This window comes from Pseudopipra pipra, chromosome 3 (genome assembly GCF_036250125.1).
Source record: "Pseudopipra pipra isolate bDixPip1 chromosome 3, bDixPip1.hap1, whole genome shotgun sequence".
NCBI classification, from domain to species: Eukaryota; Metazoa; Chordata; class Aves; order Passeriformes; family Pipridae; genus Pseudopipra; species Pseudopipra pipra.
In genome coordinates, this window is record NC_087551.1 from 62,314,073 (window position 1) to 62,373,723 (window position 59,651).

Sequence of the window (59,651 nt, forward strand, 5' to 3'; positions counted from 1 at the left end):
GAAGTGTGGGACCACTACCCCTCCGTGGAGGTGGGCTGGTATTTTCTCACGTGAAATCAGATCTTATCTTGTGTAGGAAGGTAAACAATGCACAAGCACATTTTTGTACTGCATATATTTTCTGTGAGAAAATGAAAGTCTAACCAAATGACAGTGTTGATAAAGTGAAAGGTGAGAGCACGTGGCAGAGGCTTGACAGCCCTTTAGGCTGGACAGAGGCCACTATTTCTAGTGGTGAGCTCTAACCAGACATGACTTTGCAGAGCAAGAACACACTTTACCTATCTATTCAAACTGCTTGATAGGGCATAGAATCCTGGAATAGTTTAGGTTGGAAAATACCTTTGAGATCATGGAGTCATGCAATAACTTCGTAGCTACTAATGTTTAAATACATCAATATTTGATGGGTCACTGAGAGTGTGAGCAAACACTGAGCTGTGGCCATGCTGAACCTCTACTGCTCTCTGGCCTGATGAATATTTCGTTATTCTATACCAAGTGAAACAGCTTTTGGCATGGGGGCCTGGGCTCCTTTCCCTCAGCTTCCCGAGAACACACACTGCAGCCTGCTGATCATAGCACTTTTCCCAGAGAAGTGAGTTGGTTTGCTTAGACAGTGTCAGCCCTGCTGAGTGACACTTCCCATGACACTTCTATGCTACAGAGGTGGGTGTTTCTTTACCTCTTCTTCCAAACATGCCTTGGTGGAGCTTGGAGTCACCTCTGCAGGAGGAGACCCTTATACAACATGAACAGAAAACACAAAATCAACACATTATGGTAGGATGGGTATGGAGCTACCTGGGAAGAACTGAGCCCTTTGCAGACCCAGTGACCGAATAGTGTGTGGGAAATAACCCTACTCTTGCATGCTGGCAGCTTTGATGCATGAAGCGAATGGACTGATATACAAGTACCGATAAGGTTGCAGTTCTGTGGTATGCACAGCGACTGCCCTGTCCCTATCCAGCCCCTGACTAACAAAATCAACCCAAATTTAACTTGGCATGCAGGGCTTCGTTTAGAAAGCTGCAGCAACTCAGGGGTATTTCAGATATCTGCAGTGAGGACAGGAGAGACAGCTGGGGTGGTAGTCTTGTTAGCTAAGCTGATATAAATTGTCCCTTCCCATGAATCACAGTTGTCAGGCACCAAAGGGACTTGGGAGCCTCCAGGATTAGGCTATAAGGAGAAACTGAATAGCATGGCTTTGAACCCAGAAATCTAAATTTTAGAAAGATTTCAGAAATTTAGAAAGAGAATGCAAGTATCCGCATCTCTGTTCTGTGGGTCTAGTCTTTGGAGTATGCGTTAGGCCATCCTTTAGCCTGTTACACTTCCACACAGAGCTGATGATATTTGCCTCCTAAAAATTACAGTCAAGGGACCCTTTATGAACTGGCTGTGGGGTTATGTGTCAGTTAGTATCCAATAATTCCTGAGATCTAAACCCAGATCTGTTATCTATTTGTTCCATGGCTCTGAAAGGAGTTGGTAAAAATAGCATCTGTACCTATTGGAATTCAATATTTCAGTCTGGCAGCCTTGGATCTGAAAGTGAAGCATTGGTCTTTTAGCCAGTAAACCATCACAAGTTTCTGGGTCAGTGATAGGGGATGGGCACATACTATATAATTCAGGTGGTGACTTGACTCCCCTAGGTCAGTACTAATTTAGCAAGGCAAGGAGAAAGTATTATTGAAATCGGTGGGATTATTTGCATGAATAGGCAACTTTACAGGATTTGGTGCTTTTTTTAACTTCTTACTGTACAGTCAAACGTGCAGAGACTAGAGTCACCATGCTGCTGAAAGTTACAGCCTGTAAGGGTTCTTTAGTGTCTGTTTTCAAAGAGGATCTCATTCTCCTGCTCATTTTGCTACAGACCTCATTCTGGACTCTGAGTATATCCTGGTCTAATCATTATGTCCTATATGACACAAGACCATAAAACCAAAAGGAGGCAAACTTGTTTATGGATGGGCAGATAGTGTTGTGCCACCAACCGCTGCTAGGTGGCAATATGTTACCTGTAAAATCGCGAGCTACCAGCCACCATCGCTCTCCTCTGCTTCACACCGAGCTGGGACGTGTGTGGGCATCGCTCTGCTCAGAAAGAGGACAAGGCCTCGGAGCAGGATTTGAAGAGAGCTGCTTCCCTCACACAGATCTTTAGCTCGGTACTGACATTTTCCAGAAACAAATGCAGGGTTGAATCCTACTGGAAAAATTCTCTGTGAACCCAAGAAGAAAAATAAGAGACAAGCCTGCCTGTTGCATTATTTCAGCACAACACTGGCAGTGTTGTAATAAGGGAATGAATCCTTCTGTTGTACAAAGATAGCACCGCCTAGGACTAGATTATTTCATATTCTCAATTTGCTTACCAATACAAAATGGAAAGTATCTGTTCTACATGCAAAGCTTTTGTTTTTCCAAATATATGATTAATTGAAATCCTCTACATATTCAATCATAATATTTAATCAACTAGACCACCTTTGGGAAATTTGTATGGACAATTGGGTTGAAAAACGGCTTTATTAAAGGTAGAGAAGATGTATTTCCAGACACAACTTTCAGCCATGCTACAAATACTTAACACTGAGTCATCTTATGTATGTATTACGTATTAACAAGGACACTGTAAGAAAGACTGGCTCATATTTGCATATTGCTTTGAATACACAACGCGATCTACATTGAAACAATTTATTTCCCTTGTTCTGGCTGTTGGTGTGGCAGCATTTGTTCTTCCAAGAAGGGAAACCAAGGGCAGAGAGGACAGGGCTGTGTACGACAGTGCTATTTTATGCCAGCTGCAAGTTTATACAAAATTACAGCTTGATGCCAGGGTAGTTGCAGCTGGCTCCGCACTTTGGCCCAGCTGCCAGAGCGTGGGTGCAGGTGAGTTGCACCTGAAGCTGGAGAGGCACAGTGGCCAGGAACACGACAGCTGGAAGGGGCTCACACTTGGGCTGGCAGGTAAAATGGATATACGCGAACGCGGGAAGCCCGAGTCTCGCCTTATGGCGACATGGGTAGGGAACTAACACCTCTCCTGCCTACGGCAACCACCAGGCAGAGCGAGTGGGGTGGGAGGCCAGCGAGCAGCCCCGTCGGTCCAGGCTGGATCCTCCCGGCAGAGATCCATGTCCTAACTAAGGCGACTTACGGCGAGACGTTGTTCAGAGACAGAGGAGAAACAAAGATCTTTAATTACACTGGCTTGGATAGGATAGAAACACAGAGCTTGGTTTTTAGCGATAGAGGCTGCTAGTGCAGGAGGCAACAACAATAACGACCTGCTCAAGTAGCGTTTAGCAGCTTGGGAGCTAACAAGCGCCTTCTGCGGCAAGACTGCTTAAATTTAGGCAGAGTTCTCGGCTTTCTGTAGACACAGTCTACAAACGTGGCACGGAAGAACGCAGACCCTGCCAACCCCAAACCTGCCTCCAACTCCCTGGGGCTCCATCGGTTCTTTAATCCCCTTTGCTGGCCCCGGGGGCAGCCCCGGCACTCGCCCCGCGGCATAGACGGGCGGCGGCGGGCCCGGCACAGAGGCCGCCGCGGCGGTGGTTCCCGGCCGGGCCGCTTTCCCGGCAGCACCGCCCGCCGTGCTCTGCTCCAGTGGCGCCGGGAGGGAGCGGCGGGGCCCGGTTAGTGCCTGGCCGAGCCAGGTCAGTGCCCACCCGCGGGCTCCACTCTCCAGGCGGAAACAGAGGCTCCTGCGGGACGCCGGGGCAGCTCAGGGCCCCGGGCAGGGTCCGGCGGCGGGGCGGGCGCGGTGTGTCCCGGTCCCCGCGGGCCGCTGGGTGCCCGTGCTGGAGGGGGAGGCCGATGGTGCTTCTGCCTGGGAATGTCCTGTGCTGCGAGCCCCCACGGCCTCCGCCCAGACACCTCGGGTGGCACTTCGGCCCTGCTCAGCACTGAGCTCTTCCTTGACGGTTGATTTAAAATAACTAATTTTGTTAAAAAAAAAAAAAAAAAAAAAAAAAAAAAAAAAAAAAAAAAAAAAAAGAAGAAGAAGAAAAAAGTAGGCCGTGTCGAGAAAGCTTTCCTCTGTCAGGACAAGTGCTACAGCGTACTGGTCAGGATTTTAGCATTGCACAAGGTCAGCAGCAAGAAACCTCTGCTGGGGAAGGAATTTCTACCCCTTGGCCCCTCAAGCCTTCACATTCTTCCCGGGATGATACTATGCAGGGAAGGTGCCTTTGCTTTCCAAAATTTAGCACCTAGAGTCAAGGAAGCCAGTGACAGGCAGTCCTGGTGTGCTTCTGGTTCCCAGTGTTGCTACAGGAGGAGCATGAGAATCGTGCTGCATGGCCAGTTCACATGTCAGGATGTGGTTTTGGTGTTGCTGTTGGCAGGAGCATTTATGGATGGTGGTGGTAAGGAGAGCAAGAGTAAAGAACAGTGTACTTAGTGGAATTCTGAGCACTTCTTGACTGCAAAATTTCTTTACAGTTTTCAGGGCAAATTAATCATTGGGAAAGCATCAGTATTTGTGATTACAGCTAGAATTGAATTCATACTTTTATAGATTAGGATTTGGTGACTGAAAGGCAAATGGTGAGTTGGTTGTGAATGTTTCCATTCCTGTGAAGTTGTGGATCTGCTTGTCTTAAAGGGCTCTAAAACACACCTAGTGGGCAGTGAACTTTAAAGTGCTTTTTGTCACTGTTATAGAGGGCCCTGTCTTGACAGGGGTGAAGAGAACCTCTTCAGAGGTTCAAAACATTAAAAATTAACATTTTTTCATTAAAAACATTAACAAAACATTAAAAAATAAAGGGCTGGAGTGTCTTTTCCAGAACATAACAGATCCTTGCTCTCACCCTCTGCTGTGAAACTCAGAATCTTATACTCACCATGTGACAAAAATAAAATGTTTTTAGGTACTATTGTGTATTCACAATAGAAAGGCTCCTTTTTTCAGCTGTTTTGCATCCTTGAATGCCATAATTTTTCTGTGGGCTTTGGTATGTTTCTGTGTGATTTGTTGACTACTCTTAAAAATAATTAAAATGTGATTAAAAGAGAATGTAATTGTTTCAGACAGAGAGACAATTCACATCTAAACCCTACCCTGCAGGGATCATTAAAAAATACAAAACTAAGCAAAGAACAAATAATTTGGAAAACCAAATAGCTTGCTATCCCCAGAATTGAGCTGCTCAGAAATAATGAAAATAACAAGGGAAAAAAGAGACAAAAGCAGAAAAGAGGTGTAAAGAGTAAGCCAGCTTAAAACTGAAACCACAGACAAGAGGGGTTTTTACTTACAGTGTTAAAAGGTTTTTGTTCCTACTGTTTATTTCACATGTGCATTATTTGATGCCATTTCAGTTAGTTAATTTGGGCATCTTCTCACTTCTTGTTCTTTCAGGTTCTGGTTGGATAAACTTTGTTTCTAATGCTGTCATCTAGAAACTAGGAGGCCCAAACCTTTTGTTCTCTCAACAGTAATACAGAGGATAAAAAGTCGTCCTGTATAATACCAGCTATTTCTAAAGCCTGTTTTAAGTAACTTCTCACTGAACTGTAGGGACTGTTGATCCTATCCAGTTTGTCTACAGTGTGGGTACCAGAGACAATGTACTGAAAATTTGAACAAGGTTCAGCAAGTTTGAGACCCATGACCACTCCAGAAAGGCGTGAGGGATCAGTCCCCTTCCCAGGGAGGAAGAATTTCCTCAGTTCCCCAGCTTTGCTTAGTTTCTGTATTTGTAAGTTATGTTTTGTCAGTAGGATTTCTGCTGCTGATCCCTTGGCATACTTAAGATCTAGTCACTGCTTGCTTTAAGCAGTAGGAAAGCCAGCTGGAGAGGTGATTGCCCTCATCTTGCTTCATCTGGTAATTATGAGAGTGGGGGAACCTGTTGGGTGAGTTGTTTAAGTTAACCTAACCTGTGCATCATGGAAGGAAAGCAGAGAGATGCAGAAGTGGATGAGGCAGATGAAGGGCTCTGTGACCTTCAGGTGAGGGGTGGTGACAAGCAACTGGCAACAGAGGAACCCTGCATGTGGGACCTCCTTCCTACACCTTTTTTGTGTCTGAAGGCAGGGTACAGAGATTCCTCTTCATTATGAGACCTATGCTCTTGTCTTAATTTGCATCCAAGCTGACCCCCTTTGATCTTGCTGGTTTTGAATCTCTTCGTCCAACATTTGAATTTATTTTCTTTTTTTTTTTTTTTTTTTTTTGTGCCATTATCATCCACTGTCCCAGGTTCCACTCATTGTTAATGACTTTCACTCATTTTTAACCTACTTTTTTTTTTTTTTGGTACAAATGCCCTATTTTCATGCTTTGGTTCTCTATCACTCTGTTTTTTCATCTGCTGTCATGTTATAGGGTCAGTTGTGCCAGTCCTCAGCACTGGGTCACCACTTGCTTTCCATTCATTTGTCAGTCACTGCAGGGATGTGGTAAAGCATCTGACAGTCATGGTCACTATTACAGATTAATGCCTTCTAAAGTGACTGATAAGACATGCACACTGGGTTGAGTTGTAAATCATCATCATCTTCAGCTCACATCTTCTGACCTTTCTTCCCTGTCTTCACACTTCTGTGCAGTGAAAATGCAGCTGCCTGAGGACTTCATCAAGTCAATTTGTCCTGTTCTTGACCTGTCAGCTGCCCTTGACACCTTTGTCAGTGTCACAAAAGTGCCTTTCTAGTTGTTTTTGTTATGCCTTTTGAATATTTTCTCCTCCCTGAGATGTCTTTTGTGGATTTTGTCTGTTGAATCCCTTTATTTCTGTTACACCTCATCCAAACCCAGAAATTCAGTTGATATCTTTTTTTTTTTCAGTAACTATATCTGCACATCACACCTGTCACATCCTGCCTCACATACAAGGGTGCACTTATTTCCCTGATGTATTGAAAACACATCCCTGCATCTTTTCTCCCTCTTTTCTTTTTCCCTGACCATTTCCAGGCACCATTTTTGAGCTGGGATTTTCCCTGTTCATGTATCTTAACTTGCTGATTTGATTTGCTCTGTAGTGCAGTGTTTTGCGTTTGAGCAGGCAGCTCGAATGCTCGTTTGGTCTCCCAACATTCAGGTCTCTAGTTTGTCTTAGTTCTTCTACCCATCCAGGAAGTTGCTACCTCCAGCAACTTACCCATTGCTCTGGCCAGCTATCTTTATGCTCAGTGGCAGTTGCAAGTGGCATCGCTGCTGGAGGTTACTGTTTGATACAGCATGTTTTAAGAGAATAATTGGGGTTGCAAAAGAGTATTGGTAAATGGCAAGGGCAAATATGCTTGTTCAAAAGTTGGAGCTTACTAATTTCCCAAAGAATCTGCTCAGGTAATATTGATGTTGGTGTTATCCCTGTTAGTACTATTTTTTATTAACATTGTGAGGTCTGACTTTTAAGAGGCTTTCAGAAGCACTCTGATACATATGCTTACACAAAAGTACATAGATTGTCTGTATGTAGATACATGTATCACTCTTGCATAATGTGTGTCATTCCTTTGTATTGAAGTGCTGACATTCAATAGGTGCTCATATTAACCCACAGTCTGCTAGCCCACAGGCAAGGGTGTTATAAAATCATTTGAGTGCCAAATGGGATTTAAACTGTTGTTTTATGTAAGAGGTACAATAACTGTGGAATGAACAACTATTGATGTCAATACTATTGGCTTATATCTTAGTTGTCACCAGTGATAACGTAAAGCTGTAGCACTCAAAACATTTGAAAGATGCTAACTAACCACTGCTATTGTCAGATTTTTTTTTTCACTGTAGAAACTGTGCATAAACTGTCTGTGCTAGAGGTGTTAATGGGTATAGTGTGTCTGACTTTTTGAAATTAGACTAAGACTCCGTTTCTAGAAGTGTATCTAAATGGATGAGATTATGTTAAACTGAAAATCTGAAAATTTTAGTGTTAATAAATGTCTCTTGGCTGGTCCTACAACACTGTAAGTGTTACTGTAACATCTGTCTCTCTCACTTCCTTTCACTTACAATACAAAAAAATTAATCTCGGTCATGCTGTGGATTGCAAGTGCTCTATACTGATTGAAAGCTTGGGTGTTGTTTGTCAGAGATTCAGCAGAGATCTTTTTAATCTGAGAGAGCTCTAGTTTAAATATCATGCTTTTCCTGAATGGTTAGCTCTCTCAACAGCTCTCTCTGAGCTGTTAAAATAATCTTATTTTTATTTAAAAAGGTATTGGGTACTGACCAGTACTGTAAGAGATGGTTTTAAAGAAAATAATTCAATGATAATACCTTGCATGAGTCATTAACCATGAGTCATGATCAGCTGGCAGTGGTGTCCAATTTGTTTTCTAATCCCGTACTTGCTGATGCTCTTTATTACCATAGTGATAATATTAAAGAGCTGTTAATGCATATAACCACGCAGCTGAAAATGACAGACTCTTTTTTCACTGGAATAAAATTTCCCTATCTTAAGTCTGTTTTGCTCTGTATATTTCTTGTCATGAGAAATCTAGTAATGTATAAAAGTCATCAAAAAAGTTTGTTGGCAAGGAGTTAGGTTAACAGAACAGCCTTCTCCCCCCCCCCTTCTTTGCTTTCAAGCCAATCATTGGGGCTTCCTAGAGAATTCCAGTTAGTCTGTTTTCTTATGAGGATTGGGGATACTTTGTAATCATTAAAAGTTGAGAGCTGATTGTTCAAGCTATGCTTTGCAAGGAAAGCCTGCACTATCCATGTATTTAATGTTTGCTCTCTCCTGAGCAAAAACCAGAAGCTGGATGGAAAGTTTTATTGCATCAATGTATGCTGAGGAATGACTACTGAGGTTTTAGAGAAAAGGGAAGGCTGTCTCCCTTCCAAGAGCCTGAATATAAAAAGAATCAATTAGTTGAGAAATGAGCTTTGGAAACCCATTTTCAATCTTTAAATAAAATTTTACTAAGAGAAGTGGTTTTAAAAGCTCTGAAAGGTAGTGGCTGAACAGTTGCAGACTATATTAGAATATGCATAGATGGAGAGCGTTTGGGTGTCCAGCAGTTGGGGAACATTATTTATGAAGTAATGAATCTTGTATTCAATTAGATTTCAACTTGATTAAATTTTTATTAGTTTTATTAGTTTTCACTTTAGAAAAGTTGATTGTTACAGATTAAAACCTTGTGTCTCAACAGATGTTAAAAAATCATCCCTTAACCTATTCCAGTGTAGATGACCTTATAATGCATATATTTGTGTGGGCCTTTCTTGTTTCTTTGTGATGAGCTTGTGAGATAGTGTTCTGTTGGTGGGTGCAATGTGGCAGGACAGGCATGAATCTACTAGCATAGATGACTCTTCAAAATTGCTTGGCATTCCTGCATATTCCTTCATATCGCACAGTGTGGTTGCTCTGCAAGCTCCTCCTCCATTTCAATGAGGACTATACCTGCACCAACGAAAGCTTTTTGCAGTTTAGTTTAGAATGGTACAGCCAACGACAAGGTAAGTGTTTACCTGACAGGACTGTTCACTTTTTTCATTAAAAAACACATGCAATTGGCTTATAATGTGCATCTGCTTGTTCATGATTATATAATAAATGTTTTCAAAAATTTGAGTCTGTAAGATGCCCTGAACAGAGCATAAAATATAGCTGTCACCAAATTCTGTCTCAGTGAATGTGTTTGTGCTGTGGGTTCACCTTAGAAAAACTTCCCAAGAGCTGCATGCCAATTTTGAAAAAATCTCGTTTCTGCCAAATATAATTAAGAAACAAAGAAGGTCTCTTCCCAGTTATCAAAAAAGTGAGCATCTACCATGTCTTCTGAATGGCTGTGTATATTAGAAAGGGGAAAAGGTAGGACTACTCTAGCAAATTGCAAGATTTAAATATAACAAACCTTTTTCCATGTCCTGTGAGGGTTCTTTTGATTCCCACTCTGAGTGGCCTCTAAGGTGACTTTATTTTCAGATTAGCTGTTTCAAGTTCAGGCTTTACCCTGTTTCTTTCAAATCACTTATAAACCACTTTGTCCAGTAGACCCTTTTCCAAAGTAAATAAAATAAGGCAGAGATGCAGATCAAGAATAATATAACTCCTTTCTTATTATTGTCTGATATACAGTCATGCACTGTAGAGTGGAAACAGCAGAGGAATAAGCCATGGGTATACTGGTACATAGAAATAGTTTACCAATATTATGTACCTGTGTAAAAGGCAAGTGTAATGCTCAATGCATAATACAGTTGTACACTTCTCATCCTTTGGAGTACTGCTCAAGTGAGATCAACTCAAAGTGCTACTGGAATGACTGGGAAAAGCACATAGCTATCAGAGGCTAGCAGACTAAGTAGTTTCAAGATGAAGTGTGATAACTCTGTTAATGGAATTAAGTGACAGGAAACAGACTTCAATATAGGAATGATCTTCAGTTCTTAATTTTTATGTTCCTCAAGTATTTCTTTTGGGAAGGTCTTGCTGTAATAGTTGCTTACAGAAAAGCAGGAGATCCAGATCCTGAAAACTAGGGGATTTGATAGTATTTTTCCTCCATCATAGGTGTGGTGTTTGGGGGTTTTGGTATTTTTGGGGGGGAAGGGTGAGGGAGGGATTGGAAGATTAATACAGAGTGAATTGGTCTAGTGGAATACATAAAAGTCTTACTATAGTTCTTGAGCCTCTTTCATGTTCTGTGCACAAATACTTTTTCAATAATTTTTACGAGAAAACATTTAAAAATATGCTAATTTCTGGCTTAGCTTCTAAAATCCATAAAACTCCTTCTGTTAACTTTGTGGGAGTAGATTCAAACTAAGAATTTTGCAAATACAGTCTGCAGTGATTTCTGTAGACTTTTAGGATTTCATCACCTTTATATCAGTTTCTACTGTCCTACTTCCCTCTTTGTCAGAGGACTGAAGTGTATTTCAAAGGAAATTTCCTGATTTTTTTTCCCCCACCCCATGTATTTCCAGAAATGGCCCTTCCTCTGTGGAAGAACTTACTTCAGACTACAAAGGAAAGAATACTACAGCAGAGAAGGTTGTCACTGTATAATGGTGCTCATGGCTATGAGGAAGAATTGATAAAGAAGAAACTTCAACAGTTTGCTGGTGGATCCATCAACCTTTCCAAAGAAGACAATGGCATTGGAATACTTACCTTGAACAACCCGAAGTTAATGAATGCTTTTACAGGTATTAATTTGTTGATGGGATTTCTAGTTGGTTTTGGCTTTTCCCTTGTTCAGTTACCCATTTTAGTATTTTGCCTAAAGAAAGTGAAACACTATGTCTTACCATTTCTTAATTAAAAGAATAAGTGTTTAAGTTTTATTCAGATGTGCAGCAAATGTCCACTGTTCTGTGTAGTAACTTTGCTATAAATGTCATAAGAATTTTAAGAAATTCTTAATGACATTGGGGACTGTTTCACAGAATATGCCTCTCCCCCTTTTTTTAAATGTTAGCACAATTCTGCCACTGTGCTCTTTCTTGTATCTCCTTTCATTTTGTCATCACTGCTCTGGAAACATTGAGGGCATTTTTGTGGGGGGGGAGAAGACACCATCTTTGTTATGTGGAAAGGTGGTGTGGAAAGACTGCGTTTATTTCTTTATTCTTTACTTATATATATATATATACACACATACTTTATTTCCCTGTAACTTAAACTTCTGTAGTTTGGTCTTTTTCACTCACTCAAACTGGCTTCCATTTCTTCTTCGTTTGCCTTATGTCATAAATATTAATGACTGGTTAATTAAAGATCAGATGAGCTGGGTATTCTCAGCTGTTATGGGTCAGCGATCTATTTAATATACTTATCTATTAAAACCAATTGCCCTATTTTATTAATCTTGTATCGTGAGAGAGGGTTTTTTTCTCCAAGATAAATATATTTGCTGTCTCTCCTTAACTGTCTAGAATATTCCAATTTATGTCATTCTCCTCAGACATGAGTGGCACAGGATCAGGGTCTGAATCTGCTTTAGCTGGAGCTGTGCAGAAACCTTTAAGAATGTCTTTATCGCTTAATATTTTGAAATGGATAAATTTGTGTCATCTTGTTAATTTCTTTTTTGCTGTTCTGTTTTCCTTCCCAAGTCTCACCACTCCTTTGCTGCGAGCAAGTACATTTGCAACACTAACAGAGTGTAAAGCCACTTACCTTTCAACAAATGATTGTTAGCTGAAAGGAACCTAACAGAGCAACAGAATTGGTGGTTATGCCCCTAGATGTGTCTGCATTCTTTTGTTTCCCTTCGAAAGCTCATGTATAAAATCATTACCTAACTTGAGAAGTTGTAGCTTAAAGATGTTAGCATAGGGATTGTCCTTCTGAATGCATCCCTGTCAGCATTCATGCTGTTATACAATCATAATTACATTGTAGTTTCCTCTTTTACTGCAGGTTGGTTTCTGGTTTTGACTCAAAACAGAACTGTGTAATCTGCACTTTGTAGACTGTGTTCTCTTAGCTTATTTGTTGTGGAAGTTGAAGGGGGCATGAGAAATGAGATGTAATAGCAAAAGGAGAAAGAGCAGATAAAGCCCAGTCTGCTATGGAGATCAGGTGTAATAAAAGTCAAATTGCTTAAACTAAACTTTAATAGGAACTTGCAACTGTTTTCTGTGTGCTTGGCAGAAGGGGCTCAGAATTGATATGTTGAAGTGCTGAGCAGGTGCAGCTGCCATTTAGGCAACTGATAGCTGTTCTTTGCCTACACAATGTTCTATATAATGTTAATGCACTGAAATCATATCACACATCTCAAGCACCCAAATTAGCAGATATTTTCTCTCTGGCTCAGTTAGTGGTCTGTAAAATAATCTCTTCTCTCCTTATAGACTGCTGTGAAAATAACGTATTAGTGTATGTGAATTAGATGATGTAGTAGCAAAGAGGACCTACAAAAACTGGTGAGGAAATGAATAGTTTTGTCTTTGTCGCAGACCCTAATTAGCATATGACAAATGAGCCATGGGATCAGGCAGTTCTGTTTTACAGCAGTGTGTAGAGCCCCATAGAGAGCAGTACTCCATTCTGCTAGATAGTAGCCACAAAGTTGCTCTGGAAAATCTTACTATGGCAGTTCAAGAGGTGCTGCTTCTTTCTGCTGTACACCTCTGATAGAGACTTTTGTTGTAACAGGAGGGACAGTAGAAGCAAAATCAGGCTGGCCCCTTGGCCACTGCAGTTAATGGTATGGCATCTTAATTTATCTTGCTCTTCATTTCACTTTAACATTACTGTCTGTAAACTGTAATTGCTGAGGGACAACCAAGAACCCGATCCTGTTCCTTCTGTTGTCTATCAAATAATACTCTTCAAGGAGCAGAATGGGATGCTCAGCCCCTAAATTGCCCCAGCAGGACATGGTTGATTTCATCAGCCAGAGCCTGTAGATCTGCTGACCCACCCTGCTCCACCCCCCAAATAAATTCTGTTGATTCTGTGTCTCCGAGCTTCTGAATAATGGTAGATGTGAATTTACGTATACATGTATGCTTCCTTTAGAAAGCCGCAAAATATCATTAAACTGTTGAGGGAGATTCTTTTTTCCAGGCATTTACTTTACACAGCAGTTTTTTATCTCGAAGGAATTATGTTTATTCTAAGCTTGAGCAACTCATGAAATCAAAACCAGAACAAAATTGTTGGCAAATTGCTAATGGGCAATTTGGAGGTTGTTATGCCTTTTTTCTCTTCTTAATTGGAATCTGATAGCCACGTGTTTGAAATGGTCTCTTTGGAAACAAATGGTAATAATGTCAGTCTAAGCCTGGTGGAACCAATTTCAGCAGCCCAACCAATCACTGAACTAAACTTGAATGTAATTTAAAAGAGAAGAAAGCCAGCCTGTAGGAATTAGATAATAATGATGATAATGTTATTTTCTAGAATTTACTTTAAAACACTTATTCTCAGATTATAGTCAAGATGCAAACAAATTATTATTCCAAATAGATTTAGTTCTCTAAAGAGTATGAGCTTAGTGGTATCAAATACTGAAAGACAAGACTGGCTGAATGAGGATTTGCTTTAGTGTTGTGTCCTCATCATTATATCAAACATCATGGACTATATCTGTTGGTAAAATAATAGTTCAGTGTTGTCAGGAATGGAAGGAATTCTGTGCCAGGAGAATGGGACAGGCTCTGGCCAGTGTCTCTTGTTCTGAGCTATTGCACGTAAAGGGCTCATACAGTTCCTTCATTTTTCAGTTAACTAAATTTTTGGCTTGGAATACTGTGTGGAAAGACTCTTCAATACCTCACTGCTTTGTCTATTAAAAGAACCACAAACAGTGTTTGTGCTGTATTTGACACTAGCAAAGCTTGGATGCCAGCCCAAATACCTTTCTAGTAAGAAGACTTGTCAAATAAGCAATGAGTGAAAGCCACAGGGTTAATGCATGCATATTTGAACAGCATTTGCAGAAAAGTTGCTGAGTGCACCGTCAGTCTGGAAAAGCATTTCAAATGAAGACCCACAAAAATCTCATCTAGGCCTAATTCTGCTCAGTATTTTCTTTCATGGCTCAGATGATAAAATAGAAGGTGAAGTCCTGAAATTTTCAGATGACCCCAAATTGGGAGAGCTTGCTGTTAAGATCTGTTATTAAAATTATTAGAGAGAGACCTCTGCCCGAATTAAGGTGCAGATGACACCATATGCTGAAATCAATAGTCCAGGTTTATTTAACAGTAAATGTGAGATAGAGAGAAAGAGATAGAAAGAAATAGAAAAGAGAAAGAAGGGGGGGGGGGGAGAAAGAGACTGACAGAAAGACAGATTAAGTAGAAAATACCACCTGTCTGTGGGGGAGGTTTACAACTGAGCCAGTTTGTGCAAGGGAGGATGGGTTTTTACTCCCTCTGTCTTAAGCAGAGAGGTTTCGCCATCACAGATCCAAAAACTCTCCTCCCCACCCCCCCGGCTGATTTTCAACACAGCTGCTGAGTTTGGATTTACATTCTTCTCCCCACCCTTGTTTACTTCTTCTCAGACCTGGGATGATTTGGACCACCTTTATCTTACCTCAAGTTCCTATAAGGTGGAACAGTCCAATTCCCTGAAATCCAGGAGGCATATTCTGGCAGGAAGTGGGCTTCAATGGTCATCTCTGCAGTTTGCTACAGTGGGCAAAAGTCCTTCTTAACAATGTTTAAGTCATTAGTCATAACGTTTTGGTCTCTCACACTTGCAAGATTATTCTTTGGAGCAGAGGTGTGGCATTCAAAGTGATCTTGCTACAAAGAGCTCAAGATAAACAAGGTTAAATTCAATGAAAGCAAATGTAATGTGCTGCACACAAAAAGCATTGCCAAATTATAAATACAGAAGGGAAAGGAACTGGCAAAACTGTAGGGATTTGTTAGAGGATCATAGTCTGGATTTGATGGTAGGTAAAAAACCCAGTGTCATTCTGGTATATAATATGTAATGTCCACTTAATTATTGGCCTCCTCAGAAACATTGTCAAAATGTACTATTTCAGTGGCTGAGACCAAGCCTAAGGGGGAAGTGCTTGACTAAGTGTTCACTCTTGATCTGGTGCTGGGAAGCTTACTTCGTAAGGAAGTGCAAGAAAAACAAACAGGAAGGAAAATTAAATCTCCCATGGGTTGGCTGCTAACAGGCATTTTTAGAACAGAACGAGTCCTGTGCATGCAGGTGTAGAGTTAAAAAAGCAACACTGTTGGCAGAGGAGAGCTCTTGATAGTATTAATCAAAACCACGTTTTTGTCTGAAGAAGGTAGGCCTGTCCATCTAAATTCTTGTCAAAGGAGTGTAAAGCTGAGCGTAATCAGCCTGTATGTAGCTTGCTTTCTGGAATTAGTTTCTGTAAATGTTTTCTCTTAAGAATATAATTGGACAGAGTCATAGGCATTTAGAGAGGAAGAGCTTTAAGTGAATGTAGGGTAAGCTCCATTGGTGTGGAAAATGCCACAGTCTAGGATGAGCTTTGGGAACAGGAGTTTGTAGAGTTCCCTGTCAGGAAGGGTACTTAAACGAATATATGAGAATATGGTGTTTAAGCTAGAAATAAAAAGCTAGTACAATGACATACTTTGTAAAGGGAGGCTTTCTATAAAGGTTCCAGCTAGGGAATGAAAGTCATTTTAGAAAGTTGGGGGTTTTTTAAATCTAAAAGGCACTTTGCTCCTATTTTCAAATATATCTTTATTTTCTTTTGGATGGATACTTCTAAATGTCTTTGGCCTCCAACACAGTTTGGTCTTTGGCCTTTTTTAGGAATCTTTGTTAACATTAACTGGTTATGCCTTGAGCCCACCTTGCACATGGTTCTTTTCTGTTCTCTGCCAATTCTTTGAGCAGGGTGAAATGGCAGTAACTTCAAAATAACTGATCTGTCCAGTGGGACAGATCTGGATGGAAAGAAATAAGTTCATGTGTCCAGAATGTATACAATTGCAAACAGGAATAAATCAAATAGAGAGAGTTTTTTTGTTTGCTTTTTTGTTTTGTTTTTACTTTATTTTGTTGTTGGTTATTTTGTTTTGTGGGTTTTTTTGAGTGGAACACAAATATCGTTCATGCAGAACATCCTGCAGAATTTCAGGAAGTGCACCCTTGAAGAAAAAGTGGATGTTGGTGCTTGTGTGCAGGACTTAGGATGGTACTTTCCCACGTGGTTTTAAGCCTATCACTTATTAATTCTGATTTGGTTTTATTGGTGGAAAATGTAACACAAAAAATGATTGTAATAATAATTTCCTGTTAAAAATTTTGCTTCTCCCCACTTGTGACAGGTACTATGATGGTAGAACTCCAGGAGAGGATAACTGAACTGGAAAACTGGAAGGATGGCAAAGGCCTTATCGTCTATGGTGCAGGAAACACGTTTTGCTCAGGATCAGATTTGAATGCTGTCAAAGAAATATCCAACTCCCAGGCAAGTATTAATACACATTACGGTTTTGGAGAAAAATGAGCTTTCTGAGATTCTTTTTAAACAGAGGAGTTGCACTACAATTCTGCTGCAATTTTACATGCCACAGAATGGAGCTTTTAATGCTTGAAAAAATGCTAGCAGCCCCTTTAAGCTGTGACTTAAATGTTATTGTAATTGATTCATAACTGTAAATTCCTACATATTCTTTTTAATCTTTTCTTTTAAAAATGTCATTTCAATTTCTCAGAGCAGTATATAGTGAATTTACACATCAGATAAGCAGTGCTTCTGTACTTTGATGTTTCAAGTAATAATTTTTCATATACTCTAAAGTAAAAAAGCAAATTTAAGTGGCATGGCTGCTATTACAGAAAGGTTTCTGTTTTGTCAAAACTGTACTTGGAACTGCATAAAATGGAAGGACAGATGCAATTCTTGTGCTGTACTTGAGTCAGGTAAGTTTTGTGTGTAACTATGAGTTGAATAGGTTAGGGGTTTGATGGCAATTTTTTGCTCATGTCACTTGTTTGGCAACTTTCACATGTGCTGCAATTCTTTTTATGGATTAATATGTGGTACTTGGCACTGTGTAAAATAGGACTTTGTCAGCTGCAGAAGAAGGGGGTCTTCCTGTGCTGCTCTTAAGTCCTGGTTTGCAGTTGTGGTAACTGACGTCCTGGTGCTTTTCTGTGGCCACTTCAAGTTTCAGGATTTAACCACACAAATTAAACTTTTAATTGGACATTCCAGTATGAACACCAACACAAAAACTGGTTAAACTGGTATTTGTCTTTAATGATGATTTTTTTCTGTTGATGAAACTAAATGTCATAGACCCCACAAATTCTAGCCTGGTAAAATATATAGGACAGTCCAGTTTTCAAAGGGTATAGGACACTTTGTTGCTTTTGGGGAACACTATGAGAGATGCTCTTTTCTTAATACGGAGATTTCATGCTTTATGGATATAAATGGTTTTGAGGGAGTTTTCATTTGGATACTTTATAAGCACTGGTAATTTTAAAAATATAGATGTACCTGTGATTTTTTTAAATTGTTTTTTTTTAAATCTGCTTATTTTAGCATTATAGCAACAGAAAAGGAACTGAAACCAAGCAAAGCCAGTTCTTTTCTTATCTTCAGTCTAGGCTTTCCTTCAGAGTTCTGCATTCAGTAAATCTCAGTGATTCTGCTTCCATACATTTATTATTCTCTCTGTATGTTTATATAAATTACTTGGAGCCACTGCAGTAGCAGAGAAGGCTCTTCTAAGGATTAGAGTCCATAACAGATATAATGGGCAAAATTAAATGTATAGGTATTAATTATAACTTTATTGAAAATTCTTTGCACAGAATCTAGATCTCATGCTAGTATTGAAATAAGGTCTAAAAGTCACTAGAAATGCTCCACGAATAGTTAAACATAGTTGCTTTCTATTTCCTTTGGAGAGTTCAAGCTATTTATCTTTTAATGAGAGTTTCTTTATAATAGCAAGATCCTAAACCATCTGTTTGGTGGGATTTAATAGTTACATTAAATAAAGCTTCAATAAAATATGGAAAAGCATTTGCTGTTCTTTAGTCTTACAGAACTCTTCTCTCTAGATTGCTGCAGGTGAGAGAGGTTTTTGTGGTTTCAGGTTAAGTTTTTTGTCCACAGGCATCTCTAAGGAAAAAAAATAGTGAATAGCTTCATGCCTTGAACTGGTTGTTTTTTTTTTTCTTTTTTTGCAAGGCTGCTTTAGCCTATAGCTTTTACTAATTGCAGAAAACACTTTTGTTCAACCAGTTGGTTGAGGGAAGATTGTATTTTTCATGATTTTAAATCCAGTTTGCTTTTCCCTGTGGTGCAGGATAGGCAGAATAATGGCCTAGAATGCTGAAGTATTTTCATGCCCCCTAGTGGCTCTTCATCCTCCTCTTCCTCTTTATTCTCTTCCTCTCTTTGTCCACCTTCTCGCATGTTCAGTTGTTTCTAACTGTGAAACAATACCTCAGGTCCCCTGCCTGTTCTTCTTTGCAGACTTGCTAACATTATGTAACCAAATCACAGAAGACAAATGAGTAGTGGAATTTAAAGAAAAAAATATTTTTCTTTCTGTTTTTGTAAGCCTGGTTCCCAAGAGTGAGAACCTCATTCTGGAGTGAGACTTGAAAAGCTGGCTACCTGAAAAGCAGGAGTGGCTCTTGAAAGGACAGATGAGAGGAAGAAGGCACAAAGGAGAATTTTGCTTTCCTTGGTCCTAGTCTAGAAGCCCTAGGACAGAGGTTCTCAAGAAGTAAGCCGTGGAGGGAGGACTTTGGAGCAGTTGGAGATAATCTGGAAATACTGTTCTATCTGTCATGAAAGTGGACTGTAAGCTCCTGCAGCAATAAGAGCCAGTGTTACAGTTTTCTACTTTATGAAGGTGACTTTCTTCTTCCCTGTCTCCCCTAGCCCCACCGCAAGCTATTAATCCTTTTCTTCCATATGTAATGCATACTGTATTTTACCTCCCTTTCTGCGTATTAGATTTCTTCTTACTTCAAGGACAGAACTGAAAATGTAATTATTCCAGTAGACTGCAACGAATATCTCTTAGAGTATTTTATCTGAATAGTAGCCTTATTTTTCTTATCAGTGTAGTGGGTTGACTCTGGCCAGATACCAGGTACCCACTAAAGCTGCTCTCTCACTCTCCCTCTGCAGCTGGACAGAGGAGAGAGAAAAAAAAACCAGCTAAGAATTCATGAGTAGAGATAAGAGCTGGGAGAGCTCACTTACTGATTACCTTCACGGGCAAAACGAGACTCAAAGTGGGGATAGTACTTATATTTATTACTAACAGGACAGTTATAGTATGGGAATGGTGCAAGTCTGTGTCTGAGAACTGATACCTTGTATGTTTGTGTGGGTTTTGAACTTAGCTATTAAAATAGCTGTCATGAAGGATTTGAATGTTCTTTAATTTAGAATGGAGATATTGCTACTGTTCTTAATGGGTGTAGGAGATGGCTAGAGTCATAACTAAAAGCCTCTTTGTAGATCAATATGTGCTGAAATTTTCAAGCAGGCCTTTAGTGTAATAAAACTGAATTCACTGGTTCTTGTATAGCGATTGTTGTGGCAGCTTATATCTGCCAGACATCTGTGCCTAAACACCATAATGCTGGTTGGCATTGGGCAGAGTAGCACCTGAAATTGGCCTACTATTATTTCAAGGTCCTCTTCTAAAGATGTACTGGAGACTTACTGGGTATCTTTTGTTTTCCTGGAGCATGAGTCAGAAGCTTTTAATTCTTTAACTTGCCAAACCCTGTAAAATGTTGTTTTAGAAATTATTAAATTCCAATAAAGAAATGTTTATTGGTTTTGGTTTGGTTGGTTTTTTTTATTTTTAATTATGATTTAAAAGACATGCTGAAATTGTTACCTACTGGGTTTTTTATTTCTACAGTGTCCAAATGTAATTTTTTTTTTTTTTAATTTGTGGTAAATGGTATGTGTAGTTCAATTCAGTGTGTATACGAACACGGTGATGCTGAGTCATTTTACCTAGTTATTTGTCAAGTTCCTGATTAATAATAGATGTCTGAGAAAGAGTGTAATAACAGGGAAGGCAGATAGATAATGATTTAGCTTTAAAAAATTCTTTTAGTCCCCAGCAACTTGTGACTAAGACTTCTAGAGATAGAGGTGTTACCTTCTATGTAATAACCTTTTGCCGCTTTTTCTGTCGTGAATTTATCTATTTGTTCTTGAATTCATGTAGAGGATGTAATACCCTGCTGCCAAGTTTTCCACATTTTAATTACATGTTGTAGGAAGAAATATTTGGTTTGAATGTAGCAGCAACTTACTTTATTTGGAGCCCTTTAGTTCTTGTGTGGATTAGATGGGAACAATTGTACCTTATTGACTATCGGTTACAAGGTGAACTAAAACATAAAGGATGAAATAAGAAGAGTCTTTCTTTTGCAATTACTTTAATGGTGGCTTAATTATAACTGAAGTTTATATAAGTTGATTGAGGTCTGATTTTATTTTTTTGACCTGATTTATACTCATTTTTATTTGCGCATAGAAGGGTTAGACTGGAATTTGAGCAAGATGAACCAAAGAGAAAAAAACCAGCTAAAGTAAATATAAAGAGTACTTACTCCTGTCTTCTCCATCTGTGTGTTTAATTGCTTCATATTAAGATCACTTAATGTTTTTTAATTTCCTGTTCTTTGTAGGATGGGATGAATATGTGCATGTTTATGCAAAACACCTTAACCAGACTTATGAGGTAATATATTTTATTTACCCTTTTTTTTGAAGTAATTATAAGTATTGGAATGTATTTTAGCTAACTCTTTAATGAGATGTTTAACGTTTAATACATAGTTTTAAGTATGTAATTTTGAATCCCAGACCTTGCATTGACACATGTTAATCAGGTGGGTATTTATGGATTAAAATTAGACCTTGAAATTTTGCAACTATTAGACTTTCCAAAGATCAGAACAGGAAAAACCGACCTAGGCTTACATGTGTAGAGCTAGGAGATACCTAGAGTTAAGGAAATCTAGGCCTTCAAATTTTCAGAAACTGACTTCTATAACTCTGTGAAAGCTGGTAGCTCTTAAATAACAAGCAGAGACAGCTTATGCAGCCTACACAGGTAACGTTTGTTTGATATATCTGTTTAGTCTTCCCACTTCATAAGAGGAATGTATTCAGTTCTACCATCTGGCACTTCTGAAAACCACTTTTTCCTTTCCTTCAAATTTAGATTCCCTTAATCTATTAAATCCATTAGTGCTAAAGTCTGTGTTTTTTCTGCTCAGCGCTCTTTGAAGATAAATACTCTTTGTTTTCAATTATTCTTTCTTTTCAAATAATCTATATGAGAAAGTGTTATGAATTAACATTTTTTTCTGTAAAATTGCCCAGGAGACTTATAGTAGTAGTAGTATTGTAAGGAATCCTCAGAATTGGAATCCATTTGAGTCTCCATATAATCAAAATGGATGGGGCAAAGCAGAGGAGGAAGATGTGTGAAGATTAAACCCCCCACCTCAGGTGTGTTGACTTAGCAGACATTGAAGCAGTGCTTCAGGGGGAGCAGTGAGCTGCTGTCTGGGGACATCTGTTGTAGATGGGGTTAGTCTCCCTCAGAAAGAGCTGATGCTGACTGTGATCCTGAAAGAGGTGCCTTAAATGGATCAAAGTGTGGATGTAGGGGTCTTGGACCTGTGTCTTCTGGTTTCTCATAAACCACAGGAAAAATGAGGCTGCCCTCTTCCAGTGGGTTCACGTACCATGTATTGTATGAAGTGTGCTGCAGCTTATAAGTGAACTTGGGCCAAAAGAAAGTGTTGGTGCTTCTGTTAAAGTAGAACTAAAACCAAACATGTGGTCATGATCGGGAAGCTGACTTTTGAATGTGGTTTGAAAACTGCTCAATAAGTTAAATGTTTCTTCGTAGTAAAAGATGAAACAGCTGTATCAGCATGCAAATTCTGTGACTAACCAATTGTCTTCATTTCTTAGGGAAGTTGGCTTATCCAGTGTCACTGTTCATTAGTATTCATTTCACAATGGCAGTAGGGAAACATACTCTTCCTTCCCTCTGTTCTTTGAATTACCTTGAACATGATTAAATACCTTGAGCATGATTAAATACAACACCAACAAAGGTAACAGATTGCTGCTTTCCTTAAATGGTTTTGTTCTCAAAAAAAAAAAAAAAGAAAAAAAAGAAAAAAAGTTTTGTTGAAACTGAGATAGTAGCACTCTGAAGAAGGTGCTGAGGTAAATCTCATTATTTTTAGATAACGCAGCCCTTCAGTCCTTTGTATCCCTTTCTGCTGCTTTCTGTAGTGTACTGGCATAAAGTAGAATCTTGTGTTGCTGTCCTGTCACTCCTCCTTGCAGATAGTCTTTTTAGGTATAATCTATAGCAGGTATGTTTCATAACGTGTTTTTTCAGTACGTGATCCTTGTTTTGATTCCATTTGATATCTCTGTCTTGCTGTTTAATTTTGGGATTCCATATCAATTATGCAATAGTAATTTTGAAATAAGTGGAATTGGTATTGTGCTGCTTACCCACAAAGATGTTGTTATTTGAATGAATTGGAACAATATATTTTTCTAAACTTTTACTATAGAGATAGTTTGGTTGACTTGCTTTCTAATTTTTAAAAGACTAAAAGCTTGAATTTTTCTTGCAAAACTCTCTTGTGTAGGTTGCCTTTGATCAGTGTTGCACTAGTCCAAGGAAAAGCTTTTGGAGGAGGAGCAGAACTTACCACGGCATGTGATTTCAGGTAAGACCAACAATTTGAGTAGCTGTTACATTGGGTCAGTGATTTAATGACTGTCCGTGTGAAATGTGGAAAGCTTGAGGTACTGCTTTTACCAAGAGTCATGTCCCTGGGTTCCAAGGCATTGGAACTAGACTTTGTCAGCAGACTTCACAGAAAAGTGCATGTCCTGATAGTACACAGGAAAGATTATTTACTACCAGGTTATACAGTTTGAATCACTATGTAAAACAAGAGCAGTAAGCAATTTTAGTAACCAGCTGTGTTATACACCAAGTAGGTCCAACTCACCCCAGAGTGACAGCTGCAAAATTATGTATCTCCCTGTGTCTCTTTATGTGAATGTCGTAAGTCAAAAATAAATAAATAAATCTCTTAATTAACCTGATATTTTGTGTTCTGGGTTTATTATTTGTAATGTAACTATGTGCTCTACAGTTCTTGAAACAAGAGTTTGAGATACAGGGGAAAGCAAAAACATCCCTGGTTTTTTTCCATGCAGGTGCAGGGATTTGCCAGCATGAAACAACTAGTGAAAAACAAAGGGCTTTAGTTAAAGAGGCAGAATGGGAATGGGAAGAAACTAAAATAATAAAATGTTGCTTTATATAAACCATTGCTAATGTGCAAATAGCCTAGAGATGTAACAGGATAAGCACTGTGGGCAGCCTCTCTGAAAATGAGGAGCTTTTAGTGAAGTTTTTATATAAGAGAAGAAAATGTGCTCTTTAAGAGGGCCTTAGTGCCTGAAGTGGGAAAGGAATTATCCAGAACAAGCTGAAAGTAGGTACATTCAAAAGCAATACTAAGCAAAGTAAACTAGAATATTACAGTGCTGTGCCAGATATCAGGAACAGTCTTTGAATAGAGGAGATGGTATCTGCACTGTCTGAGCCACTCGGAAGCAATCTTCCTTTGCTTTGAAAGTAGATGTGGCTGGATCTTTCTTCTTATCTACTCAGCACATGGTGAGCTGAAACCCCAGCTCTGACTGTGAGTATAGGCTGTATTACAAATGCCTGGGAAACATGCAGAGAGGCTCTGTGTTTGACAGCTGCAGCACTGACAGGAGAATGCACCTGGCAGACTCAGTAGACCTTTCTGTATTTGTGAGCCCGTTGACAGAATGTGTATCTTGTTATCCCTAAATAGGAGTTTAGGGAATGTGAACATAATGAAATGCAAATCTTTTGGCTTTCTAAAATATGTAGTCTCTACTTATACTCCAGCTATGCTGTTTTGACATACTGTGTAATTATAGGCATTGTCAAGTAGCTCTTATTTGCATGAATTGAGCAGCTGTAATTCCTCTCATGTACTGCCATAATTTTCATAATAACTACAGCTGTTGATCCATCTTCCATTACTTTCTAACACACCCATCTAGTGCAACTAAATAACAGCAATTCAGGAACAGTAAGTGGGACTTAATTAATAACAGCAACAAGATAGAGAAACATACTCTGTGCTGTTATTGCTCCTGAATTTGAGAATTTTAATACTGGGGGAAAAAATTCCTGGGGTTTTTTTTGAGAACCATAAGTAGATATTAGTGGAACAGGTATTTTATCCTGAGTCACTAAATGCCAAAAGAGGAACTTGAGACAGAAATCAGAGAGGTTCGTTTTCTTCCTTGAATGAGCTGTTTGGACATTTTATTTTTTAAGAACAAAATGAGTTTGTTGTGGCTGCTTTTAATTCTAAATTTTTAAATACAGTTCTATTTTCCACAGTTACTGTGTAAGCTACCAAACTGCTTGGTTTTGGCCTGAAATATTTTCGGATTTGTATCTCTGCCCTTTTGTACTACATTAACTATACTGATACTGTTGAAGCAACTTGAACCAAAATGACCTCTGTATCTCCTCTGAAAAGTGCTCTGGCAGCACGATGCACATCTCTACTAAAGTAGAGGTGTGGACAAACCCAATTTTAAAATAGCTGAGGTAGTTTAAGATATTACTGATACATTCTTCCTGTAGCAGTTCTTGTGGCTAATTGTCTCACTGTGATTTAAGCCGGCTCATTTTAAATTGGATTAGGGAGGGCTTGTGTGAACTTTGGCATATTTATTGCTGACATAAGGACAATGATGAAAAGTGAAAGCAGCTTAGATCAGTCCACTTTGGATCTGGAGGAAGAGGTCTTTTCAAAACATCTTCTCAGTCTTAGCTGCTTTATGGATTGTTGCATCATGACTCTTCAGAAGAGCAGCATCCTCATAAAGATCATAAACATGTTATTAGGGGGAAAAAGAAATCAGATAAGCGTAGACGAGCAAGGTAATTAAAGTCCTTTCAGAAATTTTTTTGAAAGATAAGGCTTCTGACACTATAGTTATTTATCTCGGTTATTACTGTAAAACTGAGCAATGTAGAACTTGTTCGGACAATTGAGCTTTTTAGTACTGCTTCAAGAAATATTGACTTTTTTCAGTGTGCCACAGTTGAGCCTGTGAAGGTGGTTTGTGAGTTCTGCTGCCTAATGTTAATGTATCTTGTGGTTCTACATGACACTGCAGCCATTTCAGGTGCACAAATTAATGTGATACTGGATTCAGTGATGCGATTTTACAAATAATTGAAGCACCTGCATGGTTTCCCTATGTGAAGAAACTTGAAGTGCATCCTGTACTTACATAGTGTGTGAAGGTAAGGAGAACTGATTTGGCAGGGTTGGTTGAGAAATTTGGACAGGAAAACAGGAATGATAGTGGACTGTTGGGCAATAAGCTACAGATATGGGGAAGAGACAGTCGGTAAAGAATCCATTCGTGCAATTAGTAGATCGCAATAATCTCTGAGCGCAGTAGCTGCAGTGCACTATCAATCAATAGCCAGAATAACTGACTTGGAATTCTGGGCTATCTTGTCTTTATGTCACATTAGTGCCTTTGAGAAATCTTGCTCAGGCAAGAGCAAGACTTGAGTAAGTCTTTTAGACACATCAACAACTTTGACAAGTTTGTCCTATGTCACTTGGCAAATGGACTTCCATTGTCCCTGAGTGCTTCTGAAACATATAGTCTCTTTCCCCCTACCCCCTCTTTCCTCCCTAACGCTGCTGCAAAGTAGAGGTGTGTTACCGCCGTGTCAATCAAATTTAAAAGGTGGTGGCTCAAGGCAGAGGATGAGATTGCAATGATAGAAAGCTGCCCATTTCTCTCACCACTGACTTCATAATGGGCTCATAGGTAGAGACAGCAGTATTTTCCTTTTCTTCTTTAGAAAATAAATTAATGAACTGTAATTTCTTCATCTGTAGTTGATTTTGCACAATTAAATTGCAAAGGGCCAGTTTTATTACTCTGGAACTGCTGAGTTAATTATTAGCTTATGCTAATAACACTGTTTATATAAAATTGGCCTTCTTGCATTTTAGTTGTATGTTTTCTATATTCTTGGGAAATATGTAGGCATGATTATTATTACGTTTTAAGGTGTTAGGCATGTTCCATGAAACACCTAGATGAGATACATGAAACAATAGCTTTGGCGTGTGTCTTTCTGTGATAACTTATGTTTAACTTATTATTTACTTTTACAAGTATGTGTTTAGTGCATTAAATGCCATTTTTAGGAAATGAAAGGAGCAGAAGTTAATATAACTGCTGCATAGATGTAGGCTTACTATGACCAACTTTTCAGTTGTTTCACCTTTCAAGAAGGGGGAATGGGGGAAACTAAAGATTTTAGTATTCTGTATTTCGCTCTGTGCAAGGATTCGGGCTTTTAGTTTTATCAGGATGAGCATTTAGGTGCACAATATGCTGCTGCTTGAAATAAGAGCACCTCAGTACACAGTAGCATTTTTCACTGGGCAGAGCATGATATGAATGTAATGGGATGGGATTTACATATTCGTAAGTTCTTGCAAAGTCCAGGCTCACAAAGCACTTTTCATTCATGTGACTCTGTAATGTTGCTACACATCATCAGGAGAAGAATCAGTAGCCAAATCTGAGAGTGAGTTCCCTATAGAAGCCTAAAAGGTAAGGGGGCTAATGTGTACGTCTCAAACACTGATAGCTGGATAGCCATGGAGCCAACAAAGGATTGTTGGTAATAACAGCAATGGATTGTTGGTAATAATACACTGTGAGAAAGAACAGGATGTGGCTGGAGAAGGGGGACATATGGAGGTAGGGGAGCACTTTTCTGGGACAAACATCTTTGTTCAAGCTTCCGGAACTCAGCGCAACACAGTACAGTGCAAGCACAGGAATGAGGTTGAGCAGTGGGCATGCACTGTGGGGGGGAACAAGACCACCAAAGACCTCCCAAAGCCCTCCAACCCATTTCCAGAAAGGTCTAGAAGAGTGGACTGAGCATGGTAACTAATTGGCATAAAAAACAAGCAGCTTATCTCCAGGATGGGGAAAACTTATCTATATAAAGGTACCACCACAAAGCCTGGGTGCATGTGCGCCCTGGGACCCTGGACACTCCTGCTGTATCAACGCTGGAGCCAGGACCTGTGATCTCTCTTTTTCTCTCTTTCTTCCTTTATTTCTCTCTATTCCTCTTTAATTCAGCTCTCTCTCTCTTCCCTTTCACTCTACCCTTTTATCCAAAACCCACTGTGCTTATACTAGAAGGTTAGGGACTAACATACCAATTTCCATGCCAAGCATGTAATTTACTGATAAAACTCCGTAAACTTTTGCAGACCCTCTGAATTTTGCCGTTCCTTTTGACCATGAGCATCAAAGAATCTTGGGTGCTCCCTTCTCCTTAAGGGTGTAACACCATATTCTCACAGCTTCAGGTGCTTGCTATATGGCATAGATCGCTTTTTTAAACTATATAAAATTTTTGTGTGTGTATGTATATATATATATATATATATAAAAAACATATGTGTGTGTATGTAAAATCTTCTGGACATCAGTTGACAATTCTAGAATTCCAATGCAGTCATACATTACTTTGCATTTTTAGAGCCCTGGGAGGTTTGTTGGTACAAGTTTCTGATGAATTTTCAGAGAGATGGATTATGATTTTAAAAGTCTCACATTGCCTTCCTTTAAGAAGGCTGTTCTTATTTTTTACCTGGTACGTTTGACATCTGGTTAAGTAATCACAGCACTGCTAGAAATGGACTCCAGAGCTTATGTTATTTGGCTTGTATTTATGGACTGGTATTGGTTTTTGTTTTCATTTGGATTTGAATTTCATGTGTTTACAGTCTTACAGGTAGAGGATTTTTAGATGTAGTCTACAATTCAAATGTACCATTGTTTGATTTTAGTGAAAATGTAAATAACAGCAACAAAGCATGAATTTGAGTTGATGTTTTCTTTCCAAACTTGTCTTTTTGTAAGGGTTTACTTCATTCCAAGTTGGCTTTTTATTTCTTTAGGAGGCTAAACCATCTTATCCTGGGTAAATGAAATTTTTCTTATCAGCCTGCATCTACATTTTAAAGCGCTTGTATTATGCAATCTTACATCCTTTCTGTTGAGCAGTCCTGTCTGCAGCTGATAAAATGTGCTGCATGATAATAATAAACGGAGAGAGTTCAGATAATGGAAAACTTAGATAAGACAGATTTTAGAGAATGCATATCTGGACCCATGCTGATACTTGCTGATACACTGGGCTGTTGGTCCACTGTAGGGAAGCATTCAAGGTTCAAAAAGAATTAGTCTAGGGAGAGTACACTGAAATTGTCCATTATGCTTGCATCTGTGAAGTGACTAATTCCCAGTTTAGTTAAACTGCCTGCAGGTATTTGAGTTTGACGCACCATTACTGATCTGCACTATTATTTTTTTTAAATATATATATAATCAGCTCCACAAGTTGGATAATATGAAGTCCGAGAAGCACTTATGTTTTCCAGTCTGCTGATTTTGAGTTGGGGTTATACTGAGCTGTGGCCTCAGGATAGACTGCCTGAATAGCTTAGCTGGATGTGGGAGGAGGGTATCCCTGTTGAATATTCCCAGCTCACTGTTTACCTCTGGTTTGCCAAGCCCCAGTGAAGATGCCTGTATGAGTCAATTATCTCACTAAAAAGCAACAGAAAGACTAAGTTTTTCCTTTTCTTACGGTGAGTTAAAGTGGCTTGTAAAGGGATATAGTATTAGCTAGAGCCAGTGTAAAGGAGGAACAAAATCTCTAGGAGATGGGAAAGAACAGGAGGGGGTAAGAATACAGTCTTCTTCGTTTGGGTCAAGGGAGCAGTTAGATAGCCTCTGTTTTCCCTGAAGCCACAACTTTCAGCTGCCTAACTTTGCACTGGATCAGCTTCCAGAGGATGTCTTCCTGAGTCCCTGTTAGTTATCTAATTTTTCAGTCCTGTAATGTGTGAAGGACTGTGAAAAGAAGAACTCTTCCTCTCTTTATCACTCCAAATAGCAATATAGTTAACGTTGCAGATCTCTGAAGGGTGATCACCCACATCAGAGTTACTGTTAATTGAAATGACCAGATGTTCCCCAAATGACTTGCATAGTTTTTGCAAGTGTAAGCAGGCGTTGTGTGGATCTCAACCTACTTTCATTGTAAATATTGCCTTCAAAATTGCAACTTACAGTCTTCCTCTTTACCCCCATTTCTTTTTTTTGTCTCTGATCCAGAGCAACCCGATATCTTAGTGAAGATTTGGAGCCCAACAGGCTGGACCTCTGTGTTCCTCTTACTCCAGATTTATTGAAAATTGTGTGAAAAAAGACTGCAAACTCTTTGAAGCTGTTAACCTTGGTGGCTTCAGCTTCTTACTTCCTGGATTCTGTAGTTAATAAGAAATTAATTATTACTGCTGTAACTCAGCAGTCACAGTAACAATAAATGAAAGCGTAAATTCTTAAATTAAACAGATTCCTCTTGTGCTTAAACTGTTGTATCTGCAAGAACTTCTGCTGTATCCATGGTCTATTACTAGGTGTTATCCTCCAGTCCGGTTTTGTGTGCTGATGATTCATATTCATAAACAAAAAGCAAATATACAGACTGAGGAAAACCCAATAATTTAAATTAACATGGATTTCTCTGTGTGTGAAAGAGAGAAAGATTGTAAATAAAAAGATAGTAGGGGAAATTATACTTTTGGTCATAATTGGTCACACTCTTAGGCATATTTATGGATGATCTGTTGCAGTTTGCTGAAAATGTGCCAGCTTCTTGTCCAGGCAGTTAGTGATCTGAAGCTGGCTTGAGATCCCCATCAATATAACTAGTATGCAATATTAAAAAGTAAAGAGGAGAAGTAGCAGGTTACTGCTTTAATGTAGACTTTTAATGTTAAATTATCTATCTCATTTATGCCTTTTTATGTCATTATGCTCTCCCCACCCCCAAAAAATCTCTGAAATCACATATCATATCTGGAAAATTTAAAACTTAGGTCACAGCCACTGTGATAATTTTAAAAAAAAACACAACCCTCAGCAATTTTTGTTTGAAATTAACATGGTATCCTGACAAAATGGAAACATTTCATTATAATTTACCAGTGATTTCAGCTAAGTGTATGACCTCTCTTTGCTTTAGTCAGAAATTGTTGTGTAGGATGTGCAAATGCAGCATCAGTAGCACCACATGCAGAGACAGCTGAATTTCAAAGTGTGTCTTGTTACCCTATGCCTTGTGAAGGGTTGTTAGTGTGATGTTAAATTGTATTTTAAATCCTTTAATGCTGTGAGTTGCAGAAATCTGATATATCAAATCCATCATAAAGTATTAAGGCAGCTCAAACCTTGCATCTCTTAGGGCTGATGCCAAAAATGTTGTTCCTTTGCAGTCAGCTGAGTTCAGGTGAATGAGGTGATCTTGCCTTTTTGACATTTTAGATGCTAAACTCTGAGACAGTGTTGGGAAGCTCCTACTCCCCTTTCTGTATCAGCAGCAGAGATGAGCAGAGAATGTGACTGAAATGTTCCTGCTTTAAGAGACTCTTGAATTTGGTCCGGTAGAATTTTGTTCTGTTTTCTTTGGTCTTGATAAACATATATGATGGAAATAAAGATGTGAGATATATTGTTTATAACCGAAGTTACAAAGATAGTTGCATATACTGCATGAAAGTGTGCACATAATTAAAAAAATACAGTATTTTCTCTGTGAAAACAAGCTCCACTGTACTTTTTTATTTCTAGATGAATACTGTCACTCACATTTGACTAAAAATTGAAATTATCAAACACCTAAGATCCAGATGGTCTTTTTTCATCAAAGAATCTGTTAAAATATCACTGGATCTTTTCTGATGGAAATTTTTGCTTTAGTCTAAAAGGCATATCTGTTGTTGAAAATGTTTGCTTGAGTGGAATCCAAATAGCTCTAGTTCCTTTTTGGGAAGGAAAGACTCATGTACCATTTCAGATTTCCAACATGAGTAATTTTTCTGTGAGCATTATTTTGGCATTCACTCTCTTGTATATTGAGGCAGCCTGTAAAGAATAGCTAAAACCTGCTTCATGGGTAAGACCCAAGTGCTATGTCAAGGTGAGAACTACTCTGAAGACAATCATATGGTAACTGAAGTGCCTGGGATCCACTGACACCAGGGTAATACAAATGAAGTCATAGCTGGGAATTAGAAGAGGAGAGTGCCAGTAACACATCCATCATTAGCAGAGGAGGAGAATTGGGGTGGTAGACCATGGATTGTTGTTGTATGATTGTGGGGAGTAAGGATGATCCAGGCACTGCCTCTTGAACGATGGGGCTTCAGTCCGACTTTATGGCTCTGGGTGATTTGTGCCATTTTCAGAGTTTATACTACACACGTCAGGGGAATTAGAGCTCCCCAGTGTAACTGTCTGCGTTATTCTCTTGGTTCTGCATGTTAAATTGTGGTCTAAGCCTTGTGTGTCTTCAATAAGCCTTTGTAAAGCCATGCTGCTCCTCCCCAGTGTGCACATGAGGGTGTTGTCAAACAGGTCCAAGGCAGCACCCATGGGACGGGGAACTCTTTTACTGCTATCTATATAACTGTAAAAAGTTTGTCTCTCTTAGTTGGGAAAGGCCTTTTAAGTTACTTTTGCTATGTTTTCTGGAACTATTCAGCTCACTTGAATGCTTAGGCACAAGTTGGGATGAGGGAATGTTGTGTGCTCACACAGCCTTTACATCGCATCACAGCTTGCAGGGGGGCCACCCGATGTGTGTGTGCAGCACACACCAACTTGCGAGGCAGTGGTGAAAGATGGAGGGTTGCACGAGCCCCCTGGCCAGCTCTCTCCCCATCTCCAAAGCTCACCCACCAGCACACACAGCCCATCACAGCAGGGACAGTACCTTGGGCTGCAGGAACCCCTTGAGAGCATTGCATGCAGGCCTAAAGAAGTATCCTGGGAAATGGGGCAGATTCGCTTTGCAGTTTGGCCCAATAATTTTCTTTCCTGACAGTTTATTGAAAAATGACTGTGAAGAGGAAAAAAAAATAAAATAAAAAGGCTCATCTTACTTCTTTTAATACTGCTTGTGGAGTTTTAATCAGTCATGCTTTTTCGGGTCCCTATTTCTTGCCCTGTGATCTGCTGTCTAATTCAATTTTTCATTCCTGCTACAAAAAATGTCTTTCTGCAATTTCTAATATTCAGCTTCATTTATCCCTTTTAGAAGAAATGTAGCTTTTTATAGCATGCTTTTTTCTCTCGGGCTTCTGTGAAGCCACGGGTGAGAAAGTGTCAAGCCTGAGGTAAAAAACTAGCTTTAAAACCCCTAATCTAGGTCTGCTGGTGAGCCTCCATCTGTGCCTGACTCTGGGAGATTCTGGACCAGAATGAGGTTGGAAGTCTGTGTGGATGGCAGCCAGTATGACAGTAGACATCACCTGCAGGAGACTTTTGAGGGGCCCTACCTACCTTGTCTTTTGTTTGAGGCTGCCCTACTCGCTTGCAGGGTATTAGCACCAGCTTCTTTCCCCATATCTCTTGCCTTCTGTAATTGCTCTCTCAAACTAACAATCTTTCTGGCCCTCTTTTAGCCCCTCTCATTTGATCAGGTAAATGCTTAAGAAATAAAACCTTTTTCACTTCTCTGGTTGTTCTTAACACAGCCATGTCTAGATCAGTTTTATTCTGGGTCTTGCCAAATCCTAGAGAGTGTGCTCTGCTGCTTTACTGAGCTGCTTTGTGCTGCTGATAGGCCTTTTCTTAATTTTTCCCAGTGCAGACCTTTTACGGATGAGATGCTTTTTTCTTTTTTTTTAGGACATGAAATTTTCTGTATCTGCCTATTATTATTTAACTCCCGTTATCCAAGGGATCTTCTTTTAGTAACAATATTATTTTTGTGGATTTTCCCTGGAATGGCTTTCTTTGGAACTGGTAATCTTGCACCCTTTTTGACTTGAGTCTGTTGCTTTTGGAAGCTCATCTTACATTGAATATTGCAATATTTGGCAGTAGATGTTGGAGTTATCCATACCTTGAGTTTTTGTTTAATCTTGGAGACCATATTCTTCCTAAAATGGCTTATGTCTGTTTAGCAGTTTCTACTCTGATATCTCTGTGTTCCAGCTCTGCCTCTAACTCTTCTTGTTACTACATCTTCCATTTTTTAGATCCAGGACTCCATTTTGCAGAATTTTACCATCAACCAAACGTTTTGTGTCTTGGGATGAAAGTATGACTTTGTAATTTTTCCTTCTGCATTTCATTTGACTCTGGGTGATGTGAGAAAGCCTGATAGAGTGGCATTATAAATAGCTAGTTTAAGGTCTCCTCTGAAGAATGCATCTTTCATTGTTTAGGTCCCTCTGTTCCACTCTGAGGAACCCCAGAGTGCCCTGGGGTTTCCCAGCCAACTCAGAAGAATGTTAACTCTTGTTCAAAAAAAGACATCTGTAATTAGGAGTCTGTTTATTTGATCTGATTTTGACCCTGATCCTTAGGGTTCCATAAAATGCATTGCAAAATCTGACTAGAGGTCAGCAAAGGTAGGGGCTAAAGGCAACATGTGCTAGGGAGATGAGATGTTTTTCTAGGCTGCTTTATGTAAAGTTTGATTCTTAGCTTTTGTGGCAAGTGGGGGGAAAATTGATGCACTAAGAGTGTTACAAAATAATTCAGTAACTATAAATAAATGTCCATATAATCTGTAAGACAATTTGAAAAGAGCTGTGAGAAAAGCAAGCTCTTGTTTTGGTGAAATTTCTTAGGCTGGCATCAAGCCTACTTCTTCGACACTGAGTTTTAGAGCATGCCTAGAACACTCTGTACTTCGGAGGCTTGGTAGGATTTTTTTTATTTTGGTTCTTGGGTTTCATCTTAATTTATTTAAACTTCAAGTAAAAAAGGTATATTGTTTTGTGAATTGAATTGTTGGTTTGGTTTTTTTTTAATCACTGAAAGGATTTGAGAGGGGTGACTTTCTGATTATTAAAATAGTATCGGGACCTACTACTTTCCATTGCATTCCTGCAGAAAAAGGTTACAGAGTAAAGCAGATAAACAGAAAAGATCATGAATGTGCACAGTCTTCTCTTAACCTATGGAAATTTGGGATTGCAGAGCAGCTTTGAGCAAATGTATCTAAGATAAGCACAACACACAGTTTCCCCAAACTAAACCATTTTGTCTTCATTTTTATATTCTTTATGTTCTTTAGTAGTTACCATTCTGTCATCTGTCAAGTGAATATCTGTGACTAAAGGATTTTCAGAAGGAGTGAAGATTTGGGGAGGTTTGCTTTTATGATGCCAGTCTGCAGGCTATGACCACAAGCATGTAGCACAAATCCCTAGTTTTATCGGTTTTACAGTATTTTCAATTTGGAAGTCTCACCTTTGTGTTTTCACACCTCTGAAGCAGCAATTGCTGCAATATCCAATTGCCTTATTATTTCTCTGCATAGGGCAGAAACATGAGAAGCTCACAATGAGAGAGAAGATATGAGAGAGGTGCAGGGAGGATTAATACTAGCAAGCTGTGCTGCGAAAGCATAGAAAAATTGTGGCTTGCCAATATTCACTGCATTACTCCAGTTCAAAAGTCTGCTAAACAGAATTAGCAACAAGTTATTGATTAAATGTTTAATTGGGGCTTTTTGGTCCTTTAAAAAAGCCTATCCAATTAATAAAGTGAGATTGAGAGAAAAGTGAAATTATGACTAACTTTTCTCAGGATGAATCCACTTGTCAATAGTTTCAGAGAACTAGGGTGTGTTTTTTAGTGATAGAGGGTGTAGTAAGCTGAATTTCAGAAAAATCTTTAGCTATTTTGTCTAGATAATCCCTTTACAGAGTATCTAGATAACTATTTGATAGTGCAGTGATAAAGACACTGCTGAGACACTGCACTGGATAGGCAGAGATGGATTAATTAGTCCCAGGTTGCCTTTTGGAGGGGACTGTCTTATTCTTGGGGGTCTAATTCTAAAAGCATATGTCACGAAAATTGAAGTAAGGACTGGAAGCTGCTAATCAGCAACTTTGCTGACTGGCTAAATTATTTTTAGTGTAGTACTGCATATTTCTTCTGCAGAATATTCTTCCACAGTACCTTGCTGTTCAAAATTCATTTTTATTGCAAAAATGACTTGTTCATGCAGGTGTTGTTTTAAGGTGAGTTTCTGTAATAACTATGAAAGGCTTGTGTATTGGAATACTGAACAAGGCTTACACAGGACAAGTTATCAGTACTAGAACACAATGTTGTCATGTAATTAACTATCAGTAGTTAGGTTTCCAGGTTAGGTCTCTGCAGGCACAAACTGCAGCATTAACTTTACTGAGTACTCTTCATTTCAGGCTCTCTGTGGCTTTGTGAAAATGTCAAGGCGGTGGTTCATATTCAGGTTGTGTTCTCAAGACTATACTTAGGAATTACTTTTGTTGTTAAAAGATTCTGGAGAAGATAGAGATGAGTTTTGCAGCAACTTGCCAAGGCCTCAAGAATTTGTATGTTAATGCTAAGGAAGTTCTGTAGTTTCTTATATGTGCTTTAACATCTGTCCATCCATGGTGGGGAGAATAGGGTTTAGATGTATTAAATGGGAAAGTACATGATATCTAGTATATCTTTCTGACTCTAAGATTTGGAACTCAGATATCAGAGGTGGATTGAGTGCTAGGTACAAGTTAAACTTCGTTAGGTCCACGTCATGCTAAAGAAAATAGGGAGAAGGCAGCAAGCCAGGAGGATTCCAAACCCCTCAGTATGTGCTACATGAACCATACAAGAAAGAATGGAAGTTGCAGCAGTGCTTGACTGCTTATGTCATGGTCCTTGGCCAAGCTTCAGGCTAACGGCATTTGCAGTCCCAGTTAATTGCTCCTTGTGGTCCAGCTTTCAGGTCTGCCACTAGCCTATGGCATGATCCCTAAGCATCCCTGCCTGAGCCAAGGAACTGAAGCTACAGAATTGTCTGGCTGCATTTGCGGAAAAGGTGACATCTCTCTCTTATAGAATTGCTTTCAAATCCAGCTACCCACTTCTACCTTATCTAAACAGTTACTGCATTTCAGCCATCCACTTTAAAGCTGCCTTTTTTTTCCCTTTGTTCTTTTTACAAAGCTTAGTATATTGCCTTGAAAATATTACTCAGTTTGTGTGGTGCACTGAGCCAACCTAAAATAAAGGACTTCTGTTTAATCAGAAATCAGTGCTTTTGTTGTACAGATAAAGGAATGGGTAGCTTATTTTTTGCTCTGTGCTACAAATTCAACAATCACATCTCTCCCTTGCTTTGTTTTAACTTATTGTAACAGTTTAGTTGACTAAAACATCCCATCTACTTCACATGTTCAGCAGCACTTTGTGTGTAAGAGAAACACTTTATTTTTGGTGGATTTTGCCTGCACCAGCAAGAGAAGAGAGATCAGATTATATTTATTACCTGTGTAACTCTGTCTGCTGCCTGAGTCGCAGTCACTTGCTTCAAGAAGCCACCACCAGTTCTAAGATCTTCTGTGTCCCCTGAGATGCTGAGGAAGTATAAGGAAGATGGAATGAGACTATGAGATGCAATTTGCTCGTGAAGTGATGGGATGGGGATTGTAGTTTTAGTGTTGAGAAGGTGCACTTTGAAAACAGGGAAGAAGTGGACAATGGACTGACTTTCTTGCTCCCTGAAGGCCCAGCATGCATTTGAGAGCTGCAGCTGCTGCTAATTGTCCTGGTAGCACTCACCAAGCAAAGTTACAAAATCCTAAACTAGTTACACATGAGCTTTTGTCCACTTTGCCAGCATCAAATTTTCATGCCCACCCAGCAAAGTAAGTTCCATTTGCATGATAAAACACCGTCCATGGATAATGTCATACCTGACCTCTTAACAAATTCTTGAACTTGCACTCCCCAGCAGTGTGCATTTTAAAAAGCTGTTTTGGCCACGTGCCAGTATAACACTGCTGTTACTTAATTTAACAAGAGTTAATTTAAGCTGATGCCATATTGATGAATGTGTTAGAAACACATACATGTTGGGCAAAGTGTATGGTGGCATTGCACATCAACTTTGCTGTTCTCTTCTTTCCTGTTTAAAGGAAGCGTTTGACTTTTGATAATCTTTCTGTTACCATTTTTTTGGTGGTTTTCTTTTTTTGCAATATCTCTCTTTTCCTGTGCCTAAAATAGTTCCACGTGTGGTCTGGATGCTTGGTTGAAAGCTTTTGATATCAATACTGTATTCTTGCTGTCTTCACTGAGTAATAAGAGCCAAAATAAGTGTGTGATTGACCATAGACATTGGTCTTCCTGTGTCTGCGTGTTCTGTATCTATATTTTATAAAATATCTAGTTCTACTTGAAGATTTCTTATTATTTCTATAACTCTTGTCTACAGCATGCTAAAATTATGGATGTCTTTTAATTGTATCTCAAGGCCTTTGCCTCTCGTTTTTGGAGAATTTTGCACTTTGTGTTGGTTCAATCATATTGTAGGTAGGTGTTACTGAAATTTATAGAAGGTAGCAGATTTGGTGAGGGAACTTACTGTGACTGGAACACATACGCTCTGTTTATTATTTATATTGATTGGTGTTTTGAGAGCAGGATGCCAAAGTATTTGGGGGGAAGATAAAAGTCATCTCCTGCAGTTCTGGCTGCCCTCTCTCAGTATAACCATAGCTGAGAACCAGGTGCTGCAGCACTGCACGATGCCAGCTGCCTCCCTCTGTGGTGTGCCAGTCTCATGCCAGCTAAAAGGAGATCGGAAGTCAGGAGCTGTGTCCTTATGTGACACTGGGAGTCAAACAGGGAATGGGAACAAAATCCAGGTTGCTGACAGTACATTAATGTTTTAGGCATCTTTTTTTCTATCGTGGGTTTCAACAGCATAGTTGTAGGAGCTTTTAAAATGCCTAAAATAGAGGGTGGTATTTGTCCCTCCTTAGTAAACTTGATTAGTGCCTTTGCCTTGTCAGAAAGAATATAACTCAAACCTCAAAGTCCAGGAAATGATAAGGTAAGGGCCAGCACAGGTATTAATATAATCTTAATTCTGCCCAAGGAACTGATTATACCTATTGGAACAGCTCAGTAACATGAGTGTTTATAAAAAGCAAAGGAAAGCACAGCTGTTAGGTCACAGCAAGCACTGCCTTTGGAGAAGCAAGTGTACCTTTATAAGGATGGGATTTGTTAGGTTGCCTTGTTAATGACAAGGTTTTCTTCTCGCACATTGTCAGTGATGTGATGAGATGTGGCATGACAGTTGGTAGTTTGTGGGTACAATGAGATGTCACAGAATGAAGGAATCCTCAGATCAAAGGGGGAGGATTTATAACATTTAGTGCATCTGAGAACATTTTAAAATGTACAGAAGGAACATTTGCTGTAGCTCATTTGCTTTAGATGACTAACACAAAATTGGATGTGGCCCATGGTGGCTGTGCTTTCTTCCTAGGGGGGTTATAGTGCTTGTAACATGAAATAAAATGTTCTAAAAGAAGGTTTTAGCTGCACTTTGGTGCTTATGTTACCTTAACCTCTTTTTTCCAAATTAAGTTGTGAGAATTTTGCTACCCATCACATTTCTGGAGGATGTGCTTGTAAGGCCTTCAGTCACTTTGACATTAATTACATTGAATAAATATTTTTTCAGTACTGTCATGCAACAGATTTTCTTTATTAGGGCAACGAAGACATGTGTCCAGGAGTCTAGCGATATGACCTTCCCCTGCAATACAGGAGACACAGATTTTAATTCCTTTGACCTGGAAGACAAGAACAGATATACTGAGTCAGTTCAGGATTAATTTTGTTTTCATCTACTGTTCTGTCTCAAGCAGGGCCAATAATAGGTGAATAAGGTATAAACAGCTAAGGAATAGCACTTTGGTCTTTCCAGCTTTTTGATGTCTGCCTCTTTATGTTTAGTAATGCTTGATGTGTTTTTCTTACATAAATTCTTTTAATGGGAGATCAGATCTGTCATGTCTCAGAAGGTAGATTCAATTCCTCTCATACAGTAAAAAGGGAAATATTTATGCAAGGCTGCAGCTGGTGATGTTCAGAGGCTGATCCCGGGCTGGCTTGGCAACTGCATACACCTCTTCAGACATGAGCTCAGGTCTCCACTGCTTCCTTGGGCATGGGGACTGTAAGTGGATCATGGCTAGGCTTTGCGAATGAAGATTTGGGAAGGGCTCTACCCACATTTGCTGCAAGCGCGCTGGTGGCTAAAGAGGCCAATGCGAGATAGACAAGTTCGGTTGCAAAAGGCACAGCAGAAAGACTCCTTGGATGGTATCGGCAAGACACGATTCTTTCTGCGTTGTCTTTTCTCCTCGAGAGTGATCCTGCGTGTGTTCTCAAAAGAAGCAGCAGCGTTACAGATAGTGTGTCTTCAGGCCTGTCGACTGGAGGCCAGAGTAGAGGCCTGTCGACTGGAGGCCAGAGTAGACCAGTTATGTAGATCAATATGGCCAAGGCTGAGATGTTGTTTCAGGGAGTCCTTGTATCTCCTCTTTGGGGCTCCTCTCTTGCGGCAGCCGGTGGCAAGTTCACCATAAAGCAAGATCTTAGGGAGGCGGTGGTCCTTCATCCTGGAGACATGTTCTGCCCAGCGCAGCTGTGTTCTCAGCAACATGGCCTCAATGCTTGTGACTGCTGCTCGTTCTAGAACAGACATATTGGTCATATAATCTGACCAGTGGATGTTTAGGATTGTACAGCATTGATGGAAGCATTCTAGGAGACGCAGGTGGTGGCGGTAAAAAGTGAGTGGTATACTAAGTATACTAACAGAGAGTGTGATGGATGGTTTCTGTAAGAAATGGTGTGACTTCAGGAGAGGATTCGTAGTTGAAGAGTCTGAAAAACCACAGATACCTTTCTTAAGCCTGAAGGCAGTCCAAGACTGCAGTTACACCTTCCACTGACCACCGCTTATCTCAGTATTTTCTGTGGAGCATGTTCAGAGGAACATTGCAGGGAGAGGTGAATCCCAACGAGATCCTAGAAACTGTTGCCTTGCAGTCTCTCTGTGGATTAAGCTGTCAGTCATTTATTTTCCTCGCATTGTGTTTGGTTCCATTTTCTTAGAGAGAAGTAAAGACTCTGCAGGGCAACAGAACCTTTCCCACATACTAAATGTTTTCAACTCTTTTCTTATTGGTGCTGATGGATTGGCTGTGCTTCTAATGTAAAATTTGATTTTCCATGCCAACTTCAGAGGACGTTGACCTGACTCCCCAGATGAGTCCTTACACTGCCCTCAGGATGTTCACAGAATTGCCTGTCCTTAAGGCCTGAACCCAAGTGTCTGGGACAGTCTCAGATTCAACATATAAGCGCAACATTGCCTCACTGACCTGCAGTGGCTGTCCCATGAGACTGCCTACAGGTTGTCTAGCATCAGATGCCCAGCTGCTTATGACCACTTCTTTTTTAATGCCTTGCATCACTCGGCACAGCTAGAATTAAACTCTTAATAATGTTTTCACTATTGTTTTCCCAGTGGGACACTGGGTGTCAGCAAATTAAAGAGTAAGCTGAGCCAGTAAAGGAGTTTTGGAATACTTGCAGAATTTTCTTTTTGGAGAGGAGAGACCCGAGCTCTCTGGGATTTGCTGGGTTAGCTGGGAAGCACTTGATAATGTTAGCTAAAAGCCTTCCCCCCCAGCCCCCCCCCGCAATACTCTACTCTCTTCCTTTTGTCACACAACCTTCCTCTGCTGTCTCTACAAAAAGGCTTTCATGCAATCTGGCTGGTCAGCTGTTGCCTTTGTGCATTGTGCTGCATCTGGGATAAAGCGTAAGCTCTTCAGTTCTGATGCTGTACAGTGTGGCGTGAATGCTGATGGTGCTCTGGTTGAGAGAAAAGCAACCAAGCAAACTTACAATTAACAATAACTAAGCAGATTTGAGAACAGCGAGTTCCTAGAAGTAGTTGCATTTTTAAAGGTTTTCCTTTTCTTTACCCTTTCAAAGCTATTCCTGTTGGTATTTTCACTATGGAAAACTGCATTTTTAGGAAACAGACTTGTGTGTAGATCTCAGTATTACAAGATTTGTCTTCAGAAAGCCAATTAGTGCTTGAAGTAGAAGCTAATCGACTTCACAAGTGTGATTTCCGTCCTTTGTCTTACGAACATCAGCAAGCAATCACACTGCAGAACATCACCGAGAGAGAGAGCAAGTACTAGTCTGTTTCTGTACATCTTTTCTGTATGTTTCTATTTCTAGAGGTTTTTTCCACTAATCTAACATGTGTCAGTGTGACCACTATGTGAAGACAGAACAATCTGCTGCAGCAGAGCTCCTCCAGGGTTATAGCTTAATCAGCCCTAGGGTGAGTTCTTAAGTAAAGGAGGTGAGAAGCTGTAGAAAAGAAGCAAAGGTGAAATCTTTGAAAGGAAGAATGTGACTTACTTTGTAGAGGGGGGCAATTTAATTACACATTGCAAGCATAAATAGAAAGCAATTCTATTATAAATTGTGACCCATAAGATGAGCATCCATCCTGATTTCCCTTGGTGTAGTGAGCAGTTAGAAATCAAACTCACATTGATCCTCAAAAATATGGAACAAAAAAGTCCCACCTGTGCTGTAATCAAGCACCAGGTTGCAGACAGACCCCTCCCCAATGCACATCAGTATTAAGATCACAATTCATCCTCTTGAGAAATGTTTTGTACATTAGTTTGATTAGTTTTTACCCAATACCCTGTTGTTTTAGGCATGAATTAGCAAGGAGTTTTGGCACTGTGTATAAATGTCTGCAGTTCTGTTTTCAACACTTTTTAGAACTGACTACAGGTATCAGTGTGGGCACTAAGCACCTTTACTTGTAGTAGCCTATGTATCTAATTCTGAGAAGGGCCAAATGCTGCAGTTAAGGCACTATGTGATGTAAAAATGAAGATACTCCAGCTCTGGCTGTAATCGGCAGGCTGTCAAGTTGTATCAGCCTTTGGAAGCAGAGGAGAGGAGAAAATAGAAAGTTAAGTGCTGTTGAGCTGCAAACTAATGTCAATGCATGGATTGACCTCTGTGTATTTGTTCTTCATTGGCAGGTTGATGACACCTGGAAGTGAAATTCGGTTTGTCCACAAGCACATGGGTCTGGTGCCAGGCTGGGGAGGAGCTGCCCGGCTGGTGCGGATCGTGGGCAGTGGGGCAGCCCTGCAGCTGCTGAGCGGGACTGCCCGGGTGGACCCCGAGAAAGCTTTGCGCCTGGGATTCTCAGAGCGGACCCTGTCATCTTCAGATGAAACCAGGGCCTTAGAAGAAGCCCGAGCCTGGCTGAGTCAGTACACAGAGGGTCCAGTCAGTGTGATACGGGCTATGAAAAAGGTGGTGACAGCAGGAAGAGAGCTCCCACTGGAAGATGCCCTAAGGACAGAAAAGGACATTTTCGGAACTGTATGGGGTGGGCCTGCCAATTTACAGGCATTGGTTAGAAGACCAAAACATAAATGATGGTCAGTGTATTAAGAAATGTTCTTGACCTTTTTGCAAACAAAGCTTTCACTAAAGCAGGCATTGAACTTGCATCATTTAAGGACTTGCCCATTTAAAACTGGCATTAACATTCCTGCCATTCACATATTTGGTGTGCAACCACAGAGAAATCCCTGGCAGATTCTTTACTGTCCTAATCACCCACTGAATGGAGATTAGTGAAATTAGTATGTAAAGGTAAATATTGAGCTGAGAATAGAACTATAATTCTTTTGGAATGAAGCTGAAGATTATTTTCTTTGGAGCTAATTTTTTCTAACTGCTATGGAAAGTAATTACTTGAAAGTTATAATGTTTATTTATTTGCGGAACAGGTGCATCTGAAGTTGCAACATATGAGTTCCCCAATATGAGACCAGTGTCTTTAAGCAGCTTGGAAAGGATAATAACCAGTGAGAGGATAGTTTTTATTTTTTCATCTCTACTCAGTTCTTCGCTATCCAAGGATACTTCAATTTTAATGGTGTTTTTACAGAAGCTTTAACTTACTGAGACCTTCTAGCCCTCATTCACTGACACTGATTCAGGTTTTTAAATGCATTTAGGAGTATTCTCACTGCTCAAGGAATCAACTACCTACACATGCATCTGCACATGCCCATATCCTGGACCTGTGCAAAGCTGCTGACCTGGTTCTTTACATAGAATCTAGTTGAAATCTGGGAAGGACATGATGAATCATACTCCCAAATGGGATGTCCTTAACTGACTGGGTGTCAGAGTACTTCAGCATCCTGGTAAGACTTGTGTGTGGATATGTCTATATCTTTCGTTAGAGCATTTTTTCTGGTAGGGCATATTTGGGCTGATCAGAAGATTTGGAACTGGGTTTCCACTTCATGCCGGTGACTATTCAAGTAATTAGATAACTCATTGGGGAAGGTTTTATCTTTAGAAAATAGAAACTCACAGAGTCCCTGCTTTGGCAGATGATTCTTAAAATTAAACATCTATGAGAGCAAAACCATACAGACATATCTATGACTGAGAGTTTCATGTACTGTCGGTTAGGATACTCTTGTCTCTAAATCCAGCAGAGACTGAGATCTGAGCCCAGAACCCAAGTACTCTGTGGGAGCATGTTAACGAGGAAAGTTTGGGCTCTGTGTTTGGCCTGACCAGGCGTAACTAGCTCCAGATGATGGAACAAGCTCCCCTAGGAAAGGCAATTTTGTGGATGGAAATCCATGTTACAATTTCCACAGTGTGGCACGATTCCTGAGTTTTAGACAGTGAGGTAACTACATGTTTGAGGATTTGGGGACAAATCAATGATGGGAATTTGGCTTGGATTGCCTGTTAAGATTCTGCAGGTTTTGAGCAGATGCTGTGATCTGCTAGGGATGTTTCACTATATGGTTTTCACAGCAAGGAGCCCGAAGCAATGAAGAGAAATGCTGAAGAAAGGGATGTGTTTTGAGTTGGCACCTCAGGGAAGATAAGGAACTTGCCTCCACCCTGTAGATCCTGCATCTTTGCCTTAATATCTGAAGCACTGATGGAGAATGATTTCAAATGTCTCTTCCCCAAAAACAAAGTTCAATTTTTACTTTCAGGTTAGAGAAGAGACAGGAATGAGAACATGGGGAGACAGTGTTCTGGTTTGTGCCTCTTTCTCCCCCTGCCCCTTTTTATTCAATAGCTCAGTTGTTAGTCCCCTGTGTAGCTGGATTCTTTCCTGTGCCTTAAAGGACTTCAAACCCGTTACTTCACAGGTATGAATGTTTTAATGTAGTCCGGCTGCACTTGACTGTTTAGTAATGAAACTGTTCTGCTTTTCATGGAGTTCCTCAAGACTCATGAGAGACTCCAGACTGCCAGCATCACTGAACCTTCAAAGCATGCTCCAGTCCATACTCATCCAGCTTTTTGTAGCAATAGCACATCACGTTGATGTGAGTCAAAATAAATGTGCTTTAAAGGGCAACTGGTTATGTCTTTGCTAGTAGCAAGAACAGATTTGCAAATGCTAATACCCTAATGACATTTTTTAAGTGGGTGTGAAAATTGCTTAGAACCTGAGCAAGACTCTTGAATTTTTTTTTTCTTTAGTGCATTAGGCTCATAAATGTATTGTGTACTGGATGATACAAATTTGAAAAGGAGGAAATTGTAGCAAAAAAGCAGAATTTGGTTTCCTTCACACTTTGAACCAGATCTGTGCTGCCAGTAAGTAAAACTCAGTATGTACACCTATTGGGGATCTCTTTCCATTTTGATTTGTAGACAATGAGCTTATTTCTCATTTCAGCAAATGCATTTCCCCAGCCACCCTCTCTGACTTGTATCAAAGGTCAACATTTGCTTCTAAGAAAACAGGGCAAATATTTAACTAGTACAGAGCAAGACACACTCAGACAGAAAGGGTTACGGAAAGTCATTTTGTTGATATCATAAATATGCCGAACATAGGTATGGGACATTCTGAAGATCATTACAGGTCTTGATCAAGGATTTTGTGAGTACTCTAATACCATATTCTCTGGTCTATTTTCTATTTGAAAAGGTATTTTAGAGCCCTTCACGTGAAAACCAGCCAAGTAAACTACCATGAGTGCTAGGATGAGAGCTCCAGATGGAGATGAAATGGAATCCTGTTTTCCCCCTTTGAAAGCTAAATGCTTTATTTCATACTTGCTTATCATCTTAAAGTGACAAATACCTGTAACCAGCAGCTGATAAGCATTTGCATTTTCCTTATTAAAAGACTATGAGCTTCCTCTCAGATTTTTTCCCCGTCTGAAAGTGCTTAAAACCAAATAAGCTCTAAATGCACAAAATAAATTAGAAACATCAAAATTGATAGTCCCAGTCTCCCAATTAAATAGCATGCTAGCTTTTGTACTTCCTAGGGACTAGTTTGCCAGCTCCCTCCTCAGCAAACTAAGTTTCCTATTACATTGTGAAATGCCCATCTTGTTCTTTCCTCTGTGTAGTGGATCATGCTGAGGGCTTAATGGGGGTGTGGATTCTGCACCAAGCATTTAAGGGTTGGGTACTGGAGATCACCTTTAGCAATATAAATACTTCTATCTTATTTGCTGCTGATAGAAATATACTAAGCAAGTGGTCAATCTAGATAAGCAAGGTGTTCTTGCAGAATGCTTGGTTCAATATGATCTTTTTTTTAACCATGACATAGGATTCCTGTATCTGTAGTTATCTGTTCTCCTGGAAATGAAAACTTGATGTAGATTACATAGTATTTAAATTTCCTTTTTCCTTCTGCTCCACTGTGCATTTCTCTGGCTGTGCTGTACAAGTTGAAAATCACTTAATGCACAGGATTACAGAAAACCACAAAATGCAATGTGGCTGTGGCTTTGCAAAAATAGACAGAGAACATGTCTCCTACTGAAGGTAATGGTTTAAATATAAGATGGGAATTACCAGTTACTACTTTTTCCTAGATTGATCTGGGGAGTGCATTTACCACTCTGATGATTGGCTATTAATCTCTCACTAGCCATACTTTATTTTAGTACTTCACAGCTGCAGTCAGCCAGCAGGAGCCAAAAGCAGCAGCATGGGTGGGGGGCTAAACAGAGGTCTGCCTCTTTGCTTTGGTCAAAAAACCCAAGGATAATCACTGATGAAATCATTTGTAGACTGTTTGGGCTGAAAATCCTGAAATTAAGTATATAGTGAGTCAAGTTCTTGTATTTAGCTCCTTGCTTTCTTCAACACATATCCCTCACATAAAGTAAAATGTGTGCACATAGCAGAAGTGTTCTTACTGAAGGCCTTTGCGGCACAAAGTCAGATTTTGATTAGAGCCACTGTGTGCTAACTCAAAACAGAGAAATAAAACAGCTAGCAACTAACAAATAGAGAAAAAAAGACTCCATCCTGTTTCCTTCTGAAGTCCATGTTACTGGCTTATTTTCTTATGGAACTGAAAGATGATGGTAAAAATCTGTGTTCAAGAGCATCTATTCCTAGCTGAGAAAGAAGGAAATCTTCCTTATTTCATCCTCGTCTCCTCTGCACTTTCCTGGCCCACTGATCTCACCTGTAGGCAGAGGAAACAAACTAGAGGGCTGGCACAACTTTGTCCAAGATTAGACACGTCAGCCATCATTACGGGAAGGAGAACATTTTAGAATTTTAAGTCTAGCATCTTCAAAAATCATCTCATTTAATTCCACTCAAATAGTTGGTTGTTTGTCTAAAGCAACTTTTAAGATCTGTAGTAGCTACCTATCAGCTACTGTCCCTTTCTGTTCAGGGACACATACACTAAGAATTGGAGTTTAATTAGCTTGATTATAAAGGTTGAATCCAGAATCAACTAATGCTGTTTCTCAATTTGAAAAAAATGTAAAACAACTGCCACAGACAGAAAAGACAAGCTGTGCTTTTCAAGATCTGGCTTCTAACATTCTGTGATACACAGAAGTCCATTTGTAGAAATGCAGCCCCTAGATTGCTAGTACATGCACAAACTACCCCTTCTGTGCTGCCACTGGTTTTGCTATGAACAGATAAACAGCAATACAGTCCTTAATATCCATGTCCTTTGTTACAGGGTCAACTTTGATAACTTATGCTCTTTCATTTCAATATTTCTGCTGTTAAGGTTGTGTGTGATACTTCTGCCCACCATGAACAATGAAGTGAGTTAATCAGCTCTTCAGATGAGAAATGAGTGTTGTCTGTGTGAGCAATAAGCCTGCAACTCATGATTTTTCAGTAGAAAAGATGATACTCCTATAGCATTGTGTTTGAGAAAAAGCCAGTCAGGGATGCAAGAACTTCAGGATGCCACTCAGAGCCAGTCCTCTCTTCTGGCAAAAACAGGAAGTTGTTTTATGTTAATTTTCTTTCAGATTCCTCCAGTGAAGTTCAGTTAAACTAGAAACATATCAGAGATTGTTACTGATAAAATGTAGTTTTATTAAATTATAAATTCTGTAACAAAAACAAGACAAATCAAGAAAGACCTCAAAAACAAAACTACAAGGACTAGATGGCAAAGCCAGTGAAAAAGCCATGGAGAGCGTGTAGGATTTGCAACACAAGTTAACAGCATTTTTACATTTCCATTGAAAGAAGGTAAATGATTGCTCTTGTCTAGCAAAAACACATTTTAACTCCAAACTCACATCTATTTTCTCACATTAAATTAAGCATCCTGCTTCACACCCAACACCTTGCCTGATTCCACATTGCTTTAGTGTTCTTTTCATACATCAATCCATGCAGAAAGTAGTAAGACACTTAATGCAACAGTCAGGTAATGAAGACAATTCAAGTTGTACAGTAGATATACATTGGCTAAAGAGGGATAGAGTATCTCCAGGGGAAAATGCTACAAAATAAACACAAGACGTTCTCAAGAAAACTGGGCATTGCTAAGTAGCTTTCAAACCATTAACAGGACAACCCAGTTTCCTACAGTTAAGAATCTTCCAGCTGAGACATGTTAAGAGACTTAAGTTAAAACAGGCCAAATCTGTTTCTCCCCTTCACCCCACCCTCCCACCAAACACACTGCTAGGTTTGAGTGCGATGCCAATGTGGACAGAAAATTTACAGAAAATTACAAGCGAGTTTTTTTTCGCATGGCTCTAGATTTAAACTTCAGTGACTGTGCACTGTCCATCTGGCCTTCTAGATCTTACACTTGTGTTTACCACCCCACCCCCTGCCACTGGTCTATCTGCTCCTGACTGGCTTGCACTGGCGTTCAAATGTCTCTGCTGGACAGAGGATGGGCGTTCCTGAATGTGGGCAGACACATCTTCGCTATCGCTGCTGGCATCCGATTCGGTCTCCTCAACAGAGGTGTCAGGGACTGGCACCCTACCAGAAGATGATGATTCGTGGTCTTCTTCTCCCTCTCCCCTATGACTCCTTTCAGCCATACTGTCTCCATTTATTTGCAAGTGGGCAAAAGAGTTCTCTAGAGAATTGCTTGTATCAGGTGATGGCGTTGAAGGACTCAACAGCTGACCATCCAGTGATGGCAGGGGCCTCACAGAAATGGGTGCTAGAGGCTGCACAGCCGCAGCCCCCGGAGTCAGTGTGCTGTCTGCACCATCAGCAGAGCTCTCTCTTGCCAGGTTGACAGTGTTAGTGTCACAGTCCAGCCTCAGCCCAGCCACTCCCTTCTTTGGTATATCTATTATGTCCCGTTTTATTTTTCTGCGACGTCCATGCTCATTTCTCCTATACTGTACCATATTTTCAAGATCTGCTACATATAAAAAACCAGCAATGAGCATTTCAGTGCTCTTTTTACCCTTGGCAAAGGCATCTTCCAGCTCTCTGCTGGTACGTTCATCATACTGCCACCAACCATTTCTACCTTCATAGTACCAAGCATATTCTCCATTGCCTCTGCTCGCTGCTTTGAGTTCTTCAGGTGACAATAAGGTTGGCTTGTCAAGAAAATCCTCAGGAATCTCCTGCCGGCAGAGTGCACATCGTTTCCCAAGCCAAGAAGCTCCCTTCACACACAGATAGCAGAAAACATGTTTACAAGGCAGACTTACAGGATGGACACATGTTTGCAGACAGATAGCACATTCAGGGACTGGCAGGGAAGGTGCTGCATTAGTACACGACTCATTTGTCTTCCTGTTTGTGGGAAGCATGTTGATCGAATGATCTATTTCACCACAGCCAGCCATCCTGCAGAGGATCAAAGAGATTTAAATCAGTTTATTGTGTCAACTTAAACTGGCACCTTGCATCACATTTTACCTCAATATCCACAGAATGAGACACCTACCTTAATTTAAGGTAAGCTACCATTTATGAAGCTCAACTCAAAAAAATATTGATAGGTTTACATTCAGTTTCCTGAAGTGACAAACTAAATCAAGTACTGGGGGAATTTCTTTTGCTGATCACCAATCTTTTATCTGTTTAATTTTCACCATGTTAACATACCAAGTTAGAAAACAAATTTTGGAATTTCCTCTATTCATTTGCTGAAGCAGTGTTGACTAATAAACCTTCAGCCAACCAGTTATTTTGGTGCCTCCTCAGGAAATTTAAAGAAACTCTGATTCTTTCCTCAAGAGGTGACCTAGCTGCAAACATTGAACTTAAAACAATCTCTCTTTAGACTACTGGTGATCACTAATTTGATTAAAGGATTGCCTGAACAGTACCTCAGACTAGGTATATACAGTAGAAAATAGGCCTGGCAGCAGCACCCAGCTGAAGTATTCCACCACTCTGTTTCTTAGTTCCCATCCACCATGGTATGCTATCCCTCAAACTGGACTCAGAACCACCACAGGGCTGCAGAAAGAACCAGACTGGAAAACTGAGGCGGTCTTTTCGAAAATACCTTGGATTCCTTCTTCCTAAACATCAAGAGAACTCCCTGATATATCTGAGTGCCTCTTGAAAGGCATCACTGCAGACCAGCAGAAGCAGCAGTATATGCCAGCAGAGACACAGCTGTGACTTGACTGGCTTGGGAAGTCATTGCCTTTACTTTCTCTGGCCATATCTTATTTCTGTCATTAAATATGATTTTGTAACTGTAAGAGAACGGGTAATGCAAAACTGTGTCACTTTGGCATTGTGTAGGATTTAAGTAGTTGAAAAATTCTAGCCTAAATATGCAAATGCCTTCTCAACTACATTTTTGCCATGGCAATCTTTCACAGTCTGTTTCATGGTAATTTTCCTTTTACTTATTAACAGTGAAAACCAAACACCAGATATCAAATGAGGGAGAAGAATGGGCTTTGCAGAACAGAGCCTAAAAAGGTGCCTTTTTCCATTTAAATTCCTAAGGAACTTTGAGACTGATATTCAGCAAAACAGCCTTTCAGTGAAAGTAGTCTTTGTTGTACAGGCAGCTAGGAATAGTTAATGCAAAACTACCACAGGCATGTGGGTCAAAAGGGACCTTTAGAGGTCATGTAGTCCAGTCTCCTGCCCCACATGGCACCAACACCAGTACTATATTAGATCAGCCGTGGCTTTGTCTAGCTGAGTTTTTTTGAAAAGGGCAAGGATGGAGATACCACGGCCTCCCTGGACAGTCTGTTCTAATGTTACACACATTTCTAGCAGAATGTGTTACCTCAAGAGAAAGTGCCTAGCTGTAAAAGCCTCCACTGCTTTAAAAATCTTATAAATACATGCTAAGATTAAAAAAAAAACAGCTTCAGTATCTGTATTTATCTTTACAATAATGTATTATATGCTGTTTACTTAAAAAATATATTTCTGTATGCTGTCTGTTCCCTTCTATCACTACAATTTCCTCTTGAAAGATCAATGCCTCTTTAATCCTTTTTTATCAAATAATTCTTTTGAAAGCTCTACGGCTCAAATACTTTTTCCCGAAGTAGCACATAATTGTATCCACCTATGTTTCAGTTTTGTATCTGAATTTCTTTCTCTGAGATTAATGACAAATCTGCATAGTAGTTCTTAAATCAGCAAGCCAGATGCAGACACAGCATTACCTACCAGCTGGTAACTATGTTTTCACTCCACAGTACACATCTCTATGTGAGATCCATGCTAACAACGTTGTGAACAAGTTGCTTTTTGGAAGCCTCACACTTTTGAGGTTATATTTTTATAATGAACAGATTTTTTACAGCAAAACTAGGGGTTTATAATGAGAAAGTTACTAGAAGAGGGGGAGAAGAAAATCTACTGAGATTTCAGAATACCCACGAACACAACCCAACCAGTATTTCACAACAGAAGAGCTGACAGAAATCCAGCTATTGATTAATTTGCACTAACCATGGCTAAGGTAAAGGATCTATATTTTCAAGTGCCCCCATAATGAAATACTACTGTGCAAAAAGGCACAGCAGCAGAGATTTTTAGTTCAGTGCTACAGTTTTACAAAAGGCTGCTTCTCCCTGAATATCCTTTACAAGGTTATCCTTTTCAGACGCAAAGAAAAGATTAGAACAACCTGTAGGTAAGTAACTTCTATAAAAGTCACATATCATAATTAAGATTTTGGAGGTGATTTAAATGCAATGGAGGGGTTAAAAAGGCCATGCACTTTGACAAACAAAATTCTGATGGTGTGAGCTAAACTAAAGGTAATCTAAAAGAAGAGTTAAAAGTTTTCACCTTTTCACTGAAAGCAAAAAATTATAATTCTTGAACTGTGCTCAATCAGTCACCCATTAATTTTAGGGATCTGTAATTCCTTACTAGATCAAGACAGTAATGCAGGATATGAAAATGAATAAATGCCTTATCTTGAAATTCCTACATTATTTTTAATGACTCTAAGGAAAATGTTAAGTATAAAATGAATAGAGCTGGAGGAGCAAACACTTATCTCTAAAAAAATGCTACCCAGGAACATAAAACTCTTAAAAGATAAGCACAACTGCAGTTGCATGTGCTCAGAATGCAGGACAATTACGCACTTGAAGATTCCTATCAACTAAACTGATGCTGTCTCACTTCTTGTTTTTAAAGGAAGATCCTAATTAATCCTTTTTTGTTTACCTTTTTAAGTATTTAATCTAGGTCACAGAGTTTGTTTATAAGCTAGTATGAGAATGTACATGTACATAGGTTTTTACTGAAGAAGTAATCCTTCAGAACAAAGGAAAAAAACATCTAGGACTGCTATTCTGCTACATTATGCCTGTGGAAGCACGTTCATTGCAACTACAGGGTATTAAAACAAAACTGACTACACAATATTTTTCCTGAAATTAAGAGCAGTATTTTATAACAAGGTTCAATCAAAATAGGCTTCATATCAGAACTGTTATCAAACAGGAAAGCTTTGTTTTTTGGAGGACTGGGTTCCCTTAAGACATTCCTGGCAACACAGAAAATCACATTATTGATCAGTGAGGCTAAAAATTAATTAAACACAAGGAAAAATTCTAAAAATAATTGTATTTGAAGGATCCTCAATTCAGGTATAAATAAGGGAACAATAAGCACCTGAGCTCTGCATTTTAACATAATACAGCCTAAAAAGCAACTGAGAAGGAATTAGTCCACAATCTTGCCAGATCCAACCCACCTCTTTATTATTCTTTTGTGAGTTTTTATTTTTAGTACTAAAACATACATTTAATTTCAAAGCTATGGGGCCTTCATCAACACACAAAGTATGGAAGAGGTGATGTATAACAACTACATGAAAATACCCCAGGCCTTCTTGGACTCTAATGGAAGGAAAGGTAAGTTCACACAAAACCACCTCAAAACTGAGTATGTTTTCATTTCATTCCAGGCAAATTCTAACTGCAACTAAACAGTCCATCAAGGATCTGACATGTATAAGTCCATTAACAAAACAACAGCTTACTTTTTCTGAACAATTTCTACTGAAGCATGCCACAAGACTAAAATGTCCTCTCTTCAGACGTCTCCAGCTAGGATGGCAGGTCCTCCTTCCCAAGGCTGGCTCATTCCTGACTTGTCCTGCCCAGTGGTACACTACAGTGTTTCAGCTTCTCTGCAAACTAATGGAAAGCAAATAATACCACCATTACAATGTTGTCCAGAGGTATAAGCAAGCAAAATACAATGCCATGGTTCTGTTACAGAAAAGAAATTACTATGCCTTTATTTACTTGATGCAGGCTATTTTCAATAAGAATATCATCAGAATTCTGTTTTATTTTTTGAAATAATCAATTTTGGCCCACAGTTTTTGTTTTGATGTCTGGGTTAAGCAAATTATCTTTTTTTTAAAGTATTATAAAAGGAAAATATTTTTTATTATAGTAAGTTAATTGCTTATTTCCATGCAGTGACCATGTACACAAAAGGAGAAACAAGACCAAAGTTAGGAGTATGTTATGTTTATGCAAATTTAACCTCTGATAAATGACCCCTTATATTCAGGCAATTTAAAAAGTCATAATGGCTTCCTAAAGCTGTTTATAAAACTATCGATATCATATCATTCTAAAGGACCGCCTAGACTTGTGTGTTGTCTCTTAACAGGGACTACTATCAGATGCTTAAGGAAAAAACAGCGCATGCGAACAGCTGATTTCCCCTGGGTCCTCTCCATATTTCAAGGCTCAGAGCCTTGCATCCTTGTCCTCTTTTACAGAGATCACACACATTCATTTAATGAATGAACATCAGAACCGTTCAGCACTTTTTTCTTTATAAATCTACATATGTACGTCCTCAGATCAGCCTGTGAACAAACTCTATGACCTAGATTTGATACTTAACAGGGTAAACAAACAACAAAAATTAATTAGAACCTTCCTTTATTTCTTTAAAACGTGCTGAAGGGCTCTGAGATTCATCAGTGGAAAGGCATGGGATCTCTGAAAAAGAGGACAAGGATGCAACTCAGTCACCACACCTCTGAGGTGATATACCCCTCTTCAGGGTAGCAGATAAAGTCAGTCACATACATTTGGCGTACGTCACCAACTAGAGCCATGTCGTTTCACAAATATATAATAATCACTGGAAACCAGTAGGGAAGGGAGACCATCAAGATTTCACTCTTGCATTCTCACACCCTAAACGGGAAGGTCTCGATCTAAAAGAACCATTTTCAGGGAATCCTCTGTAAAAAGACTGATGAGTCACAGAGTTGCATCCTCCTTCTGGACTGTAGCTTTCTGGATGATTCTTAAATTTTGAACTACAATTTCCAGTTGCTGCAAAACATTACATACAGGAATGATTTGAAGCAGACCTAAGAATGTCACATCTTTGATTTCAATTTGTTCAAGTAAAGAATCATTTCAGCATAAATACAGTGCAGATCAGATATGTAAGAGTTGAGTAAAGTCAAGAAGTGGTAAGTCCCTGAAAGAACATGGAGCATTATAGTTTTCTATGCTATAGTCCTTCAGCAAATGATTGAACATTTATCACTAACAACATAAGAGTGAAGCGGTCAGATGCCTTCAGTGTAAGAAACATTACTCAAATATGTTACTTCTAAAGTAAATATGTTATTTACTTTATAGCTGAGTTCCATGTAATGTTCTGTCCAGATATTTTTAGAAAGAGCTCCTAAGGAAAAATGCAAAAATTAACAAGCCTATCCACACCTTTTCTCCCCTCATCTTCTAGCAGCTTTCCTTTCTTCACACGTCAATCTGAAATCAAGAGCTGCAATCGCGTTAAAATGATGGCTCTACTAATCCACTGAGACAAGATACTATGTTTTCTACGATCAAAGAGACAGTTGCAACAAGCTTGATGCTGTGGGTGTGGTGTTCAGTCCTTCATCTTGGAAGCCGGCTTACTGTTACTTCGGTACAGGTATCACCTGAAGCCTTTTATCTGCTACCTCTCACAATCCACTAGCAGAGGTAGCACATCATAAAACCAAATGTTATGTGGAGATGGCAGAAAAAGGTTGGGTCAGTTCTGGGAGATTTCTCAGGAAATAAAAATGCATGCAAGGTACGTAATTATCCCTAGAAGAATCCAATTAAAGCAGAATTACAGGATTGTGGTAGAGCAACTTTCCAATTGCTGCACAGCTCTTGAAAAGAACTAGTTCACACACTGACATCACATAACCTATGTTTCATGACATGGTTATTTATTTAATAAGCCAGTCTTGAAAATTCTACTAAACAGACTGACAAACACCTGTGGTTACACACATGTGCCCCTTCCTGCATGATGACTCCTCCTTTGAAGTCAAGTGGGTAAGAGCTGTGCTCTGTACTTAGTGACTAATTTTCTCTTTTTTCCTGTTAACAATCTCTGCAGCAACCTGCAAGTATCCCTTCCTAAAGCCCTGCATCCTATCACCCGTTCTGGAATATCACCTACTTTGAAACTTTAAAGATGCAACAGATGAAGGAAAACTATCAGGAGAAAGAATTCAAATTGGGCAACATCCCTTCCCAAAATGAAGCTCAGCCAGCATGTAATTGCTCTCTTTGTCCCCTTGAATGCAATTTTAAGATCTTGAAGTGCTGGACTTCCCACCTCACCTATCTCCCAAAATGCTTCAGGTTCTCCTTAAGAACAATGTCAAGTTTTTACTAGGCCAAGATGGAATGAAACCATTTCTCATCAGTTCAGTCAACTGCGCCTATCAAATTAACATGCCCAGTAAGTTATCAGGCCTGGCACAATTTTTCAACTTTTCTATTTAAAACAGCAAAAATTTTAAAAAAGAACAACAAAACCAGAAACATACATATTTAACAAGCTGGCTCCTAAACGTTGATGATGAGTTACCTACAGTCTTAAACCTCCTCTGTAAGTAAAATCTTAGCGTTTTAAAAACAAACAAGCACAAACCATTGGTAAATTCAGCTAACATCAGCTTTTAACCAAACCAAACAAAAACTATTACATGAGTCCTACTTCGAATGACAGCTAATCACACAAATTCAGCAACTCCATACAGATTACTCTAAAACATCTATCACAAATTCACCATTTCCTCACTTGAAAACTCAGCAACTACAGTATTACTTTGTAAGAGTAAATTCTCTTCTGTAATAAAATACTTGGATTTTTCTTCCATCAAGCTTCCTAATTTTTAACTCAGTTACGGGAGGGTAGGAGGGGGAAAAAGATCCCTAGAATTCTGCCCTTCCGCCCAGGTCACTGAGAGCCAAACAGTGGGGGAAGAAAGAAGGTGGCTGGTTTATTTAACAGGAAAAATTACTCTCCTGTCTGAAGGTCTGCTACTGTCAATATAGTATCAGCTGAAGGTACTGAGTCTTATCAGGTCCTTTTAAAACTGTCCCTGGCACTGGACAGCACAATAGATAAATAACCTGTTTCCCGTTCTTGCCTACTTTTCTGTATCCATTTCTTAAACTTAGAGTATCTTCAGGAATTGTTGATTGTGATAAGGCTTCAAGTTGCCTGTCATTCCTTATTCCTTATTACACATTAATAACCCCCCAACATTTATTTGTACATTTGGAACTGAATCACAAAGGAATAGTCAAGTGCAGAAGAGTCAATCATTTCTGTATTAAAATGCTACATATGTATTGAAAATGAGGTTGTTCTCCTATGCTACAATCAGAGCACTAATATTGAATTTTGAGCATATTTAATATTTTTATCTATTTAATAAAGAAAAATGTTTGTTTGTCAAATAAAATCAGTGTGCAAAAAGTGAAGCAGAGACTGGTTCATCCTAAGTTATCAGTGCTTCAGAAATTGAAGTAAGTACATTTCTTCCTATACACAGACTTGATTAACATGCACAGAAGACAGGGGAAAAAAAAATCAATTTCAACATAAAGACTTTACCAGGAGACCACTATTCAATAGGCTATAAAAATACTGCAGTTCCAGCTCTCTAAATAAACGACAATTCAATTACATCTAAATTGATGCAATATATTTTCAAGGAAACAAGAACAGAACTTTTTCTTTCACTCAGTACAGATTTTGCATTATAGCAATTTAAACAACCGGCACTCTGATACACTTGTAAAGAAACCACAGTTTTAACCACACAAAACCATAAAGAAAGTTCTTGCAAAAACAATCAATATTTAAGATTTACTCAAGATGACCAAATGAAGATAAAGATTTCACTTTGCCTTCAATACCATTACAAACTGTAATTTTTAGTAGTGTGTTTTTAGAGATGCTTCAGAATCTATTTTTGAGTAGTCCACTGTCCAGAGGCAGCAGTTAACAAAGGAAGCAAGACAGGATTTTTAGTACCACAAACCTGACAAAACCAAAACGTTTTAAAGCTCTTCTCCCTACTCCTTGAAATCTTTTAATACGTACTTGCATACCACACACCAGTAACAAAACCTACAGTATTTCTCAGTCAGAATACAGAAAAGTTGTACTAAAATTAACCCCCCCTCAGTTTTAGTTGGTTTTAACTATTTCACCATTCCGATTGACTCGTTCCTACGAAAAACTGCCATCTGCTTCATATTTTGCAACGATTTTTCAGCAGCCGCAACACGTATCAACGCCAAAAGCGGGACCCATTTTCACGTCCCATTTTAACATTCCGAAAGGGATGCAAATCCAAACACTTGAGCAGTGACCGTCAAGCACAAAGAAACAAAAGCACTTCCATTAAGAACACTTAGTTACTTGTCTCTGGGTGCTCCGCGCTGCGCTCCCGCGACTGTCCGTGTGTCCCTGCGGCTCCGCTCAGCCGCCGCCGGCAGGGATCGAAGCCGGCCGGACACAGCGGTGGCACCCGGAGGGACGGAGCTACACTAAAGCGCTGCACATCGCTCCGGGAATTAAGAGCCGCGCCGGCTCGGCCAGGGGATTCCGCCACGCGTGACGCCGCCACGACTAATGCTCGTGACCTATTTTACTGCCCAACACAACGAAACCCCCAAGTCACAGAATCAATCAGGTTGGAAAACACCTCCGAGACTATCGCGCCCAGCCCAAGTCAGGGCGCGCAGCTCGCCCCGCAACGGCGCCGGGGCGCCGCCTCCCACAGGGACACGGCTCCGCAGGGGGGACCCAGCTAGGCAAGAAGGACCGGGAAGGTTCTGCCTGCGGTCCCGGCTCTCCCTCCCGGCCCCTCCGGGGGGGCTCAGGGAAGGTGTATGGGGAAGGGCTCCTGAGAAAAGCTCCGCCGCCGCAGCTCCGACAGCCGGCACGTGACCCCGCGGGCGGGGCGGCGGTGGGTGACACCCCCCAGCCTCCCCACCGCCAAAACAATACCGGGCAGGGCTCTGCCCGCCGAGCGGTCACCCCTCACCCCGCTCAGCGCAGCTCCGCTGGCCTTTTGTTCGGGGCACCCACCCGCGCGGGAAGGCCGCGCCGCCCGTTCCGGCTCGGCCGCTTCCCGCCGGCGGCAGGGGGGGGCGCAGAGAGGCAGCGCCGGCCCGGCCCCGGGCGGCAGCGCAGGGGGCGCTGTCGGAGCGGCCGTTGCTGGCCGCAGCCGCCACCTCCCCCCGCCCGCTCCACCGAGCGCGGGGACTCACCCGCCGGGCCGCCGGCCGGCCCGCGCCGCTCGGCTGGGCTCGGCTGGGCTGGGTTGGGCTCCGCTCGGCTCCGCCGCCACCTGCCGCTCCCTCCGGCCCCTGCCGGGACAGCGGGACGCGCCAACGTCACGCGCGGGACGGCGCAGCCGAACGCGCCACTGTGACGCGCGGGGGCGGGGCTGCGAGCGTGAAGCGTCACGCGCGCAGCCCCGCCCCGCTCCGCCGGTGTCATGGCGGCCTCGCTCGGCGCAGGCCTGCCGTGTAGAACTTCACCTCTTTTGGGGGCTGGCTCTGGCTGACGCCAGCTGCCCTCCAAAGCCGCTCTGTCACTGCCCTCCTCAACTGGGCAGGGGAGAGGGAACACAGTGAAAGGCTCCTGGGTCGAGTTCAGGACAGGAACAGATCAGTCACGAGTTGCCGTCACGGCAAAACAGACTCGACGTGGGGAAATTAATTTACGACTGTCAAATTAGAGCAGGATGATGACAAATAAACCCGAATCTTCGAACACCATCCTCCCTCCCCTTCTTCCCAGGAAGATTTCTAGTTTCCCACTCCTGATTTTCAGGGTGCAGGTGTTCAGGAACAGCCTGCTCCAGTGTGGGTTTCTCACAGGGTCACAAGTCCTTCCAGCAAACCTACTCCAGCATGGGCTCCTCTCTCCATGGGTTCAGGTCCTCCCAGGAGCCTGCTCCAGTGTGGGCTTCCCAGTGGGTCACAGCCCCCTTCGGGCACCCACCTGCTCTGCTGTGGGTTCCTCCAGGG

The 59,651-nt window shown here is 40.2% G+C and overlaps 2 protein-coding genes across 13 annotated transcripts; one reads left to right on the forward strand and one right to left on the reverse strand.

Moving 5' to 3' along the window:
• The first annotated feature begins 492 nt into the window (after positions 1-492).
• Positions 493-46,263, forward strand: ECHDC1 (ethylmalonyl-CoA decarboxylase 1). 8 transcript variants are annotated; one of them, XM_064649564.1, is made up of 7 exons: positions 3,583-3,683; positions 9,356-9,457; positions 10,931-11,152; positions 16,736-16,878; positions 21,099-21,151; positions 23,097-23,177; positions 42,588-46,263. In XM_064649564.1, the coding sequence occupies exons 3-7, from the start codon at positions 10,933-10,935 to the stop codon at positions 42,991-42,993; spliced, it is 903 nt and encodes a 300-aa protein (XP_064505634.1). In that variant the 5' UTR covers positions 3,583-3,683; positions 9,356-9,457; positions 10,931-10,932; the 3' UTR covers positions 42,994-46,263. The 8 variants fall into 8 exon arrangements, with proteins under 8 accessions (XP_064505633.1, XP_064505637.1, XP_064505636.1 ...); XM_064649565.1 differs by lacking the exon at positions 3,583-3,683 and adding an exon at positions 3,690-4,117; XM_064649563.1 differs by lacking the exons at positions 3,583-3,683; positions 9,356-9,457 and adding an exon at positions 493-669.
• A 1,644-nt stretch (positions 46,264-47,907) lies between these two features.
• Positions 47,908-59,037, reverse strand: RNF146 (ring finger protein 146). Of its 5 annotated transcripts, XM_064649574.1 has the most exons (4): positions 58,887-59,037; positions 53,312-53,468; positions 50,339-50,534; positions 47,908-49,671 (listed from the first exon to the last, which is right to left on the reverse strand). In XM_064649574.1, exon 4 carries the CDS (start codon positions 49,668-49,670, stop codon positions 48,612-48,614), a length of 1,059 nt encoding a protein of 352 aa, XP_064505644.1. In that variant the 5' UTR covers position 49,671; positions 50,339-50,534; positions 53,312-53,468; positions 58,887-59,037; the 3' UTR covers positions 47,908-48,611. The 5 variants fall into 5 exon arrangements, with proteins under 5 accessions (XP_064505644.1, XP_064505641.1, XP_064505643.1 ...); XM_064649571.1 differs by lacking the exon at positions 50,339-50,534 and having other exon boundaries at positions 58,887-59,036; XM_064649573.1 differs by lacking the exons at positions 50,339-50,534; positions 58,887-59,037 and adding an exon at positions 58,661-58,737.
• Positions 59,038-59,651: the final 614 nt, after the last annotated feature.

Excerpts from the sequence above, each read along its gene's own strand:
- ECHDC1 (XM_064649562.1), top strand. The coding sequence starts at position 9,304 with ATGACTCTTCAAAATTGCTTGGCATTCCTGCATATTCCTTCATATCGC. Across the intron at positions 16,879-21,098 it reads AAGAAATATCCAACTCCCAG|GATGGGATGAATATGTGCAT; the intron begins GCAAGTATTAAT and ends TGTTCTTTGTAG. Across the intron at positions 23,178-42,587 it reads ACCACGGCATGTGATTTCAG|GTTGATGACACCTGGAAGTG; the intron begins GTAAGACCAACA and ends CTTCATTGGCAG.
- RNF146 (XM_064649575.1), bottom strand. The coding sequence starts at position 49,670 with ATGGCTGGCTGTGGTGAAATAGATCATTCGATCAACATGCTTCCCACA.